The following is a 69,211-nucleotide window of genomic DNA, read 5'->3' on the forward strand; positions in this document are numbered from 1 at the left end:
CTGCTGCAGGGAGCTGAAAGCTGTTATTAAATCCCCCCTCAGTCTTCTCTTCTCCAGACTAGGTAAGCCCGGTTCTCCCAGTCTCTCCCCACAAGTCATATGCCACAGCTCTCGAACCATTTTCAATGCACTAAACTCTTTCCAACTCCTTTCTGTACTGGGGGGGGGGGGCAAAACTGGACACAGGACTCCAGATGTGGCCTCCCTAGTGCAGAATAGAAGCGAATAATCACTTCCCTTCAACTACTGGCAATGCTCCTACCGGTGCAGCTCACGATGCTGTTAGCCTTCTTGGCAACAAGGGCACACTGCTGGCTCCCATCCGTCTTTTTGTCCCCTGTCACCCCCAGGTCCTTTTCTGCAGAGCTGCCCCCCAGCCTGTAACAGTGCATGGGATTGTTCTGTCCTAAGTGTGGGACTTGGCACATGTCCTTATTAAACCTCATGATTTGTTTTGGTCCAAACCCTCAAATGTCTTACATTTCCATGCTCTCCAGCGTGACATTACTTGTGCTATTAAGAGCCAAGAGATTCACCACTCAGGTCATTTTGGCTGTACTAGCAAAGCACAAAACCTTCATCCAGCCCCTTTCTATGGCCAATCCCTTGTGCAGGGTCCCACAGCTGTAGGTTTCCCAGGACCTCGCTGGAGCCCCTGTACAGAGCTCAGCCTGCAGTGGGGTGGGTGGGCTGTGGGGGAGGGGATTTCAAGGCTAGGTATGGAAAAGTGGTGCTGGGGGCTTAAGTGGGAGCTGGAAGAACAAGGGGCAATTTTCCTCCAGACCTTTCCTCTCCACCCTGCTAGTGCAATGGCAGCCAACAGAGGTGACAGTGACAATGAGGCTGACAATCCCTGTATAAGGAAGAAGAGTGAGATGAATGAAAATCACCATGGTAGTGGGAACCTGGCCAAATAAGGGGCGAGATCCATGTTTTTAATGGGCCTGAGAAGTACATCAGTTGTATATCATTAAGCCCCCTCTCACAAAGGGGTAATTTAACTCTGAGAGATTTTGAATGTATAAGTGGAGGAGAAAGTAGAGCCAGGTATCTGGATTAGGATGCACCACAAACTTTATTGGGAACAAAAAATGGAGCTGAGAGTGCATAATCATACAGAGAATAAAGAATTTGTTTCCAAAATCGCTTGCCCACCCCCAAGGGGCAGTTTCACCACAGGGTTCTCCTCTTAGTTGCCGCTGCAGATGTTGATGAGCAAGGTCTGTTTTCAGCTGTTCATGCGATGCATTCAGTTTCTTCCAGATGCTGTGAAATTGGAGGGAGAGCAGTCTACAGAGGGGGACAGAGCAACACTCCTGATACATTTCTGGTGTGGTAGATTTTAATAACCACAAACCAACAGCAGTTGTTCCTGGGAAGGCGGCAGAATGAATGGATATTGGCCTAAATCTAATGGAGAAATGGAAACAATTCTGGGCCTGTTTGTTCAGAGATGCTGAGCACATCCATGTCGCCCAGGTTTCTGTAGGACAGGGGGTACTCGGCATTCCTGAAAACCATGCCCTGTATTTATGACTACATTGCTTTCCACTCCTGGGGTGTTCCCTGTGCCGTGGGTTTTCCTGCGGGGTTTAACAGGAGCCGCAGTTGCCATAGCGGTACTTATTGTAGCGCTGGGAATAGTAAGGGGACAGGCATCCTAAGGAGCTCCCGGACCCAGCAGAGCCCCCGGAGAGAAAGGAGCCGCCGATCTGGAGCGGCTCGGAGGTGCCCACGTAGCTCTCCTGGGGGCAGGAGGCGAGGATGGGTCCTGGGAAGGTGACGACGACTGGGGGTGGGTAGACCACGGCTCTGGAGTCGCCGCAGGACGTGACGCAGGGCTCGTTCCAGGCATCGGCGTACGGCTGGGGGCAGGTCACCTCACAGGGGTTGAAGCAGCGGGAGCTGAGCAGCTGGCGGTTGAAGGACATCTTTCTGCAGTGGAGCTGCGCCTGGAACAGACAGGGTAAGTGTAATGCTCGAGAGAGAGTGCAGTAAGAGCCTCCAAGGGTCCTGCAGGGAAGTCTAGGTGGACAGGAAGAGAGAGAGTTTGGCATTGCAGGCATTTCTTTTGACCCTCACCTCACTCTGTCTTTGATCACTTAAAAAAAGGGTACCAAGGCCACCTAATACTGATGAACCTGCTTCCCACTCTCCTGCCCCTCTCCTGAGAGCAAGCGCCAGTGCTTGTGCTGCTGTTGAGTGCAGATACCAAGACACACACAGGCAGCGACTGGTTCAAGGTCACTTGGGGACTACAAGAAAGAGCCAGGACCAGAAGTTTCAGTGTTGCTGGCCAGCAGTGTGGAGAATGGGCAGCCCATGGGCTTGTCTTTAATAAGCCTAAAGCAATAGTCAGTTTGGTGCAACTGACTTCTGCCAGTGAAACAATTGAAGGCCTCCCCATCTGGTGGAGATGAAGATGCTCTCCTCAAGTCAGTGTAGAAACGAGCCATATAAAACTATAGCTTCCCTTTATAATATCCAGTTGTATTTGAGCTGACATTGGGATTTTTAGAAGTGTTGGTACGTATTTGGAAGCTGTCCATATTCTGCATTATCTATATCCAGCTCATTTTAAGACCTATTCCCATCAGAGCCTGGGGGTGAAAATGGCTAATATGATCTCTTCTGAAAACAACAATAAAGCTCCTGGAGAGTCAATGCAAGGCTCAGTTTTGAAGCTCCTACAGTAACATTTAACAAGGGTGACAAATATAGATTGAAAACAGACTTACTTGGTTCACCCAGGAGGAGAAATGCAGGAGAGTGATTAGAAGAGCTCTGAGCTGCAAGTGCTTTTATATGTGTCATTCGACTGCCTAGGAGACACTGAGACATTCGTTGTGTGTGGGCCTTTCATCACGCAATAGAAATCTCCTGCATGTGTCACTCCTCAGGCTGGCACAAGATTTGCATGCACTTTTGATTACTGGGCAATATATATATATACAAAAGACATGACATGAATGTGACAAAGACCGTAGGAGTCTTTCAACCAAAACCTGTTCTGGCCAAAGTCACCCCCGGTATCATTCCCCCGCCTTCATCGGTGTTACAGTAGCAAAGAGTTGAATTCTTGGTAACATCTTTTAAAAACTGATTGAACACAGAATAGCTGCATCGTTAAAAAGAAGTCTGGACCTCTCATCCTCCAAAGACTTGTGTCCCGTTGTTTTACGCAGGTGTATTGCACGTTGGGATTACGTGTCGTTCCTCACTTCACTTAAACTCAGTGCCTAAAATGTGACCCTTTGCTAATTTATTGTGTGAATTATAAATTGGGTGGGACTCAATCTGTATCTCAGGTATCTGCCATGTAGGATACGGTGAAGCTGCCCTTAGTGCCAGTCAGAAGAGGTAAATCAATCTCTGGGGATTGGAAGTAGGATCTCCTGTATGCCACTGCCTCCCAGCCTGAACGGTGACGCTGGGTAGATGGCAGTAGGCCATGTCTATAGGGAGCTCTGTGTCCACAGCGCATCTCCGGTTCACCCGCCAAGGTGCGAAGGACTTGCACGGGGTGGAGCCGTGCCCTCACAGTCTTCTCCAGAGGCAGATATGCCCATGAAGATATCCAGAAGTAAAAATCTATGCGTGCACTTCATTGTATCTTAGCAGTCCTTTCCCAATCCCTCTGGACCCCTACACCAAATCTCTCTTGGCACTGACAGGGTGCCGTGCACCCACCTTGTCCCTCACTCTAAACTGTTGCTCCGGGGATTACTAGCAGTGTACTTGCAAACAGGGCTGGGCTGTGTGGGGTGAAGTTGGAGCTAACTGAAGATGGAGCAAGGCTGAAGGGTATTCAAGCAGCCCTGGTCTCTACAGCTCTGTCTTGCCAGTGAAACAGGCTGAGCTGCTGTCAAGTATGAGAGGCTGGGCTAGTAAAGACCACATAGATGAAATATTTCTGCAAAGGGACAAATTCTAAGTGTTTCCTGGGAGAATGAAACATCCCAAGATGACAGCATGGACAAGTGTTACTGCTGTATTCGTGCAGTTGGTTGTTTGCCTTTGGCCCCTCTGGATCGGCCCAGCAAAATTCGCTCAGGCAGAACATTTGCATTTCTGAGGCTGCTGTGATGTGCTGTCAGGGATTCCTGGGGAATTCGCTCCGGCTTTGCTGGTGCCAGAGCTGCCGGTCCAGTTTGGTGCCTCCCTGGTGCCAGTGATTCAGCTCCTGTTCCAACCCAGCATCGTCTGACAGACTCATGCGCCCAGGGCTGTGAAACCTTCAGAAATCAGAATCCACAGCGTGAAGTGAAGCAAAACATGGGGAAGACCTATAGGGCCACGCTCTCTTGTTTGCCAAATACACTCCCAGTGACTACAGCCCCACTTGGGAGCACTCAGCACTTCTACAAGCCAGTGCTTGGCAGCTCATTGAGGACTGTGGGTCTTGCTACTGAGTTGCATAGTCCAGTACAAATTATGTCTTCTCCCTCTAACAGGGAAATAGCACTTCCCCTTTGTATTGCCATTACTTTTTATGAAACGCATGTGAGCTAGGTAATCATTCTAGGTAGTCATTATTTCTAACTTTTGGAAAAGATCATTGAGACCTGGGCTGAGGCATTTCCAGAGCAAGAATTGCGTGAGGAACCTGAGCACTGTTACTTTTTGTTGGTGGTGTTATTTATGATGTGACTTAAATGATAATAACCTTGACAATGTGACTTCGATCTGTGTCCCATGCTGTAGGCACTGTGGAGATGCAGAACAATAAATCAAGCCTACCCTATGGGACCAACTTGACCTCTAAATATGCAGGTGTATCCATCAGCAGGAGGAAGGATTATCTTCCATGTTGTACTCATGAGAGGCTGATGCAGGGGCCTTAAAAAGCCATCAATGAACTAGGATCCATTCAGAATTGAGCTGTCCTAATAAACTGCCCCCATGCCATTACCCAGCATTATGTGAGGCAGGGGCAGGAACTGAGGAGGAGCTTCCTGTGTCCAGTCCCGTGCTTTGACCACCCGACCAGCCGTTGTCTCCAATAGCTGTCCAGAGCTCAGCGCCTTGATCTCAGAACTGCCCTGATCAAACATAGAGGAACGAGTGTATGTACCCATCCATCAGCTGTAGGATAATGGTGTTCAAGTATCAGCCTGACTAGTAGGTGTAGGTGAACTATCTCGGACATGCCCTCCTGTGTCAAAATGGAAATCCACGCCTTCTTTTTGGGGTCCTTTTCAATACACACACACACACACATGCACACACCTTTACATTTAAATTTTTAAATATATATTTCCCTTTCAACTCCAAAGAAGTCAGAGAAATGATACCAGGGATGAATTTGGGGTCCAAACCCACAGACTGGAAGGACACATGCCAGCTGCTACCAGTGTGTCATGCCATTTAGAGCTGAGAAATTGCCTGATCATTTGAACCAGTATGCAAAATATCTGGTGATGTATGACACGGCCAGGAAATGTTATTTTGCAATCAAGCATGGCCACGTGTGCTGTGGGTGTCTTGGGTGCTCCAGGCAGGCTAACAAACCGTATAAAAGTCCTGACTGCCAGCACTGCTCCATGCACTTCTCTGGACTTCTCCTCCTCGCTGAACTGAGTAAGTCTCACTTCTCTCTATTACTTTTCCTATCTGCTAAAATCTCTTTCTCCCCCATGGAGCTAAAACTCACAAATACTTTATGAGTCTTTGTACTGTTGCCAGGAAGCCAGGGTTTGGTTGTGAGCATTGGTGAAGACAGGCTTTAGAAGAGTGGATCTCGACCTTTTTAGACACAGGCTCCCCTTGCTGACTTGAGACACCCCTCGTTAGACTCCAGGCATCCCTCATTAGACTGTAAGCAACCCCTCTATGATTTGTGTGTGAATCGAACAGCAACCCATTAAAAAAACTAACTTATTACAGAGCTTCCCTCCTTGCAGAGGGGCCAGACAGAGAGAAGTCTAAGCTTACATTTACCTGCTTCTCTTCTTGCACTTGTTTGATCTCCTCACATGAAAGGATCTCTCACTTCTCCAGGATGCCCCAGTATCTGGGAATCCCTGCTTGAGAAGCTCAGTCTGGGATTCACAGAAATAGTCAAGTCTTTCATATGTGTTCGTTACTTCTGATCTTTGTGTCATTGGGGATGAGATAGAGGTTGGAGAATGGTGCCAAAATATTTGACAGGCCACTGTAAAGCCAATGGGGAAATATTGTTTCCCCTTGTCATATTGAGCCTGGGCATACAATAATGTTTGAACAGCAACAAAATAGGTTTAGCACAAAGCTCAGAACAAAATCTGTCACAGCAGTAATCCCAGGGAAGCTGTGCTTTCTCTTTCACACCAGGGTTACAAATAGAGGCTGATCACCTACCTGTTTGGGTTGGGTTGGGTTGAGCAAATCCTACATTTGTGCAGGGGTTGGCTTAGGGGATGTCTCTAATAAAGTCCCTTCCAGCCTGATGATTCATTGATTATATTAGCTTGGGGATGCAGAGGTTGCCCTTAAATAACTTTGGTGCTGGGGACTGAATTTTAGGATACTTATGAAGACAAATGTCATGCCAGATCCTCAGCTTGCTTCCAGGGAGCTGCAGGAATTTACACCAGTTGGAAATCTGGCCTGGACTGTTTGAAGTACCAGGATGCCAGTTTGATATGTGATGTGCTTCACTGTGTGGTTGTACATACACATGTGCACGGTCCCAAGTTGGGAAGAGATCTCATGCCCAGTGTAGTTTATTTCCCCCTGTATTTCTGGGAAGTTGGCACTTCCTCTTGCAGATGTGCTTCACGTCAACTCTTCTGCTGTTTCTTTGATCCTTATATTAATGCCACTTGACTTTCGGTGTTTCAGGCACAGCTCCACTGCAGAAAGATGTCCTTCAACCGCCAGCTGCTCAGCTCCCGCTGCTTCAACCCCTGTGAGGTGACCTGCCCCCAGCCGTACGCCAATGCCTGGAACGAGCCCTGCGTCACGTCCTGCGGCGACTCCAGAGCCGTGGTCTACCCACCCCCAGTCGTCGTCACCTTCCCAGGACCCATCCTCGCCTCCTGCCCCCAGGAGAGCTACGTGGGCACCTCCGAGCCGCTCCAGATCGGCGGCTCCTTTCTCTCCGGGGGCTCTGCTGGGTCCGGGAGCTCCTTAGGATGCCTGTCCCCTTACTATTCCCAGCGCTACAATAAGTACCGCTATGGCAACTGCGGCTCCTGTTAAACCCCGCAGGAAAACCCACGGCACAGGGAACACCCCAGGAGTGGAAAGCAATGTAGTCATAAATACAGGGCATGGTTTTCAGGAATGCCGAGTACCCCCTGTCCTACAGAAACCTGGGCGACATGGATGTGCTCAGCATCTCTGAACAAACAGGCCCAGAATTGTTTCCATTTCTCCATTAGATTTAGGACAATATCCATTCATCCTGCCCTAGGTGCAGCCTTTCCAGAGACAACTGCTGTTGATTTCTGGTTATTGAAAACAACCACACCAGAAATGTATCGGGAGTGTTGCTCTGGCCCCCTCCGTAGACGGTTCTCCCTCCAACTCTATAGCGTCTGGAAGAAGCTGAAAGCATGTTGTGAATCCCTCAATACAGGACTTGCTCATCAATGTCTGCAGCAGCAACTAAGAAGAAAACCCCGTGGGGAAACTTGGCCATTTGGGGATGGGAAATGAGTTTGCCCCTTCTCCAAACTTTGGAACCCAAGTTTTTATTTTCTGTAGGATTATGTGCTCGCAGCTCCGTTTCTTGTTCCCAATAAAAATCTAGCTGAATCCTAATCCAGACTTCTGGTTTCACTTTCTCCTCCACTTCCATATTCAAAATCACTCCAAATTAAATTATCCACTTGAGAGAGGGACCAGAAGGATGTGCAATTAAAGCCCTACTGAGGCCTGTTATGAACACGAATCTCACCCCTTATTTGCCCATAGCAGCCTGCAGGTTCCCCACTACAGCAGTGATTTTCAAGTGTGTCTCCCTCTTTGGGACTGGTTTCTTGCACGGCGATGTACAGTGTTACCAGATTTGTCCGTCCCTCTGGGGTGCACTCATTTATTAGAGTTAGGTTTCTGGGGCCTCTGTAACTCTATCAACAAGCTGCTTGTGTCTCTCGTGTTTCTATACGGACTTCTCTCTCCCAAGTCCTCACCCCCGATGGAGCGACCTTGCAGGGCTTAGCGGCAACGGGACTGGGTTCCTCCAGCCACCAAATCCATCGAACACATACATACACAAACAGGTGAACAGAGCACATCTGAGTCAGGCCAGGTTACTGAGCACTTCCAGCTGTCACCTTCATATGTCCCGAACTCAGCACAGGAATAGAGTACGTCTGAGCCAGGCTGGGTCAATCAGCATTGACAGGCTGACACCCTCATAAGGCAAGGCTCAGAAAAGGAAAAGGAAATGAGTTGCAATCAGATTATAGCAACTAGCTTGTCCATCAAAGTTATTTTATTGCCAGGTATATGAAATTCATAATGATGCTGGTAGTAACAGCCATACAAGGAGAGAGAAACTCACAAAGCAGTTCCAATATCACACAGTTTCAGTTGAGTATTTGGGGATGTCTAGCCCACGGTTGTTCAGCAAAAGTCAGGGTTAGAAAGCTGTGCGTGGAGTAAGACACAGAGGGAGAGAGAGAGGGATTAAACCAAGTCCAACGTTTAGGAAATGGGCTTGCTCAAGTCTGATCAGCAAAAGGCAGGCTGAGAAAGCTGTGCCTGGAGTAAGAGAGAGAGAGAGAGAGGGATTAAAGCAGCGCTGAGGTTTGGAAAGTGGGCTTAAAGAAAGACAGAGAAAGAAAGAGGGAGTAGGGGTCCCACCACTCTGCGAAGCTTGGACCGGCGAGGTTGCCAGGTGCCTGGTGGAGCTGGCAGACAGGCCGAGCGCTCAGCACGCTGGGTGAAGCCAGTGCGGGCAGGGAAGTGGAAGTGGTGCAGTGTCTGGTCCAAGCACCAGGACAGAAACTTGAGCTTGGCTCGAGGTTTTTGTAGGGAACTACCAATGGCTCAAGGGAGAGCACTAGGTTAGTTTATGGGTAAGCAGTGGCTCGTCTGCTGGATAAGAGGAACTGATCACTCCTGGCTCCGGGTGGCATTACTCTGAGGGAGCTCACAATGCAAACAGGCAGATTCAGTGTCTTTTGGTACCAATAGAGGAGTCATTAATAGAATTGGTCGGGTCAATGCTGAGCTGGGCGTGTGGAGATGGGTATTGATTAGCATTTGGAGCAGGGATTCCCCATCATGCAGTGCTCCCCTGCTTCTCCGGTCCCCGAGTTCGGTGCGGTCCTTGCCTGGGAATCTCTGTTCTCCATCCTCGGTGCTAATGCAGGTGCCCCCTTTCCCATCTCTGATGCAGATGGGATTAGGGGAGCTGTCTTAATCCTGTCACCCTTATCCGGAGGGGGTTAGGAGCGTCTCTCACTGCATCTTCCTCGCCTTCTGGAAGTCCTTCTTCTGATCAGTCCTGGTTGAGCTGGGGGGCGGGCCCTTCGTGAGACAGACAGGCTGGGCACGGTGCCTGGGTTTCCCAAACACAGAGCTGACAGGTAACAACAGCCTCATGGTCGCTGTCACCTCTGCCGGCTGACATTGCACTAGCGAGCTGGGGATGAAAGGTCTGTAAGGAAACAGGCCCCTATTCTGCCCGCCCCCACCTGACTGCCCCCGCACCAGATCCTCACGCCTACCCTGGCAACCCTCCCCCAGCCCACCCACCCCGCTGTGGGCTCCAGCGAGGTCCCAGGAGCCGTCCAGTCGTGGGAGCCTGCTTAGGGCTTGTGGGGGAAAAGGGCCGGGGCAAGGGTTTGTGCTCATGTGCTACTGCCAAGATGACTTTAGTGCTGCATCGCTTGGCTCTAGCACCACAAGTGCAGTCGTGCTCCGGAGCATGGCAGAGCTGGCTTTGGGGGGGCACACCCAGCCCCCCAGGTCCCACCACCATCCCCTGGGCTGAGAGGTAAAGGCCTGGGGCAGAGCAGCGGGACTGGGGAGGGCCATGGCAGGGCTGACCCGGGAGCAAGTTGTTCCCAATGCCTGGAGCCTGGTGTGGAGCGCAGGCAGAAGCCCAGCCCGCTGCAGAGCGCCAGCCTCTGCTCACAGCTCTTCTTCGGCCGAGCGGGAGCCCGGCAGAGGCATTAGGGGAATACCTGCCCAGTCACCGCCTGCGTGTTAGGGTGTAGGGTGGATGAAAGTGGCTGGACATTGTAGCACAATGTCGTGACAGTGAATCCCAGGGTATCTACCTGCCACATGTGCCCTAATGAATGCTGTACCTTCCCACACAAGAGTATCAGCACTGCAGTATGGGTCATGTAAGTGAAAGGCAGTGTTTTGCCAGGGCTTCAGGCTGAAACTGAACACGTAAGAGCTCAGAGCCCGCTCTGACTGCAAATCCTTGTGTGGTTCACAAAACCTGTACCCAGCCTTTCCCAAGGCAATCATTTCCCCAGTCATTTTTATTTCAAGCACCAAAGGGAAGAGAAGGCCAGGGCACTGAGAATGCCATGCAGCACAGCCTTTATTGGGAAGAAGTAGTGGCATTTACAGACCACAATCATGCATGGGAAAGGCATCATGATTTGGCAAAGGCTTTAGCCAGCAACCGCCCCAAAACTCTCCAAGATGCAGAGAGCTCTCTGATTTCAGCTGGACCATTGGTGCCGAGCTCTTCCGAAAGCCGTGCCCCTCGATGCATTCATGGTGCTCTTGATTTCCACTCCTGGGGTGTTCTCTGTGCCGTGGGTTTTCCTGCGGGGTTTAACAGGAGCCGCAGTTGCCATAGCGGTACTTATTGTAGCGCTGGGAATAGTAAGGGGACAGGCATCCTAAGGAGCTCCCGGACCCAGCAGAGCCCCCGGAGAGAAAGGAGCCGCCGATCTGGAGCGGCTCGGAGGTGCCCACGTAGCTCTCCTGGGGGCAGGAGGCGAGGATGGGTCCTGGGAAGGTGACGACGACTGGGGGTGGGTAGACCACGGCTCTGGAGTCGCCGCAGGACGTGACGCAGGGCTCGTTCCAGGCATTGGCGTACGGCTGGGGGCAGGTCACCTCACAGGGGTTGAAGCAGCGGGAGCTGAGCAGCTGGCGGTTGAAGGACATCTTTCTGCAGTGGAGCTGCGCCTGGAACAGACAGGGTAAGTGTAATGCTCAAGAGAGAGTGCAGTAAGAGCCTCCAAGGGTCCTGCAGGGAAGTCTAGGTGGACAGGAAGAGAGAGAGTTTGGCATTGCAGGCATTTCTTTTGACCCTCACCTCACTCTGTCTTTGATCACTTAAAAAAAGGGTACCAAGGCCACCTAATACTGATGAACCTGCTTCCCACTCTCCTGCCCCTCTCCTGAGAGCAAACGCCAGTCCTTGTGCTGCCATTGAGTGCACATGCTAAGACACAGACAGGCAGCGACTGGTTCAGAGTCACTTGGGGACTACAAGAAAGAGCCAGGACCAGAAGTTTCAAGTGTTGCTGGCCAGCAGTGTGGAGAATGGGCAGCCCATGGGCTTGTCTTTAATAAGCCTAAAGCAATACTCAGTTTGGTGCAACTGACTTCTGCCAGTGAAACAATTGAAGGCCTCCCCATCTGGTGGAGATGAAGATGCTCTCCTCAAGTCAGTGTAGAAATGATCCCTATAAAACTATAGCTTCCCTTTATGATATCCAATTGTATTTGAGCTGACACTGGGATTTTCAGAAGTGATTGGTACATATTTGGAAGCTGTCCATATTCTGCATTATCTATATCCAGCTCATTTTAAGACCTGCACCCATCAATGCCTGGCGGTGAAAGTGGCTAATATGATCTTGTGTGAAAAGAACAGAAAAGCTCCCAGAGAGTCAATGCAAGGCTCAGTTTTGAAGCTCCTACAGTAACATTTTACAAGCTTGAAAAATAGAGATTGAAAACAGACTTACTTGGTTCACCCAGGAGGAGAAATGCAGGAGAGTGATTAGAAGAGCTCTGAGCTGCAAGTGCTTTTATATGTTTCATTGGACTGCCTGGAGCCACTGAGACATCCTTTGTGTGTGTGGGACTTTCGTCACGCAAGAAAAATCTCCTGCATGTGTCACTCCCCAAGCTGGCGCAAGATTTGCATGCACTTTTGATTATTTGGCAATATACAGATGCAAAAGACATGACATGAATGTGACAAAGACTGTAGGAGTCTTTCAACCGAAACCTGTTCTGGCCCAAGTCACCCCCGGTATCATTCCCCCGCCTTTATCAGTGCTACAGTAGCAAAGAATCGAATTCTTGGTTAGTTCTTTTAAAAACTGGTTCAACACAGAATAGCTGCATCATTAAAAAGAAGTCTAGGCCTCTCATCCTCCAAAGACTTGCGTCCCGTCGTTTTCGCAGGTGTATTGCACACTGGGGCTACATGATGTTCCTCGCTTCACTTAAACTCAATGCCACTATAAATCCCTGCTATATGAAACTGCAGGTTTGTGCAGGTAAGAACAAACTTGCTGCCAAATCTCTCAGGAAGGAAGAGTTAGGGTCCTTATTCCTGCTGTATGGCTTTCCCAAGTGTGACGGCTGCTAAGCATTCATTTCTGAGCCCCTCAATGCTTCCTGTGGTTCTTTCGAACATGTCCCCTTTTCCCCCTTGCTGCATGTTCCCAAAGGACATAAGAGTTTGCAGTTTGAGAAAAGCTCCCACCTTCAAAGTGTCACTAGGGGAGTTTTATTATGTTTTCCTGAACAGAAACTGAAGTGTGATCCTTTGCTTAATTTATTGTGTGAATTATAGATTGGGTGGGACTCACATCTGTATCTCAGGTATCTGCCGTGTGTGACATGGAGGGTTTCCCTTAGTACCTGTCAGAAGGGGTAAATCTGTCTCTGGGGATTGGAAGTAGGATCTCCTGTATGCCACTGCCTCCCAGCCTGAACGGTGACGCTGGGTAGATGGCAGTAGGCCATGTCTATAGGGAGCTGTGTGTCCACAGCGCATCTCCGGTTCACACGGCAAGGTGCGAAGGACTTGCACGGGGTGGAGCCGTGCCCTCACAGTCTTCTCCAGAGGCAGATATGCCCATGAAGATATCCAGAAGTAAAAATCTATGCGTGCACTTCATTGTATCTTAGCAGTCCTTTCCCAATCCCTCTGGACCCCTACACCAAATCTCTCTTGGCACTGACAGGGTGTCGTGCACCCACCTTGTCCCTCACTCTGAACTGTTGCTCCGGGGATTACTAGCAGTGTACTTGCAAACAGGGCTGGGCTGTGTGGGGTGAAGTTGGAGCTAACTGAAGATGGAGCAAGGCTGAAGGGTATTCAAGCAGCCCTGGTCTCTACAGCTCTGTCTTGCCAGTGAAACAGGCTGAGCTGCTGTCAAGTATGAGAGGCTGGGCTAGTAAAGACCACATAGATGAAATATTTCTGCAAAGGGACAAATTCTAAGTGTTTCCTGGGAGAATGAAACATCCCAAGATGACAGCATGGACAAGTGTTACTGCTGTATTCGTGCAGTTGGTTGTTTGCCTTTGGCCCCTCTGGATCGGCCCAGCAAAATTCGCTCAGGCAGAACATTTGCATTTCTGAGGCTGCTGTGATGTGCTGTCAGGGATTCCTGGGGAATTCGCTCCGGCTTTGCTGGTGCCAGAGCTGCCGGTCCAGTTTGGTGCCTCCCTGGTGCCAGTGATTCAGCTCCTGTTCCAACCCAGCATCGTCTGACAGACTCATGCGCCCAGGGCTGTGAAACCTTCAGAAATCAGAATCCACAGCGTGAAGTGAAGCAAAACATGGGGACGACCTATAGGGCCACGCTCTCTTGTTTGCCAAATACACTCCCAGTGACTACAGCCCCACTTGGGAGCACTCAGCACTTCTACAAGCCAGTGCTTGGCAGCTCATTCAGGACTGTGGGTCTTGCTACTGAGTTGCATAGTCCAGTACAAATTATGTCTTCTCCCTCTAACAGGGAAATAGCACTTCCCCTTTGTATTGCCATTACTTTTTATGAAACGCATGTGAGCTAGGTAATCATTCTAGGTAGTCATTATTTCTAACTTTTGGAAAAGATCATTGAGACCTGGGCTGAGGCATTTCCAGAGCAAGAATTGCGTGAGGAACCTGAGCACTGTTACTTTTTGTTGGTGGTGTTATTTATGATGTGACTTAAATGATAATAACCTTGACAATGTGACTTCGATCTGTGTCCCATGCTGTAGGCACTGTGGAGATGCAGAACAATAAATTAAGCCTACCCTATGGGACCAACTTGACCTCTAAATATGCAGGTGTATCCATCAGCAGGAGGAAGGATTATCTTCCATGTTGTACTCATGAGAGGCTGATGCAGGGGCCTTAAAAAGCCATCAATGAACTAGGATCCATTCAGAATTGAGCTGTCCTAATAAACTGCCCCCATGCCATTACCCAGCATTATGTGAGGCAGGGGCAGGAACTGAGGAGGAGCTTCCTGTGTCCAGTCCCGTGCTTTGACCACCCGACCAGCCGTTGTCTCCAATAGCTGTCCAGAGCTCAGCGCCTTGATCTCAGAACTGCCCTGATCAAACATAGAGGAACGAGTGTATGTACCCATCCATCAGCTGTAGGATAATGGTGTTCAAGTATCAGCCTGACTAGTAGGTGTAGGTGAACTATCTCGGACATGCCCTCCTGTGTCAAAATGGAAATCCACGCCTTCTTTTTGGGGTCCTTTTCAATACACACACACACACACATGCACACATCTTTACATTTAAATTTTTAAATATATATTTCCCTTTCAACTCCAAAGAAGTCAGAGAAATGATACCAGGGATGAATTTGGGGTCCAAACCCACAGACTGGAAGGACACGTGCCAGCTGCTACCAGTGTGTCATGCCATTTAGAGCTGAGAAATTGCCTGATCATTTGAACCAGTATGCAAAATATCTGGTGATGTATGACACGGCCAGGAAATGTTATTTTGCAATCAAGCATGGCCACGTGTGCTGTGGGTGTCTTGGGTGCTCCAGGCAGGCTAACAAACCGTATAAAAGTCCTGACTGCCAGCACTGCTCCATGCACTTCTCTGGACTTCTCCTCCTCGCTGAACTGAGTAAGTCTCACTTCTCTCTATTACTTTTCCTATCTGCTAAAATCTCTTTCTCCCCCATGGAGCTAAAACTCACAAATACTTTATGAGTCTTTGTACTGTTGCCAGGAAGCCAGGGTTTGGTTGTGAGCATTGGTGAAGACAGGCTTTAGAAGAGTGGATCTCGACCTTTTTAGACACAGGCTCCCCTTGCTGACTTGAGACACCCCTCGTTAGACTCCAGGCATCCCTCATTAGCCTGTAAGCAACCCCTCTATGATTTGTGTGTGAATCGAACAGCAACCCATTAAAAAAACTAACTTATTACAGAGCTTCCCTCCTTGCAGAGGGGCCAGACAGAGAGAAGTCTAAGCTTACATTTACCTGCTTCTCTTCTTGCACTTGTTTGATCTCCTCACATGAAAGGATCTCTCACTTCTCCAGGATGCCCCAGTATCTGGGAATCCCTGCTTGAGAAGCTCAGTCTGGGATTCACAGAAATAGTCAAGTCTTTCATATGTGTTCGTTACTTCTGATCTTTGTGTCATTGGGGATGAGATAGAGGTTGGAGAATGGTGCCAAAATATTTGACAGGCCACTGTAAAGCCAATGGGGAAATATTGTTTCCCCTTGTCATATTGAGCCTGGGCATACAATAATGTTTGAACAGCAACAAAATAGGTTTAGCACAAAGCTCAGAACAAAATCTGTCACAGCAGTAATCCCAGGGAAGCTGTGCTTTCTCTTTCACACCAGGGTTACAAATAGAGGCTGATCACCTACCTGTTTGGGTTGGGTTGGGTTGAGCAAATCCTACATTTGTGCAGGGGTTGGCTTAGGGGATGTCTCTAATAAAGTCCCTTCCAGCCTGATGATTCATTGATTATATTAGCTTGGGGATGCAGAGGTTGCCCTTAAATAACTTTGGTGCTGGGGACTGAATTTTAGGATACTTATGAAGACAAATGTCATGCCAGATCCTCAGCTTGCTTCCAGGGAGCTGCAGGAATTTACACCAGTTGGAAATCTGGCCTGGACTGTTTGAAGTACCAGGATGCCAGTTTGATATGTGATGTGCTTCACTGTGTGGTTGTACATACACATGTGCACGGTCCCAAGTTGGGAAGAGATCTCATGCCCAGTGTAGTTTATTTCCCCCTGTATTTCTGGGAAGTTGGCACTTCCTCTTGCAGATGTGCTTCACGTCAACTCTTCTGCTGTTTCTTTGATCCTTATATTAATGCCACTTGACTTTCGGTGTTTCAGGCACAGCTCCACTGCAGAAAGATGTCCTTCAACCGCCAGCTGCTCAGCTCCCGCTGCTTCAACCCCTGTGAGGTGACCTGCCCCCAGCCATACGCCAATGCCTGGAACGAGCCCTGCGTCACGTCCTGCGGCGACTCCAGAGCCGTGGTCTACCCACCCCCAGTCGTCGTCACCTTCCCAGGACCCATCCTCGCCTCCTGCCCCCAGGAGAGCTACGTGGGCACCTCCGAGCCGCTCCAGATCGGCGGCTCCTTTCTCTCCGGGGGCTCTGCTGGGTCCGGGAGCTCCTTAGGATGCCTGTCCCCTTACTATTCCCAGCGCTACAATAAGTACCGCTATGGCAACTGCGGCTCCTGTTAAACCCGGCAGGAAAACCCACGGCACAGGGAACACCCCAGGAGTGGAAAGCAATGTAGTCATAAATACAGGGCATGGTTTTCAGGAATGCCGAGTACCCCCTGTCCTACAGAAACCTGGGCGACATGGATGTGCTCAGCATCTCTGAACAAACAGGCCCAGAATTGTTTCCATTTCTCCATTAGATTTAGGACAATATCCATTCATCCTGCCCTAGGTGCAGCCTTTCCAGAGACAACTGCTGTTGATTTCTGGTTATTGAAAACAACCACACCAGAAATGTATCGGGAGTGTTGCTCTGGCCCCCTCCGTAGACGGTTCTCCCTCCAACTCTATAGCGTCTGGAAGAAGCTGAAAGCATGTTGTGAATCCCTCAATACAGGACTTGCTCATCAATGTCTGCAGCAGCAACTAAGAAGAAAACCCCGTGGGGAAACTTGGCCATTTGGGGATGGGAAATGAGTTTGCCCCTTCTCCAAACTTTGGAACCCAAGTTTTTATTTTCTGTAGGATTATGTGCTCGCAGCTCCGTTTCTTGTTCCCAATAAAAATCTAGCTGAATCCTAATCCAGACTTCTGGTTTCACTTTCTCCTCCACTTCCATATTCAAAATCACTCCAAATTAAATTATCCACTTGAGAGAGGGACCAGAAGGATGTGCAATTAAAGCCCTACTGAGGCCTGTTATGAACACGAATCTCACCCCTTATTTGCCCATAGCAGCCTGCAGGTTCCCCACTACAGCAGTGATTTTCAAGTGTGTCTCCCTCTTTGGGACTGGTTTCTTGCACGGCGATGTACAGTGTTACCAGATTTGTCCGTCCCTCTGGGGTGCACTCATTTATTAGAGTTAGGTTTCTGGGGCCTCTGTAACTCTATCAACAAGCTGCTTGTGTCTCTCGTGTTTCTATACGGACTTCTCTCTCCCAAGTCCTCACCCCCGATGGAGCGACCTTGCAGGGCTTAGCGGCAACGGGACTGGGTTCCTCCAGCCACCAAATCCATCGAACACATACATACACAAACAGGTGAACAGAGCACATCTGAGTCAGGCCAGGTTACTGAGCACTTCCAGCTGTCACCTTCATATGTCCCGAACTCAGCACAGGAATAGAGTACGTCTGAGCCAGGCTGGGTCAATCAGCATTGACAGGCTGACACCCTCATAAGGCAAGGCTCAGAAAAGGAAAAGGAAATGAGTTGCAATCAGATTATAGCAACTAGCTTGTCCATCAAAGTTATTTTATTGCCAGGTATATGAAATTCATAATGATGCTGGTAGTAACAGCCATACAAGGAGAGAGAAACTCACAAAGCAGTTCCAATATCACACAGTTTCAGTTGAGTATTTGGGGATGTCTAGCCCACGGTTGTTCAGCAAAAGTCAGGGTTAGAAAGCTGTGCGTGGAGTAAGACACAGAGGGAGAGAGAGAGGGATTAAACCAAGTCCAACGTTTCGGAAATGGGCTTGCTCAAGTCTGATCAGCAAAAGGCAGGCTGAGAAAGCTGTGCCTGGAGTAAGAGAGAAAGAGAGAGAGGGATTAAAGCAGCGCTGAGGTTTGGAAAGTGGGCTTAAAGAAAGACAGAGAAAGAAAGAGGGAGTAGGGGTCCCACCACTCTGCGAAGCTTGGACCGGCGAGGTTGCCAGGTGCCTGGTGGAGCTGGCAGACAGGCCGAGCGCTCAGCACGCTGGGTGAAGCCAGTGCGGGCAGGGAAGTGGAAGTGGTGCAGTGTCTGGTCCAAGCACCAGGACAGAAACTTGAGCTTGGCTCGAGGTTTTTGTAGGGAACTACCAATGGCTCAAGGGAGAGCACTAGGTTAGTTTATGGGTAAGCAGTGGCTCGTCTGCTGGATAAGAGGAACTGATCACTCCTGGCTCCGGGTGGCATTACTCTGAGGGAGCTCACAATGCAAACAGGCAGATTCAGTGTCTTTTGGTACCAATAGAGGAGTCATTAATAGAATTGGTCGGGTCAATGCTGAGCTGGGCGTGTGGAGATGGGTATTGATTAGCATTTGGAGCAGGGATTCCCCATCATGCAGTGCTCCCCTGCTTCTCCGGTCCCCGAGTTCGGTGCGGTCCTTGCCTGGGAATCTCTGTTCTCCATCCTCGGTGCTAATGCAGGTGCCCCCTTTCCCATCTCTGATGCAGATGGGATTAGGGGAGCTGTCTTAATCCTGTCACCCTTATCCGGAGGGGGTTAGGAGCGTCTCTCACTGCATCTTCCTCGCCTTCTGGAAGTCCTTCTTCTGATCAGTCCTGGTTGAGCTGGGGGGCGGGCCCTTCGTGAGACAGACAGGCTGGGCACGGTGCCTGGGTTTCCCAAACACAGAGCTGACAGGTAACAACAGCCTCATGGTCGCTGTCACCTCTGCCGGCTGACATTGCACTAGCGAGCTGGGGATGAAAGGTCTGTAAGGAAACAGGCCCCTATTCTGCCCGCCCCCACCTGACTGCCCCCGCACCAGATCCTCACGCCTACCCTGGCAACCCTCCCCCAGCCCACCCACCCCGCTGTGGGCTCCAGCGAGGTCCCAGGAGCCGTCCAGTCGTGGGAGCCTGCTTAGGGCTTGTGGGGGAAAAGGGCCGGGGCAAGGGTTTGTGCTCATGTGCTACTGCCAAGATGACTTTAGTGCTGCATCGCTTGGCTCTAGCACCACAAGTGCAGTCGTGCTCCGGAGCATGGCAGAGCTGGCTTTGGGGGGGCACACCCAGCCCCCCAGGTCCCACCACCATCCCCTGGGCTGAGAGGTAAAGGCCTGGGGCAGAGCAGCGGGACTGGGGAGGGCCATGGCAGGGCTGACCCGGGAGCAAGTTGTTCCCAATGCCTGGAGCCTGGTGTGGAGCGCAGGCAGAAGCCCAGCCCGCTGCAGAGCGCCAGCCTCTGCTCACAGCTCTTCTTCGGCCGAGCGGGAGCCCGGCAGAGGCATTAGGGGAATACCTGCCCAGTCACCGCCTGCGTGTTAGGGTGTAGGGTGGATGAAAGTGGCTGGACATTGTAGCACAATGTCGTGACAGTGAATCCCAGGGTATCTACCTGCCACATGTGCCCTAATGAATGCTGTACCTTCCCACACAAGAGTATCAGCACTGCAGTATGGGTCATGTAAGTGAAAGGCAGTGTTTTGCCAGGGCTTCAGGCTGAAACTGAACACGTAAGAGCTCAGAGCCCGCTCTGACTGCAAATCCTTGTGTGGTTCACAAAACCTGTACCCAGCCTTTCCCAAGGCAATCATTTCCCCAGTCATTTTTATTTCAAGCACCAAAGGGAAGAGAAGGCCAGGGCACTGAGAATGCCATGCAGCACAGCCTTTATTGGGAAGAAGTAGTGGCATTTACAGACCACAATCATGCATGGGAAAGGCATCATGATTTGGCAAAGGCTTTAGCCAGCAACCGCCCCAAAACTCTCCAAGATGCAGAGAGCTCTCTGATTTCAGCTGGACCATTGGTGCCGAGCTCTTCCGAAAGCCGTGCCCCTCGATGCATTCATGGTGCTCTTGATTTCCACTCCTGGGGTGTTCTCTGTGCCGTGGGTTTTCCTGCGGGGTTTAACAGGAGCCGCAGTTGCCATAGCGGTACTTATTGTAGCGCTGGGAATAGTAAGGGGACAGGCATCCTAAGGAGCTCCCGGACCCAGCAGAGCCCCCGGAGAGAAAGGAGCCGCCGATCTGGAGCGGCTCGGAGGTGCCCACGTAGCTCTCCTGGGGGCAGGAGGCGAGGATGGGTCCTGGGAAGGTGACGACGACTGGGGGTGGGTAGACCACGGCTCTGGAGTCGCCGCAGGACGTGACGCAGGGCTCGTTCCAGGCATTGGCGTACGGCTGGGGGCAGGTCACCTCACAGGGGTTGAAGCAGCGGGAGCTGAGCAGCTGGCGGTTGAAGGACATCTTTCTGCAGTGGAGCTGCGCCTGGAACAGACAGGGTAAGTGTAATGCTCAAGAGAGAGTGCAGTAAGAGCCTCCAAGGGTCCTGCAGGGAAGTCTAGGTGGACAGGAAGAGAGAGAGTTTGGCATTGCAGGCATTTCTTTTGACCCTCACCTCACTCTGTCTTTGATCACTTAAAAAAAGGGTACCAAGGCCACCTAATACTGATGAACCTGCTTCCCACTCTCCTGCCCTTCTCCTGAGAGCAAACGCCAGTCCTTGTGCTGCCATTGAGTGCACATGCTAAGACATAGACAGGCAGCGACTGGTTCGGGGTCACTTGGAGACTTTGAGAAAGAGCCAGAGCCAGAAGTGAGACAGTCCCATGACTTTCAGTGTTGCTGGCCAGCAGTGGTGAGAATGGGCACCCCGTGATCTCACTTTTAATAAGCGTAAAGCAAAAATCAGTTTGGGGCAGATGATCTGTACGTGTGAAATAATTCAAGCCCTCGCTATCCGGTGGAGATGAAGATGCTCTCCTCAACTCAGTGCAGATATGATCCCTATAAAACTACAGCTTTCCTTTATGATATCCAATTATATTTGAGATGACGCTGGGTGTTTTTTTGGTACATATTTGGAAGCTGTCCATATTTTGCATTATCTATGTCCAGTTCACTTTAATAGGAATTAGCAATCCCAAACCCTTAGGTAGATCTTCAAATCCAACCTTTAATGTCTAAAACCGGCTCCCATCAATGCCTGGGGGTCAAAATGGTTAAAATTATCTCCTATGAAAACAGCCTCTGTTCAACAACAGAGCAAGTCCCTAAGTATCAATGCAAGGCTCAGTTTTGAAGCTTCTACAGCAACTTTTTACAAGGTTGAAAAATAGAGATTGAAAACAGACTTACTTGGTTCACCCAGGAAGAGAAATGCAGGAGAGTGATTAGATGAGCTCTGAGCTGCAAGTGCTTTTATATGTTTCCTTGAACTGCCTGGAGCCACTGAGACATCCTTTGTGTGTGGGGACTTTCATCACATGAGAATAATATCATACATGTGTCTCTCCCCGAGCTGGGGCATGATTTGCATGATGTTTTGATTATTGAGTAATATGCAGACACAAGGGATGTGGCATGGATATGACAAAGACTGTAGGAGTCTTTCAACCGAAACCTGTTCTGGCCAAAGTCACCCCCTGTATCGTTCCTCTGCCTTCATCAGTATTACTGTAGCAAAGAGTTGAATTCTTGTTTAGTTCTTTTAAAAGCAGATTTAACAGGGAAACTAATATTAGCCCCCTTAAAAAGAACGCTACGTTTTTCTTCCTCCAAAGACTTGCGTCCCTTCATTTTAAGCACGTGTTTTGCACATTGGGGTTACATGAGGTAAGTCATCTCATGAAAGTTCATTGCCCCTATAAATCCTTGCTGTATCAAGCTCCAGTTTGTGCGGGTAAGAACGAACTTGCTGTCAAATCTCTCAGGAAGGAAGAGTTAGGGTCCCTATTCCTGCTGTATGGCTTTCCCAAGTGTGACGGCTGCTAAGCATTAGTTTCGGAGCCCCTCGATGCTTCCCGTGGTTCTTATGACCATGTTCCCTCTTTCCCCTTGTTGCATGTTCCCAAAGGATGTGAGAGCTTCTAGATGGAGAAAAGCTGCCTCCTTCAATATTTCACTAAGGGAGTTTTATGTTTTCCTAAACAGATATCAGACTATGATTCTTTTTATGGATTTTCTTGCATGATTTATTGATTGAATGGTGACAAATCTGTAGCATGGTTGTCTGCCAAGTAGTACCCCGTTCTGCCCAAAGTGCCTGTCAGAAGGTTTAAATCAATCTCTAGAAATTGGAAGTATGATCCTGTATCCCACTGCCTCCAGGCCTCAACGGTGGCGCTGCGTAGATGGCAATAGACCTTGTCCATAGGGGGATGTGTAGCCTCAGTGCATCTCCTGGTCACCCGCCAAGCTGTGCAGCCTTACTGCTCTTGGAAGGACTTGCATGTAGGGGAGCAGTGCCCTCACAGCCATCTTCAGAGGCGGAGATCGCAGTGGAGTTACCCAGAGGTAAAAATCTACCCTTGTGCTTCATTGTATCTTAGCAGCCCTTTCCAAATTCCTCTGGACCCCCAAACCACATCTCTCCTGGCACCTGCACCTTGTCCACCTTGTCCAAATATAGAGTAAAAAAAGACTTACTTGGTTCAGCCAGGAGGAGAAATGCAGGAGAGGGATTAGAAGATCTCTGAGCTGCAAGTGCTTTTATATGTTTCCTTGTACACTGGAGCAATAGTACAAGCTGATAGTACAATAGATTGTACTATTGTTCCAGTGATTACTAGCAGTGCATTGGGAAGCAGGGCTGGGCTGTGTGGGGTGAAGTTAGAGCTAATTAATATTACAGTGCATGGAGCAAAGATGAAGGGTATTCAGGCAGCCCTGATCTCTGGAGGTCTGTCTTGCCAGTGGAAGAGGCTGAGCTGCTGCCAGGTCTGAGAGGCTGGGCTGGTAAAGACCAGACGGATGAAATATTTCCCATAAAGGAAGAAACTGTAAGTGTTTCATGGAAGAATGAAACATCTCGAGATGACAGCATGGACAAGCGTTTCTGCTGTATTCGTGCAGTTGGGAGTTCCCCTTTGGCCCCTCTGGAGGTGTTTCCCTTTGGCTCCTCTGGATCTGCCCAGCAAAATTAGCTCAGGCAGGACATTTGCATTTCTGAGGCTGCTGTGATGTGTTGTCAGTGATTCATGGGGAATTCACTCTGGCTTTGCTGGTGCCAGAGCTGCCGGTCCAGTTTGGTGCCTCCCTGGTGCCAGTGATTCAGCTCCTGTTCCAGCCGAGCATCGTCTGACAGACTCATGCGCCCAGGGCTGTGAAACCTTCAGAAATCAGAATCCACAGTGTGAAGTGAAGCAAAACATGGGGACGACCTATAGGGCCACTCTCTCTTGTTTTCCTAATACTACCCCAGCTCCCAGTGACTACAGCCCCTTTTGCCAGCACTCAACACTTCTACAAGCCAGTGTTGTCAGCTTGTTCAGGCTTCTAGTTTCATAGCCCAGTAGGGATTATGACTTCTCCCTCTAACAGGGAAATCGCAGCTTCCATTTACATTGCCATTCCTTTTTACAAAATGTATGTGAGTTAGGTAACAATAGATAGTCATTAAATCAGACTTATAGAAAGGATAATTGAAACATGGGCTGAGGCATTTCTGGAACATCATTTGATGATTTAGGGGAAGAGCTGGCTGAGGAACACGAGCACTGTTACTTTATTTTCGTGGCGTTTCTCATCATTAGAGTGCTTGCTGTACCTTGATAACATGACTTAAATCTGTTCCCAGTGCTCTGGGCACTGTAGAGATGCAGAACAGTAAACCATCTATGTCCTATATGACCAACCTGAGCTATATATGCAGGTGTGTCCAGCAGCAGGAGAAAGGATTATCATTCATGTTGTACATGTGAGAGGCTGATGCAGGGGGCTTCAAATCTATCAATAAAGTAGGATCCATTCAGAAATGAGCTCTGATAAGAAACTGCACCCATAAAATTCCCCAGCCTAATTATTTGAGGCAGGGGTAGGGAGTGAATGAAAGCTTCCTGCTTCCACTCCCATGCTTTTACCACCCAACGAGCCATTGTCTCCAAGTTGTTTTCGAGACCTCAGCACCTTGTGTTGAACTGTGATGGCTAATATATTCTTTAGTATTTTCCCCTGTTTCGTTGACTATTTTCCATACCACAGCTGCCTAAAATTGCCCTGATAAAACATACAGGAATGAATATAGTAGCAATCCATCAGCTGTAGGATAATGGTGTTCAAGTATCAACCTGATTATTTGGAGTAGGTGATTTATCTCGGACACACCCTCCTGTGTTCAGATGGAAATCCATGTCCGTTTTTTTAGTTCATTATTAAAAAACGCGCGCGCACGCACACATCTACATTAATATATTTATATAAATATTTTCATTTCAATTCCACTGAAGTCAGAGGAATGATGCCAGGGATGAATTTGGGGTCCAAACCCCCATAATTCAAGGACACCTCCAAGCTGCTGCCACTGTGTCATGGCACTTCAAGCTGGAAAATTGCCTGATAATTGGAACCAGTATGCAAAGCCCTTGTGGAGGTATGACATGGCCAGGAAATGTTATTTTGCAATCAAGAATGGCCACATGAGCTGTGGGTGTCTCGGGTGCTCCAGGCAGGCTAACAAACCATATAAAAGTGCTCATCACCAGCACAGCTCCATGCACTTCTCCGGACTACCCCTCCTTGGTGAACTGAGTAAGTCTCACTTTTTTCTGTTACTTTTTATATCTGCTAAATCTCTCTCTCTCATTCAGCTCAAACTTACTAATACTTTGTGAGTCTTTGTACTGTTGCCAGGAAGCCAGGGTTTGCTTGTGAGCATTGGTAAAGACAGGCTTTAAGAAAGTGACTATCGACCTTTTTAGACACGGGCTCCCCTTGTTAGACTTGAGACACTCCTCATTAGACACAAGCACTCCTCGGTTGACCTGAGAAACCCTGCAGTTCAAACATAATCCCATATGTGCTTTGTATGCACTCTTCTGCTGTTTCTTTGTTCTTTATATTAACGCCACTCGATCTCGGCTGTTCCAGGCACAGCTCCACTGCAGAAAGATGTCCTTCAACCGCCAGCTGCTCAGCTCCCGCTGCTTCAACCCCTGTGAGGTGACCTGCCCCCAGCCGTACGCCAATGCCTGGAACGAGCCCTGCGTCACGTCCTGCGGCGACTCCAGAGCCGTGGTCTACCCACCCCCAGTCGTCGTCACCTTCCCAGGACCCATCCTCGCCTCCTGCCCCCAGGAGAGCTACGTGGGCACCTCCGAGCCGCTCCAGATCGGCGGCTCCTTTCTCTCCGGGGGCTCTGCTGGGTCCGGGAGCTCCTTAGGATGCCTGTCCCCTTACTATTCCCAGCGCTACAATAAGTACCGCTATGGCAACTGCGGCTCCTGTTAAACCCCGCAGGAAAACCCACGGCACAGGGAACACCCCAGGAGTGGAAAGCAATGTAGTCATAAATACAGGGCATGGTTTTCAGGAATGCCGAGTACCCCCTGTCCTACAGAAACCTGGGCGACATGGATGTGCTCAGCATCTCTGAACAAGCAGGCCCAGAATTTTTGCCATTTCTCCATTAGGACAATATCTACTTATCCTGAGCCATATGCAGCCTTTCCAGGAACAACTGTTGTTGGTTTCTGGTTATTAAAAACTACCATGCCAGAAATGTATTGGGAGTATTGCTCTGTCCCTCTCTGTAGACTGTTCCCTCTCCGATTTCATAGTGTGTGGAAGAAACTGAATGCATCACATGAGCAGCTGAAAACAGACCTTGCTCATCAGCGTTGGCAGTGGCAACTAAAAGGAGAACCCCGTGGTGAGACTGCCCATTGGGGGTGGGCAAGCGATTTTGACCCTTCTCCAAACTTTGGAAGCAAATTCTTTATTCTCTGTATGATTATGTGCTCTCAGCTTCATTTTTTGTTCCTAATAAAGTTTGTGCTGAATCCTAATGCGTGTATCGGGTTTGACTTTCTCCTCCGCATATAAATTCACTTATTAATTCTATATCTTACAGAGTTAAATTGTCCTCTTGTGAGAGGGGCCCAAACAATATACGATCTGGAACCAACTTCCAAGGGAAGTGGTGCTTGCTTCTATCCTGGGGGTCTTCAAAAGGAGGCTAGATAATCACCTAGCTGGGGTCGTCTGACCCCAGCACTCTTTCCTGCTCATGGCAGGGGGTCGGACTTGATGATGTGCTCAGGTCCCTTCTGACCCTACCAACTATGAAACTATGAAACTAATGCCCTACTCAGGCCCATTAAAAACATGAATCTGCCCCCTTATTTGGCCCATAGCAGACTGCAGGTTCCCACTACCATGGTGATTTTCATACATGTCTCACTCTTTGAGAGTGATTCCTTGCACAGCGATCGTCAGCCTCATTGTCACTGTCACCTCTGCTGGCTGCCATTGCACTAGCAGGGTGGAGAAGAAAGGTCTGGAGGGAAATTGCCCCCTGTTCTTCCAGCCCCTGCTTAAGCCCCCAGCACCACATCTCCACACCTAGCCTTGAAATCCCCTCCCCCACAGCCCACCCACCCCACTGCAGGCTGAGCTCTGTACAGGGGCTCCAGCGAGGTCCTGGGAAACCTACAGCTGTGGGACCCTGCATGGGGATTGGCCATGGAAAGGGGCTGTATGTAGGTTTTGTGCTTTGCTAGTACAGCCAAAATGACCTGAGTGGTGAATCTCTTGGCTCCTAATAGCACAAGTACAGTCACACTGGAGAGCATGGAAATGTAAGACAACTTGAGGGTTTAATAAGGACACGTGCCAAGTCCCGCACTTAGGACAGAACAATCCCCTGCACTGTTACAGGCTCGGGGGCAGCTCTGCAGAAAAGGACCTGGGGGTGACAGGGGACAAAAAGACGGATGGGAGCCAGCAGTGTGCCCTTGTTGCCAAGAAGGCTAACAGCATTATGAGTTGCACTGGTAGGAGCATTGCCAGTAGTTGAAGGGAAGTGATTATTCCCTTCTGTTCAGCACTGGTGAGGCTACATCTGAAGTCTTGTGTCCAGTTTTGGGCCCTCCCCCCATGGAAAGATTTGGATAGAGTCCAGCGGAGGGCAACGGAAATGGTTCGAGAGCTGTGGCACATGACTTGTGACCACATGCTGGGGGAACTGGGCCTATTTAGTCTGGAGAAGAAAAGACTGAGGGGGGATTTAATAGCAGCTTTCAGCTCCCTGCAGGGGGTTTCAGAGAGGATGGAGCTGGGCTGTTCTCAGTGGGGGCAGATGACAGAACAAGGAGCAAAGGGCTCAAGTTGTAGCAAAGAAGGATTAAGTTAAATATTAGCAAAACTTTTCTCACTAGGAGGGTGGTGAAGCACTGGAATAGGTAACCTAGACAGGATGTGGAGTCTCCATTCTTGGAGGTGTTTAAGACCCAGCTAGAAAAAGCCTTAGCTGGCAGTGGCGATGCATAGAAGGGGTACAGGGAAGGGGTACGTGCACCCCCTGAGAGCGCCGGTGCACCCCCTGATGGCCACATGCACTGCTTAGGTGATGAGCAGGGGGGTAGGCAGGAATTCCAGCCCCCTCTGCAAGTGCTGGCCGATTGCTGCGGTTGTTGCAGCCATTTTGGGGAGTGGCTGCGTCCACTTTTGGGAGCGGTTACAGTAATCGGCTGGCACTTGCCCCCAGAAGCGGCCACAGCCATTCCCCAAAGTGGTTTCAGTGAGCACAGAGATTGCCCACTGTGATCAGCTGTCATGGGATCACGCAGGGGACTCCCCCCTTGTCCGCAGGATCACCCGCAGGAGATGCCCCCTGGTTGGCGGGATCGCCCCCTAAACTGCATGATCACCCATGGGGGAACCCCCTCCCCGGATCACAGGATCACCCACTGGGGATCCCCTGCTCTGGGATTGGTCATGAGGGGGCACATGTTCCCCCTGAATAAGGCGGCACCAGTTGACCTTGTTGGAGGGGATAATGTAGTTGGGCTAGTCCTGCTTTGACCAGGGGGTTGGACCAAATGTGACCTCCTGAGGTCCCTTCAACCCTCATGTTCGATGATTCTGTAATGGGGCGTCCAGCAAATCTCTCTATGTTCACTCACCTGCTACCTCCTGCCTCCTCTCCCACCAGGCAAGACCCTGGCAAGTGCATGCGGAAACTGGAGAGGTTAGAAGAGCAGTCGAGGGAAAGACCCCTGTAATCCACCTCTCCACAGGAGGCTGCGGTGTATGAGAAAGGGTCCCTTTGCCTCCTGTGTTCTGTAACAAGCTATTTTGGTAGTAATTTAGCCAATACACTAAGATATTATTTTGTGGGTCACTTCAGTCAATATTCTAGGTCCCCTTTTAAGTTGTTTTGTTCTCTTCTTTCTCATTTGGCTCTTGCCACTCTCCTAAGTTATTCTGTACTTTTACTGTAAACGCCCTGAGTTTCTGTTGGGAAAGCTGGCATCTAAATCACATAAATAAATACGATTAACTTGTGCTATAACCCCTTCATGTCTATGAGTGTTCACAATGGAGTGAGATGACAGGATCAAGTCCACCCTGACACAGTGGCTCTAATGAGATGAATGCAGCAGGTATAGCTTATCAGGTGTGGTCTGTCTCCACCTGTCCTGACCTATGCATCCAAATTACCCAGGACCTGGCTCATGCATTTTTGATGCTGATCTCATTCTTTCTGCAAAGTTTCATTGCTCTGCCTTTTTTTAAGTCACAAGAAATATTGCTTGAATGGGGCTAAGCCTAAGAACCATCATATATGGCCTAAACTGGAGCCATTTTATTGATCACATACCATGATTTGATTACAAGGTCAACTATTCTCTACAAAAGCCCATCCATTAGGCAGTTCCTTCTCCTGCATTGTACAGTCTGACATTGTCTCCTCACCTGTCTGTTCTGTAGGGCCCTAGATTTTATCTGATGAAAATTTCTAATGCCAGTTTCCTAGCAAAGATTTAATCAGGGCATATAACTGAGTTTGGTGCTTTGATTTGTCAAAGTAGCATGCAACGTTTTCTGGAATAGCAACCTTTAGATATCTTCCAACCAAACCCCTAAGGGCAGGATGTGATCTGGAAAAGACTCTTATGAAAAAGCCCCTCTTTTCCCAAATGAGCATTGATACAGAATGCAAGTTTAAGATAAAATGTGACATCTCAACAAGAGTGAAGCCAAATCAAGTGCACCCACCCCACAGAGGAGAACAAAAGCACTTAAAAGAGAGCTGAGTGACTAACACTTTTAAATACTTTTTGAGACAACCACAAGGCTATTGTGACACCATTTGAGCCTAAAGGCATTACTAACCCAAACGTGCTGCCTGAGTAATTCATCCAGGTGTTGCAATGTAATTGCTTTTCCAGCTGATCCTGATACGTATTAAGTTGTCATCCTTCCAATACCATGACAAGCTCATTACACCCTCCAGGTTTTCGTTGATCTTAAAAACCTGATGGCCTAAATTGCTTCCTGGAATCATGTTTCATTGGGTCTGAATGGGCAGGAATAAAGGTGCATTTTCTTAGTGCTTTTAACAGCTTCAGCATACGAAGGAGGAATATAAGTGAATGGCCTAGTCTACATAATGCATACTGCTATGGCAACTGTGGGTCCTGTTAAACCCAGCAGGAAAATCCACCGCACAGGGTGGATCCCCAGAAGTGGAAACCAGGACCACCATGAATGCATCGAGGGGCTTGGCTTTCAGAAGCTCTCAACACCAATGGTCCAGCTGCAGTCAGGGAGCTCTGAGCTCTCTGCACCTCGGAGCGTTTTGGGGCATTGTTGGCTAAAGCCATTCCCAAAACACGATGCCCTTCCCATGCATGATTATGTTCTGTAAGTGCCACTTCTTATTCCCATTAAAGATTGTGCTGCATGACTTTCTCAGTGTCCTGGCCTTCTCTTCCCTTTGGTACTTAAAATACTAATCTCTGGGGAAATGATCACCTTGGGAAAGGTTGGGTACAAGTTCTGTGAACCACACAAGGTCTTGCAATGAGAGGGGAGTCTGAGCCCTTACATATTCAGGGGAAATTATTGCCCTGGCGGAGGCTGGGTATACAGTCTGTGCACCACACTAGGTCTTGCAATGAGAGGAGAGTCTAAGCCCTTACATAGTCAGTAGCAGCCTGAGATCCTTGGCATAACACTGCATTTTACTTGTGTGACCCATATGGCAGTCATGATACTTTCGCATGGGACATTGCAGCATTCATAAGAGCGGTTCAGGTTGGGGGAGGCGGGGTTAGTCTGGGATTCACTGTCATCAATTTGAACTAAAAAGTGAAGAAAGAGAGGCTAAAGACTTCAGGCTGTCCTACAACCCTGACAGGACCCCAGGACCCACCCTCACTCCACTTCTGCTGTGTCCCCTTTCTTGTCTGTTCGCTATGTGTCCACTCTAGCAAGGTCCCAGGAGTTCACACAAGTGCAGTCATGCTCCAGAGCATGGCAAAGGTGGCTTTGGGAGTGGGCAATGTGGACACTCACCTCTTCAGGTCCCACCACCATGCCCTGGGCTGAGATATAAAGGCCTGGGCAGAGTAGCAGGACTGGGGAGGGCTATTGCAGTGGTGACCCAGGAGCAACTGGTCCCCTATGCCTGGAGCCTGGTGTGGAGCTGTAGGGAGAAGCCCAACATGCTGCAGAGCACCACCCTCTGCTCACGGCTCTTCTTGGGCTGAGTGCAAGCCCAACGAAGGCACTGGGGGAACGCCTGCCCCCAGGTCACTGCCCGCCTGCTGGGGTTCAGGTCAGATGAAAGGTGGGCCAGGAGCCTGCCTGTCTCTTCCCAATGCTGGCTTCATCTCAGGTCCTTTTGCAGCATCTGGTGATGGGAGTTCAACCCAGGGAAGCTTGTGTTCTACCTCCATCTCCGTCTGTCTGTAGCAATATCTAGCAAATGCCACAGGCAGGACCCAAAGAAACAGGGAGAGCAGGTAGGGTCTGAATAAAGACGATGACGAGTTCAAAGAGGGATTTGGGCTGAATGCAGAAATCAGACCAGGAGGACACTGAAGCAGAGACATAAGGGGCAAAACCCAAATTCCCTTTTGCACTGATACTCAATTTTCCCACCGAGATTGCCGGCCTGCTCAACAGCTCCCATTAGCACAGTAGCTGAACCTTTTCCTTCATCCTCATTTGACCTTGCCCTCATTTTCTTCCTGGCCCTAGCATAGAGGTTTACCACCATCTCAGAAAAATGCTCCAGGTGTGTAGTAACCTATAGCTGCCCTGTACATTAAATGGCACATCTGAAAGCAGGGCCCACTGCCTGCAATATGGAGAGGGGGACTCTGGGGATCCTATTACTCTTCCTCCCTTATCCAGCCAGCAGCTGCTACAAGAACGACTCTTCTCTGCACCATCTACCTCACTCCTCACATGGCCACGGGTGAGATAGTTGGTCATAAGCAACCAGCTATGCTTCCTTCAGCTCTTTGTCCACCACTTGGATGACACTGATGTCCCCCAGGGCACTGTGGGTGGTGCTGCATAGTCTGCTACAACCCCAGAAATTGAGACCGGAGTTGTTTTCTGCCACAACACACTAGCCACAACCTGAGCCCTGCCTGCTCTAAGCAACAAACCCCTGGGAAATGCGCTAGGACAGAACAGCTCTGGGAACTTGCTACAGCAGACACATAGCAAATGTACAAACGAAGGGACATGGCAGTACAAATGTCAGGCCAGAAGTGGAGCGAGGGTGGGTCCTGGGGTCCTGTCAGGCTTTGTAGAACAGCCTGAAGGCTTTACCCCTGCTTCTTCGTATTGCTAGCGCAATGTCGTGACAGTGAATCCCAGGGTAACCACCTGCCACATCTGCCCTAATGAATGCTGCACACGAGAGTATCATCACTGCAATATTGGTCATGTAAGTGAAATACAGTGTTGTGCCAGGACTTCAGGCTGACACTTACTACGTAAGGGCTCAGACTCTTCTGTCATTGCAAGACCTTTTGTGGTGCACTGAACTTGTACCCAGCCTTTGCCAAGGTGACTATATACCCAGAGATTTGTATTTCAAACTTCAAAGGGAAGAGGCCAGGAGACTGAGAATGCCATGCAGCACAGTTTTTAATGACAATAAGAAGTTACATTAACAGGACATAATCATGCAGAGAGAGTTTGGGAAAGGGCTTTAGCAAACAACTGCCCCAAAACTCTCAGAGGTGCAGAGAGCTCAGAGATCCTTGTTTTCAGCGGGAACATTAGTGCCAAGATCTTCCGAAAGCCATGCCGCTCGATGCATTCATGGTGGTCTTGGTTTCCACTCTGTGCAGTTCCCTGTGCTGTGGGTTTCCACTCACATCCTGTAACCTGTGCCATGGGTTTTCCTTTGTGGTTTAACAGGACCCGCAGTTGCCATAGCGGTACTTATTGTAGCGCTGGGAATAGTAAGGGGACAGGCATCCTAAGGAGCTCCCGGACCCAGCAGAGCCCCCGGAGAGAAAGGAGCCACCGATCTGGAGTGGCTCGGAGGTGCCCACGTAGCTCTCCTGGGGGCAGGAGGCGAGGATGGGTCCTGGGAAGGTGACGACGACTGGGGGTGGGTAGACCACGGCTCTGGAGTCGCCGCAGGACGTGACGCAGGGCTCGTTCCAGGCATTGGCGTACGGCTGGGGGCAGGTCACCTCACAGGGGTTGAAGCAGCGGGAGCTGAGCAGCTGGCGGTTGAAGGACATCTTTCTGCAGTGGAGCTGTGTCTGGAACAGCCAAGGTAAAGTGGCATTAATATAAGAATCAAAGCGACAGAAGAAGAGTGTGTCCGAAGCACATGTGGTATGATTTTTGAACTGCAGAGTGTCTCAAGTCTACTGACAAGTACCTGTGCCTAATGAGGGGTGTCTCTAGTGTAACGAGGGGAGCCTGTGTCTAAAAAGGTTGCTGGTCACTCTCCTAAATCTTGTCTTCAGCAATGCTCACAACCAAACCCTGACTTCCTAGTAGCAGTAGAAGGATTTACAAAATATTTGAGAGTTTTAGCTCAACTCTGACTTCATTGGAGTTCAAAGGGAAATAGATATATAAATATATTAATGTACGTGTGTGTGTGTGTGTGTGTGTGTTGTGTGGTGCATTAAAAAGGAACAAAAAAAGAGGGCATGGATTTCCATTTGGACTTACAAGGGCATGTCTGAGATAGTTCACCTACTCCAATTAGTCAGGCTGATAATTGAACACCATTACCTTACAGATGATGGATGGGTACATACACTCATTCCTCTATGTTTGATCAGGGCAGCTCTAGGCAGCTGTGGTATTGAAAATAGGCAAGGAAATAGGGCAAAATACTAAAGAACATGTTAGACATCACAGTTCGGCACAAGGCACTCAACTCCAGACAGCTTCTTGGAGACAACAGCTGGTTGTGTGGCTAAAGCACAGGACTGCACACAGGAAGCTCCTGTTCACTTTCAGCCCCTACCACAGCTTATCCTGGGAAATGTCATGGGGGCAGCTTCTTCGAAGAGAGCGGATCCTAGTTTACTGATATATTTTGAAACCCCCAGCATCATCCTCTCTTGTGTACAACACAGATAACAATCCTTCCTCCCGCTGCTGGATACACCTGCATGGTTAGTTTAGGTGGTCCCATAGGATAGAATTGGTTTATTGTTCTGCATCTCTACAGTGCCCAGACCACCGGGCACAGATTTAAGTCACATTATCAAGGTCCTGCAGGTACTCCAATGATGAATAATGCCACCAACAAAACAGTGCTCGTGTACCTCACTCAATTCTTCCCCGAATAAGCAAGTGATGTTACGGAAATACCTCAGCCCATGTCTCAATTGTCCTTTTAGAAGTCTGACTCCCCATCCTGATTACCTAGTTCACATGTGTTTTGTAAAAAGTAATGGCAATGAAAAGGGAAGCAACTTTTTACCTCTTAGAGAGAGAAGTTATAATCTTTACTAAGCTATAAAACTCAATAGCAAGTTCCACAATCCTGAATGAGCTGACAAGCACTGGCTTGTAGAAGTGCTGAGTGCTGTAGCCCAAGTAGGGCTGTTGTCACTGGGAGCTGGGACTGTATTTGGCAAATGAGAGAGCCAGGCCCTATAGGTCTTCCCCATGTTTTGCTCCATTTCAGGGTGTCGATTCTGACTTCTGAAGGTTTCACAGCCCTGGGCGCATGAGTCTGTCAGACGATGCCTGTTTGGAACAGGAGCTGAATCATTGGCACCAGGGAGGCACCAAACTGGACCGGCAGCTCTGGCACCAGTAAAGTCAGAGTGCATCCCCCATGTATCACTGACAACTCATCACAGCAGCCTCAGAAATGCAAATGTTGTGCCCGAGCTTATTGTGCTGGGTAGATGCGGAGGGGTCAAAGGGAAACACCCAACTACACAAATAGAGCCGTAACACTTGTCCATGATGTCATCTCAAGAGGTTTCATTCTTCCAGGAAACACTTATAATTTCTGCCTTCCTGAAAAATACTGCAGCAGGTGGGTGTGTGGCACCCTCTGACTGCCAGGAGAGATGTGGTGTAGGGGGTCCGAGGAATTTGGAAAGGATTGCTGGGATACAATGAAGTGTACGCATAGACTTTTACCTGCAGATATAGCCACTGGGATATCTGCCTCTGGGCAAGGCAGTGATGGCACCACTCCCCCCTGCAAGTCTTTCCTACATCAGTAAGGCTGCGTAACTTGATGGGTGAGCTGAAGGTGTGCCAAAGACACTGTTTTGGTCTATGGACACTTCCTATTGCCATATATCTAGTGGCACCATTTAGGCTGGGATGCAGCAGGATACAGGAGATCATCTCCAATCCCCATCAATTGATTTGTCACTTTGGACAGGCACTAATGGCAGCACCTAGGTGCCTACTTGGCATGCAATCAATCAAGAATTATCAATCTATCTATCTATCTATCTATCTATCTGCCTTAATCTGTATGTCTGTCTGTGCGTACTGCTTTATTCATGCTCTGATTGGTTGTCTCAGCAGCCATTCAGAGTGCTCCAAGAGCATTCGGACAGGAGGCGGTGGCAGTGGTGCAGCACCATGACAGCAGGACAGAGGGGATGGACCAGGGGGCAGCAGCAACGACACAGGTGCTGGCCAAGGGGGATGGAGGGGACAGCGGGGCAAGCTTTCCTCCAATCCCCCCGCTATTGGGAGGCGGTGGTGAGGGTGCTGGGTGGCAGTGCTCTGTCCCCGCCCATCACTCCGAGGAGGGGTGGGGCAATTGGGTCCTGCCCCAGTCCCAAAGCGGTGGGTGGGGAGGGGGTGCAGCAGGTCCAGCCCCAAAGCAGCAGGGTTGGCGGGTGACCTGGACATGGGCCTCTGTCCCTGCCTGCCCTCCATCAGGCAATTTGCTAGTATTTCAATACTTCTTTAGGAAAAAATAACAAAAGTTCCCTGGTGACATTTTCTCCAACTGCAAGTTCTCATGTCAACACAGGGGGAAAAGGGAACACGGTGGAAAGAACCACAGAAAGCAATGAGGGGCTCAGAAACCAATGCTGAGCAGCCATCACATTCAGGAAACCTATGAAGCAGGAAGAGGGACCCTAACTCTTTTTTCCTGAGAGATATAGCAGCAAGTTTGTTCTTACCTGCATAAACATGTGGTATAATACAGCAAGGATTTATAGTGGCATTGAACTCAAATGAGGTGAGGAAACTCACGGGACCTCAAAGTGCAACACACCTGTGTACAACAAAGGGACACAAGTCTTTGGAGGAAGAGAGGCCTAGACTTCTTCTTAATGATGTGACTATTCTCTGTTGAATCAGTTTTTCAAAGAATAAACCAAGAATTTGATTCCTTGCTACTGATGAAGGCAGGGGAATGATACTAGGGATGAAGTGGCCAGAACAGGTTTCAGTTGCAATCCTCCCACTGCCTTGGTCATATTGATGCCATATCTTTTGTGTCTGCAGATTGCCCAATAATCGAAGCAGCATGCAAAATTCACCCCACCTGGGGGAATGACATGCAATGACATGCAGGACATTTTTCTCGTGTGATGAAAGAATGTCTCGGTGGCTCCAGGCAGTCCCAGGAAACATATAAAAGCACTTGCAGCTCAAAGCTCTTCTAATCACTCTGCTGCGTGTCTCCTCCTAGCTGAACCAAGTAAGTCTTCTTTAAATCTCTATTTTTCAACTTTGTAAAATGTTGCTGTGGAAGCTTCAAAACCGAGCTTTGCATTGATACTCTGGGAGTTGTTCTGTTGTTGAACACAGACTGTTTTCATAGGAGAGCATTTTAGCCATTTTCACCCCCAGACATAGATGGGAGCAGGTTTTAGAAGTTAAGGGTTGGATTTGCAGCTCTACCTATGGGTTTCGGATTGTTAGCTTCTATTAAAGTGAACTGGACATAGATAATGCAAAATATTGAAAGCTTCCAAATATGTCCCAAAGCCTTCTCCTAAAAAAACCAACCTTATCTCAAATACAATTGGATATCATAAGGAAAGCTATAGTTTTATAGAGCTCATTTCTGAGCTGACTCAAGAGCATCTTCATCTCCACCAGATGGGGATGGCTTCAATTATTTCACATATAGAGATCAGGTGCATCAAAACTGACTTCTGCTTTTGGCTTACTAAAGTTGTGTTCACGGGGTGCCTATTCTCCCCACCGCTTGTCAGCAACGCTGAAAATCCTGGGACTTCCTCAGTTTTGGTTCTGGCTCTTTCTCAAAGTCCCCAAGTGAGCCTGAACCAGTTGCTGCCTGTGTGTGTCTTAGCAGCTCCATTCTCTAGAAGCACAAGCACTGGTGCTTGTTCTTAGGAGAGGGGCTGCATGGGGCAGCAGAGCGGGAAGCAGGTTCATCAGTATTAGGTGGCCTAGATGTCCTTTTTTAAAGCGATCAAAGAAAGAGTGAGTTGATTGTGAAAAGAAATGCCTACAATGGCAAAGTGTCTCTTCCTGTGCATCTAGGCTTCCCTGCAGGACCCTTGGAGGCTCTTACTGCACTCTCTCTCGAGCATTACACTTACCCTGTCTGTTCCAGGCGCAGCTCCACTGCAGAAAGATGTCCTTCAACCGCCAGCTGCTCAGCTCCCGCTGCTTCAACCCCTGTGAGGTGACCTGCCCCCAGCCGTACGCCGATGCCTGGAACGAGCCCTGCGTCACGTCCTGCGGCGACTCCAGAGCCGTGGTCTACCCACCCCCAGTCGTCGTCACCTTCCCAGGACCCATCCTCGCCTCCTGCCCCCAGGAGAGCTACGTGGGCACCTCCGAGCCGCTCCAGATCGGCGGCTCCTTTCTCTCCGGGGGCTCTGCTGGGTCCGGGAGCTCCTTAGGATGCCTGTCCCCTTACTATTCCCAGCGCTACAATAAGTACCGCTATGGCAACTGCGGGTCCTGTTAAACCACAAAGGAAAACCCACGGCACAGGGAACAGCCCAGGAGTGGAAACCAAGAGCACTATGAATACATCAAGGGGCATGGCTTTCAGAAGATCTCAGCACCAGTTTTCCCCCTGAAATCAGGGAGGTCTGAGCTCTCTGCACCCCTGAGAGTTTTGGGGCAGATGTTGGCTAACACCCTTCCCAAAACTTTCTCTGCACTATTATGTCCTGTTACTGCCACTTCTTATTCTCATTAAAGTTTGTGCTGCATGACAAACTCAGTCTCCTGGCCTTCTCTTCCCTTTGGTACTTGAAATCTTCATACTGCTGCGTCCCCTCTTTTGTCCGTGTGCTACAAGTTCTCTCTATCAAGTACCCAGGAGCTGTTCTGTCCTCGTGCATTTCCCAGGGGTTTGGTGCTGGGAGCAGGCAGGGCTCAGGTTAGCACATTGTGGCAGAAAATAACTCCGGTCTCGATTTCCTGTGTTGTACCAGTCCATGCAACACCACCCACAGTGTCCAGGAGGCTACAGTATTGTCCAAGTGGTGGACAGGTATAGGAAGCATGGCTGGTTATGTAAGACCACCTATCTCACCCTCAGCCACCTGAGGAGGGGGACAGATGGTGCAGAGAAGAGAAGTTCTTGTAGCAACTAGAAGCAGGAGCAGGGGGAGGAGAAATCCCCCAAGCTCCCCACTCCACATTGCAGGCATCAGCCCCTAGTTGCAGATGCACCATTTAATGTATAGGGCAGCTGTAGGTTACTACACAGCTGGGGCATCTTTCTGAGATGGTGGTAAACCTCTGTGCTAGGACCAGGAATAAAATGAGGGCAGGATCACATTAGGATGAAGGACAGGGTCCAGATATTCTGCTAATGAGAGCTGTTGAGGAGACTGGAGAGCTCAGTGGGTACCTGGGTATCAGTGCAAAAGGGAATTTGGATTTTGGCCCTTATGTCTCTGCTTCCATGTCCTCCTGGTTTTTTCTCCATTCACCCCAAATCCCCCTCTAACTCTAATCTTTATTCAGACCCCACTCGATCTCCCTGTTTCTCTGGATCCTGCCCATGACACTCACTTCATCAACAAAGTTTTCACGGATGCCTCTCTTGCAGGTCACTGCTGTTGTTTGTGACTGTGCTGCCCCCAGCCCTTCCACTCTCCCTCCCTCCTGCTGTTGTTTGAGGTTAGCCTTTTTTCCTAGGGTTTCGTAAATCAGAAAAATATTTTTACCTACTAGCCAATAATGCCCCTAACTTCCTTCGTTTTACTGTTCTGTTACACCTACATGGATTGGGCAATTATTCCTGATTTATAGAAGGAATAATGGTGACACAGATGATCACTCATTTCCCAAACAGCCCTGCTTATTTTAGTGAAACAGCTGGAAGGAGATCCCAGGAACGCCTAGTTCTCATTAGGGTTATTATCTGCAATTATAATTCCATAATTGCTTATATTCCACAATAGAGATTGGCTTCCCGTTTTGCCAGATGCTGTACAAGCATGAAATCAGACTGTCTGTGCCCTGAAGAACTGTGACACCAAATAAACAGGTCTGACTGATAGTGGGAGGAAGAGAAGCTTATAGGATTACGGGTAGGCTACTGATACCCCAGCGCATAGCTGGTATCAACATCGCCTGCCTGAGCTTGGCAAGGCTTTGGGGAGCAGCTTTGCAGATTACCTTTAGGACTCAGGAAGTATTTGTACACTTCCAATCCAATCCTTTAACCACAAAACTGCTCATTTTCTCCACATTCCTCTTCCTGGCTCATTTCTCTCCGCTGAATTGAATTTTTTTTGTATGCTTGGGTTTTTTTTTTCCCTACTTTCTTTTCCATACTGTAGTTTCTCAGAACTGTTCCTATAAAACCCATGGAAGGATGAAGATTCAGGAACAGGGATGAATCAGATGCACTGGCTCTGGTAGATAAATAGAGAGTATTTTGTTGTGGACCTCTAGCGCTTCATGCTGGTTTAGAAAATTATAACACAGAGCAAGGCAGGGACAAGGTTGTTAACACATGTTTTCCTTGTTAAGATTTAATCAGAGCATGTCAACTGCTTCTGTACATTGATGGTATCTGTTGATGTATTAATCCTTTGGGAACTTTCAATTGTTTCCCTTGGGGCGATACACTCACTCATTGCCTTGGATCCACAATAACATATGTGAACTGGGGCTGTGGATGCCTGTTTATTAGCCGTATACTTATAAAGTAGGAGTTAGAATCATAGAAGATTAGGGTTAGGAGGGACCTCAAGAGGTCGTTTAGTCCAACCCCCTGCTCAAAGCAGGACCAGCCCCAACTAGATCATCCCAGCCACAGTTTTATCTAGCCAGGTTTTGAAAAACCCCAAGGATGGGGCTTAATTAATTAATGCATTGTGTCAAAGCAATGACAATTTCTGCCTTGTGTCACTTTGATAGCATCCAGTTCCAGGTATTTCACGGGGAAAGTTTGAGAACACTAATGTGGTACATTTTTTAAATAAACTACCTTGAATTTCCTCCTCATCCCCACCCCGGATTTAGACCTCAGGAAGGAGGATTTATATCTGACCTTTCCAAACTGGGGCTTTCATTTCTCTCTATGAATTATATAAGAAATTACACTAGAGTTGCACTTAGGGACTTGCATCCAGAAGCTGATTTCTCTCCTTTTAAATAATTAGTAAGTTCAGATTATCAACTGGTGTAAATTTCTGTGGTTTTGATAAATTCACTACCTTCCCTTCTTGCCTATGCATCACGTTCTGGGGCTCACTGCAACAGCAGGACTGGTTTGAAAGTCAGTGAGCATCCACCACCATGTGATGACAATCCAGAACTGTATGACCGACTGTATGAGCATGAAGATAACCAAAATCACATTGCCTATTGCTTTCTCCAGAGGCAGAATTAAAGTTGGATGGCAGAATGGGGCAGGGGATGATAAATATTAAATATTCCCTGATTTAACCAGGTGCTCAAGGCAATACCAAGGGCTAGACTCTGTGTCTCTTACTGTCTTACTAGACAAATAACCCCATCTCCAGGTTGTGTCCCCACCTAGAAGTGTGCGCTTGCTTTTGCTCCAGTTAATATAATAAAAATCCCTCGATCACTTTTGGCAGATGACAGTTTTTCTTTTCCAGCACTCAAATCCTTTGGGAACCAAGAATCCAGGAGTCTTTATTTGGGGCCAGAGATAACATGCTTGGAAATAACAATGCAAAAGAGACTGGAATCAGCTCTTCCCAATGTCAGGCTACACAGCAATTGCCCCAGCATTACAGGGTATGATATTAGCTGTTAGTGTTGGGTCAGCATGGTTCTCTAGTGATACAAGCATAGCCAAGCCACTGCAACTTTCACCTTGTTTTATTCAGGGTCACCGGCCAATTTAGGGTTGTATAGATGTGACAGATCACAACAGGTGATGTTCGCTCCCAGGAGCTAGCTCCCACTTTCCCTTTCCAAGTGGTTCAAAATGCTTTGTCCATGCCCTTATCACTCCCTCTTGCCCTGGAAACTGCATTCCCTGGTTGAGTCAACCTCAGTATCGGCAAGCTCATCCATGCACAGCTCTCTGCTTGACTTACTCTATATAGTGCAACTCTATTGTGCTCCCTGCCCGATTTCAGTTGAACACGGCTCGCCACCGCTCTCTGCTCAAATTCTGACAAACAGCTCCACCAGGTGCTACTTTGTTGAGCAGCTCCTAGTTGTAAATCAGTGATTCAGCTTGGCTTTGGCAGATCAGTCAGGCTCATGCACGGTGAATGCCCCACTTTGCTGTTACTGCTGCTTATCTCCACATTTTCCTCCCATGCCTTTCCCCCTGCATAGGGCACAGGATATTCAGCTGGGGAAACTCAGAGCAAACAGAAACTTGTTTGTTGGAACAGAGCTCCTGATCCTAGGAGAGCGAGTCTTCTCCTCCAGATGTGAGCCTCGCACTAGCTATTTGGCTTTAACGTTTCCCACCCTCTGCATTTGGGAGGGTCTAATAACGAGTCTGGGAAACTTGAACTGCATAATCAGGAAGGCTTTGGCAGCAGTTGTCTTTTACTTGTGCAAATCTGTCTCTTATTATAATTTAAATCATATAATTTAAATAGTAAATCCCAACTACGAGGCTTGAGTAGGAAGGTTAGTGCTGGCTGCCTGCCCAGAAGGAAGTTTTGTCCAGAGTTTGTTAAAAAGTAAGGGAAGTGTATGGACTTCCCATTGAGGGCAAAAGCTAAGATGTAACCCATCCTAACCACATGCATGTCCCAGACTGAGTAGTCATCTTCCTACTCAATAGCATCACCACTGAAAAGTGGCTAACACAGGCCTCTTAGAAGGCCTCCATAGTGCTATCAACCCATAGAAGGCACCAGAGTCCCCTTTCATTAAAGGCCATAAGTAGCACTTGGGAAGGCATAACCCACATGCTTGGCCTTGGCCAAGGGAATTATTTCCCACAGAGAGGCTTGTCATTTAGCTGTTGCAGAGAAGGGAAAACCAGAAGACTGATATTACATTGCAGCACCATTTTTAATGCGAACAAGAAGTGGAGTCTACAGTTTTAGAACAGAGTAATACAAAAATAAAGAATATTTCCAGAGTTTCAAGGACTAAAGGCAATGTATTTTTCACAAGACATTCTGCTCTCTTTGTTGCAGCTCTTTGCAGAGTTTGATCATCGCATCCCTTCCCCCCAGCCCTTAACAAAGTACTTATTTAATCCCAGATTGCTTTTCAATAGGACAAATAATAGCAGAGAAAGCAAGTACTAAGCAGCTTCTCCATTATACATGTTCTTAAGCAATGCTGAAAGCCACAAACTGGTGGTTACATATTCCTAGAAACACTGGAACAAAAGTGAACTTAGTCTCCTAAACAGTAAGGCCCTATTAAACTACAGTGGCAATGCAGAGGACAAAAATTAGTGTAGTTGCAATTATGACCTATTGATTTTATAGTGGGAAAAGTATATAGCTGGAAAAAAATAAGCAGAAATTGTCATGGCTCTAAAATGTAACATGCAAAACATATTTAAAGGTAGAGCTGGGCAAAATTTAGCTGAAAACTAATTTTGCTGAAATATACAGGGAAAGCAAAACAGTTTGCTGCTTTGGGTTGAATTCAGTGAATCATTCTGGCTGTAAAAAAATGCTGAAGGTCTTTGATGTTTTTAAATGAAGAATTTCATTTCAGAACCACCAAAACATTAGTGTGTTCATTATTTGCCTAATGAAGTTGCTTGACTTTTTGCTTTGATTTTTTGGGGGGTTTTTTTTGGTGCTTCTATTTAAAAAGTGACCAAAATTAAAAGACTAAAAACACTTAAGCGAAATTTAGGCACCCTAAACTATCTAATATTTGCCCAGCTCTATTTTGGGGCCTGTTTTTTTCAGAGGTGCTCGGCATTTACTGCTCCTCTGACTTTAGTAGATGCTCAGCACTTCTAAAAACCAGGCCCCACCGCTTGTTCATGAGTCTGTGCCTTGTTTTCCTTTTCCTGATTATTCTCTGTGCCATGGACGTTCTTGCTGGGTTTAACATGGTCCACAGCTTCCATAGCGGTACTTACTGTACCGGCGGGAATAGAAAGGCGATGAGTATCCACCACCATATGATGACAATCCAGAACTGTATGACCCACCGTACGAGCCATAACCACAGATAGGTCCCCCAAGACCACAGAAAGGGCCTCCATAACCCAGAGACCCTCCATAACCCAGAGAGCCTCCATAACCAAGAGAGCCTCCATAACCCAGAGAGCCTCCATAACCAAGAGAGCCTCCATAACCCAGAGAGCCTCCATAACCCAGAGAGCTTCCGTAACCTAGACTGCCTCTGTAACCCAGAGACCCTCCGTAACCACCTCCAGAACCAATGAAGCCCCCAGAACCAGATAAGCTGCCACTGAGTTGTGGTAAAGAGGTTCCCACGTAGCTCTCTTGAGGGCAGGAGGCGAGGATGGGTCCTGGGAAGGTGACAACAACTGGGGGTGGGTGGACCACGGCTCTGGAGTCACCGCAGGATTTCACACAGGGCTCGTTCCAGGCATCGGCATATGGCCGCGGGCAGGTCACCTCACACGGGGGTTGGGGTGGGTAACAGCACAGGGCCCCGGATGTAGACATCTTGCTGCAGTGGAGATAAACCTAAAAGAAACCAACAGGAGAAGAGGAACCGTGAGAGCAGAGAAGTGCTGGAACATCCTCCAGAAGAAACAGCGGGGCAAAAAACTGAACCCAGTTCAGGGTGAAACTCAGTCATTTTTTGTGAGCATTTAGGCCTATGTGCCTACATAATGCATAACTGGGAAGTTCAAAGCTAAATATGACAGTAGGGGAATGTTCTCAGGGATGTTGATGGAGATATTACTCCCTTTGGATGGGCAGAAAGAAAGATAATAGACTGCCCATTAAACGCACCCCACCTTACTCCTCCTTTTTGTGTCTTGAAACATAGATAAAATTGCTCCAGAGCACTTACATGGAAACTTAGCATTGTAGAAGTCTCTGCACTAACAAATACAGTGTAAAAATAGGCAACTGATGTTCTTGGTTCATACAAAGGGCAGCTTAAGCAGAGAAAGGAAGGCCCATACTCGGTCACTTCAGGAGCCAGTGGAAGAGCTTGAAATGAATACTTAGGAACCTTTTGCTTGTGGTTTACTGGCTATACACTGAATTACTGCATCACTAAGAAGCCCTGAATAAGAACCAGGCCCCATTGCACTGGTTATATGACAAACCCAAACTGGGGCTTCGACCTAGACTCTGCCAAAAGTTTACAGCCTGGATTACTGGTGGTGCAATGTTAACAATAGCAATCCCTTCCATAGAGTTTCTCCTGGTCAAAGAAATGCATAAATTCCCTGCAGCTGGATGGAATGGTTTCCAGTGACAGCTGCCAGGTTACACTGACCAACACCAGCTCAAGATACGGGTCTAACAGTGGTATCATACGAATAAACAGAAAAGCAGTGGTTTGTATGAAAACCAATTTCCATCATTGCATGCGTGAAATCTCCCAGCTGGTGCAAAGCAGCATTGAAGTCTTCTCTGTCCAAATCAGTTAAGGATTTGGACACTATACATCCTGAAAATAGCTTCAAAGAATAGTCTCCTGCCTCAAAGTGCTTTTAAGGTGAGACTCTCCAAAGCTAGCCAAGGAATCTCGATATCCTATGCCCACTTAAGAATAACCCTGACATGACTTTGAAAGTCCAAATCTTAACTTTGAAAAGCCTCCTACTGCAATGGACTCATTGCAGAAGGATTCTTGATAACGAGAACAGTATTTGTATAGCATGCGGAAAAAACTCCCTGTAGAGCGACACTTCAGCAGTTATAAAGAGGAGTCAAATGGATCTTACCCAGCTCTCTAGAGAGGCGAAGTCGAGAGAAGAGAAGTAGTTGAAGAGCATTCAGTTGCTCGCTCTTTTATACAGTTCCCCAGACTGCCTGAGGGATTCAAGGCATCTTTGTAAATGATTATTTTATTTTGTTACAAAACAGACTTTGCTGCAGGTGCCATTCCTTCCACTGGTGTAATCCTTTTTTGCTCATTGTGATTGCTAGATAGTTCTGAGCTCTGCAGGACAACATATGCACGTATAACCCTGCACTTTCCTTTCATCTCAAGTCCATATTAATAATTGACATGGTTTGGGTGACTTTGGAGGAGTTGCAATGGGAATGAAACCACCTTCATCATCAGTTCTTTGAATAATTTGATTGAACAAAAGCTCATAGTCAGGTTTCAGAGCACTGATTTTATTTTAGCACTTAAAATGCAGGCCTGTATCTAATGGGGGAAATATGGATTCTACCCTGGTAACATCTATGCTGGTAGGAGGCTTTTTCACACTTCATATCCTCAGCCTGAACTATGCAGGGTGGGCTGGTGGAAACCTAGAAGCGTCTTTCCAGTGATCTGAATTGGTTTCAGATCAATGCAGCCTTCACTCCTGGCTAAGGAGCAGGGATTTATGCACCACTTACGTCTTTGAAGTGGAATGGAAGAGGTGCCCAGGCTCTCTCCTGCAGGATGGATGTCACCATACGATCATCACATATTGAGTTCCGAAGGGACCGTCAGTCCCATAAATCAAAGCTTTTGATCCAAAAATCATGAGCAACCACAGAACAGGAAATCTGCAGGCCGGATACTGTCAGTCTGCTTCTGGGCTATGGTGAAAGGTGGAAGTGGGCAAAATAGTGCAGTGTTTTATGAAGACTTAAAATCTTGAAGGCAGTGCCCTGTTGATAACCCACCAAAGATGGCTTTCTTGGGAAGCAGGACTAACTGATGTCTCTACAAAGTAGAGCCTCCATGCCTCCTTGGGCCTGTTCATCAGGCCCTGTATCCTTTCTCCAGGATGGTCAGTACCCAACGCATGAGAGACACCAAGTTGGTAGATACTTAGCTATTATTATTATTAGTGGAGCTCTAAGGGAAAAAATACAAATGAATAGCTTGATACCCTCCAAGAGTTCACATTTAATACCCCATGTAATAAATGAGTAGACTGAAGAAGAGAGAGGTTACTGATGTGCAAAAGATGTCTCCAGCTGTCCATCAAAGCACAAGGTCACTCACATTTTCAAGCCTCCAGCCTTTTTCAGTGCCCAGCATTGAAACACTGTAAAAGGTTTGCTGTAAGTCCAGCATCTCCACACTCTGGAGTGCATGTGATCAATGACCTGGAGCTAGGGCTTCTGAGCCCAAAACTTCTCAAGTGGGACTGCAGGACTCTTGAGTCTTTTTAAGTATCTTTACTTCAGTTCTCTAGGCATCTTAGTGAAAGACATAGAAATCTCAAGATGGAGGCTTAAATAAATCTGCAGCCATGTCTAAGGAGCAAGTTCAGTAGAAAGAAAAAGGCAGTAGAAAGAAAAGATTATCATCAACAGTTGCAGAGAAATATATTTTGTGAAATACAAGGTCACATCACCTGCTGGTTTATAGCAGGGCGATGGAGCTACATGAACTTACTCAACCTTGTTAAAAGTCCCATCGCTTTTAAAAATCCATTTATTGAAAAAATTGCATATTGACTTTTTAAAGAAAATAAAAGAATCCTGAACCCCCAGGGGGTAAATGGTGAGCTTAGGAAAATGTCATACCCAACTTTATCAGGATGCTTTTAAAATGTAACCATTACTCACTAATAATGGTGAGTAATAATAATTGCTCCCACAAAGTATTATTAATATTATTATAGTATAGCACTTTGCATGTATAACATAGTAATCATGATAGAAACCTTTGAAGGCCTTTGTTCTGAGGAAGCCTCAGAACATCCCAGATGAGTGATATTGCCCACAGCAGCCTCCCAAATATACAGCATAATTTAAGAATAATTTATGCCATTAAGATTTCAATCTAAATTAAATTAGCAGAAAATAAGTATGCAAACAAATAAAGAGAGGAATGCATGGAGTCATTGCAGCAAATAATTCTGAGGCTGCTCTGCTCAGCATAAGGTATCATCTGTCATGACCGGCAAATCCCAATGCCCGGATGCAGAGAGAAACACGCCATCCAGCTAGGCCAGGTCTGCACAGGCAGCCTGCAACTATCATCAAAACCGACTCTGAGCAGCCTGTTCCAGTGATCAGAGCCCCAGTGAGTTCCTGAGAAGGAGGAAAGGACAATATAGGCCCTGACTCTATGGAGAGATTAGAGAAGAATAACAAGTGTGAAGCCTTCTCTTGGAGACAATCCAGCGGAGGGCAACAAAAATGGTTATGGGGCTGGGTACATGACTTCTAAGGAGAGGTTGGGTGAACTGGGCTTATTTAGTCTGAAGAAGAGAATACTGAGAAGGGATTTGATAGCAGCCTTCAGCTACCTGAAGGGGGAGTCCAAAGAGGCTGGAGCTGAGCTGTTTTCAGTGGCAGCAGATGACACAACAAGGAGCAATCGTCTCAAGTTGCAGCAAGGGAAGTTGAGGTTAGATATTAGAAAAGACTTCCTCACTAGGAGGGTAATAAAGCACTGGGACAGGTTCTCCAGAGAGGTTCAGAGTGTCCTTCCTTGGATGTTTTTAAGACCCAGGTAGAGAAAACCTTTGCTGGGATGTTGGGGTTGGTCTTGCTTTGAGCAGGAGGTTGGACTAGATGTGACCTCCTGAGGTCCCTTCCTACCCTCATTGTCTGTGATTCTATGACTAGAAAAGAGGTCACATTTAGATTTGGCTTAGCTAACTCAGGTAGAAGGCAGGGTAGATTTATACCTTATAGACTAACCAGAGAGAGAGAGAGAAAGAGAGAGTGTGTGTGCATATACATACTTACATACGTAGCACAAGGTTTTGTGAGCTGAAGCTCACTTCAGCAGATGCTGAGTACTTGACTTCAGACTAACATGGCTAACTAGGTCTCTTAGCTCACCCTGGCTCAGTCTGAACAAAAATCAACTACTTAAACAAATGCAGGGCTTTGCATTCTTCCAGAATAGACACAGGAAGAAAAGTGCTGGTAGCACAATTAGAATGTCAGTCAAAGGAAATTAACTATTTAATTTAGAAAACCTTTTAGATGTTTCTGGACAATGATGCTTTCTATGACTCCCTTGAGCACCAGGCTGTCCAGAAACATATGCTTCCCTTATGCCAGCTCAATAGGCCATTGGGAATCAAGCGAACCTTTAACATTTTTAAGAAAGATTTTTTTTTTCTAAGAGCAGTGTTCATATGCCCTGAACAGTTATCTTTTGAAAAAAGGGATAAGGCATACTTAATAATTGAAAGAAGGTAATTACTTCTAAACCGCAAGAAAATAATACTAAGGGCAGGAAAACATAGTCAAGTTCAAAGCCTTTTAATTATTTCTTGTAGCTTAGAGATTTGTAACCACAGCCCTCCAGGAAGGAAAACTATCACTCAAGAGCTTGAGGACTAAAATATATGTAACATGATCAAAATTCACCTGTGTACAGGAAGCCTGCACAGTGCTAATAGGAACCAAAGGGGCCTGATTCTCCTTGTTTCAAGACATTAACAGCTTTTGAACACTGTAAATTCCTGAAGTTGGCCCTCTGTTCAGAGACATAGCACCTACTCCAATGTGATGTGTTTCATAGGACTGTAGGAAAATAGGGATAGAAGGGACTTCATGATGTCATCTAGTCCAGGCCCACATTCAAGTCGAGATCATCCCCGACTAAGCTATTCTTCTTCCTCCATTGCAGCTGTGGAGTTTGATAAGCCACTTGCATATTCAACCTGTGGCGGGACAAAAAAGGGGCGCTACTATGCTGAGCCACTGCCTTATTTTGCCCAACTAAAACCCATCTTGGGTCTCTCCCCTGGGGTACCTACAGCTGACCATCCCCCTTCCTGGAGTACACCTGCAAGCCTAAGGTAATCACTGCCACCACCCGGGCCTTGGTCACTGGTACATAGACCCTGCAGACCCTTGGGGGTGCTCAGCCCACCATGGTATTTTGGGGTGCTTCTTTTAGTCTGGAGCATTCAAAAGGAGCCTCCTGTACTGGAGGAAAGTAAAAAGCCATGCTCACCTTAGCTACCTCAGCAAAGGGAGCTAATAAAGGCTAGTCTCGCCCTGTTAAGCATCCACAGCGAGGCATGCTGTAGCAGGTAGCTTTATTGGTTACGGAGGGAGAAGATGAGGATGGTACATGACACAGAAGTACTGAAAGTAAAACACCTTGAGCAAAACAGAATGGGCTTGTTGGCCCTTTGTAACATGTGGCTAAAGTTATATGACCCTAATTTACTGGCTAAATTTCAAGTAAGTCACATGCTCATCCAGAGACTGATAGAACTCCGGAAGCTTTTTGCTTGTTTCAGTGTCCCAAAATGACTGACCTCCCTCAGGATGGAGTGACCCCTTTTATAACCTTTTTGACCTCATCACTAAGTTCCAACCAAAAATAGGAACTATATGATGCAGACCAATCCTTTTAAAAGTCATCAGCATCCTCAGGTGAAGGGATCAGGGTCACACAGGTTGTTCGGTGGGAAACTCAGGACAAAGGAAGAGTGCGTTCCCCCCTCCCTATGGACTTTTTACAGCCCAGTCACTTAGCTTGGCCAGGTGGATCCAGCAGCCAGAGTCTGAAGACAGAGCGGGGCTGAGCAGATTCAAAGCAGGGAGGCAGAAGAAAAGGGTTCATTTTTTTTTTTTCACATGACCATTTTAAGTTGTTTTACCCCTGACTAGGAAATGACCTGCTCGGCAGCATGGAAGTGGAAAGGGATCTCGGTGTCCTAGTGGACTCCAAGATGAACATGAGTCGTCAGTGTGATGAAGTCATCAGCAAAGCTAACGGCACTTCATTGTGCCTCAGCAGATGCATGACAAACAGAACCAAGGAAGTGATACTTTCCCTCTATCAGGCACTGGTCAGACCACAGTTGGAGTACTGCATCCAGTTTTGGGCACCACACTTTAAGGGGGATGTGGATAGCCTGAAAAGGGTCCAGAGAAGGGCCACTCATATGGTTAAGGGCTTGCAGGCCAAGCCATACAAGAAGAGATTAGGGCACCTGGACCTCTTCAGCCTCTTCAAGAGAAGGTTGAGGCAACCTTGTGGCTGCCTATAAATTCATCATGGGGGCACAGAAGGGAATTGGTGAGGCTCTACTCACCAAGGTGCCCCTGGGGGTCACAAGAAATAATGGCCATAAGCTAGCAGAGAGCAGATTTAGACCGGACATTAGGAAGAATTTCTTCACAGTTAGATCGGCCAAAAACTAGAATGGACTCTCAAGGGAGGTGGTGCTCTCCCCCACCCTGGGGGTCTTCAATAGGAGGTTAGATAGGCATCTGGATGGGGTCATCTGAACCCAGCACACTTTCCTGCCTATGCAGGAGTTCAGACTCGATGATCTATTGAGGTCCCTTCCGACACTAACATCTATGAATTTATGAATCTATAAGTGGGGATTCAAATACCCCGTGAGTTACTTATCATCTGAATTCCAGTAGCTTCTAGATGCCCTAACTGAGACTGGAGATTGAGTGAAGCTAAATAGTGTACAAAGAAAGTGTATGGGTTGTTTCCTTTCTTGAACAGATTTCAGTATGAATAGAAAATTACAGTGCACAGAAATGTGGGGCTACTATAAATATTAATACCAATTAATATTAATAACGATGTTAGTTGCTAACCATTGATAACTATAATAATAAGAATAATTATTACCAGTCAATGTCAGCAATATTATTAATTAATAGTAGTTTTTATGCTACTAATATTGTCTTTGTTGACATTTAGTCTCAGCTTTCTAACTGCCTCTGTTCATCGTCGTAGTGCAACATTTTGGTTTTTACAAGTCAGAAACATTTGTCCATACAAAATACTAAAGAGTAGGTATCTGCTCAACTAGTTTAAATGATCATACTTCCACTGAGTTTGATGGAGCTTTGTCAGCTGACTTTAGCTGAAGACATCCATCTAAGCTTGCGAGTTATAACCCTGTGATCATCACATCAACGGGCCATGTAAACCAGAATCCCATCTCTCATTGTGCCTAGCATGAGATATTCTAGAGAAAATATAAAAGCCATGAAGTGGGATAAACTGTCCAAATGGTGAATTTTAGCCAGACACCTTTTAACTTAGAAGCTACCTGTGGCCTGAAGAAAGAACAAGTCAGCTGAAGTTCTAACTAAACACTAAAATATCGCTATCCACTAGCACTGACCTTACTACTGAAGAATATCAAAGTGCTCCTGCAGCATTCAATCCCCAGTAAAATCTGGTACTAAAATGATATTTAGAGAGACTGGAGTCAAATCACGGGCTTGATTTCAAGGAGACTAGGTAAAAAAACAAAGGGAGTTGGAAAAACCCTGGCTCATAACTACGTTGATCTGAAATGCTTTCAAATGCTTTATTCAAGGAAGTCTCAGAACACCCTCCTCCGAATTTGGGGATAACTTATGTTGTAAAAGCCACAGATTAATTAAATAAATGAGCAGTAAGAATGTATCATTAACAAAGAAAGGAAATTAATGTGGTCTTTGTGGGAAAGTTTGGCTTTAGCTGCTGAAGTATGAGGCATATATGCCAAGTATGAGGCAAGTATGCCAAGGTGAAAATACCTATTCAGGGAGAAATGTCATCCAAGACATGTAGATCCAGACGTACAGCACATTTTCTCACATGCAACACACACCTTTTCTAGGCTAAAAAAAGAAGCTGCAGGAAATTGCAGTGCACATTATATGTGAGAAACATAGTAAGGGCAGTCTGTGCTCCTCAACTGCTGCTACTCCTTTTCCTGCTGCAAAGATTTTTTTCCCCTCGTTATTTTGCCTTTCAAAACCAAGGTGCATAGTTTAGTTTGAAATGTGTTGTATGAAAGAAATTGCAGTATCCTGCTCCAAGTTTCTAGCTCAGCCACAAAGGAGCTCCACAATTCTGGGAGCTAAATACCCCTCTATCCTCATTCCCAGCCCCATCAACTAAATAAATGTGGCCCCTTTCAAAGACAAGACATGCTCTAAAACTGTCAAACTTCATAAAAGCATGCATTCGGTGTGACACACGATGAAATGCCCCTCCGGCACACTGTTGTACCCAAATCCAAGCCATTTTACACTAGCTGAGTACTTGACCTGACAATTTTAAAAATTGCAGACAAAGGCAATGCTGCTTTTTCATTAACACGGAGTAGCTTCGAATTCCAAGGCTGAGTACCTGTTTAGAGGAATAACATGGATACCATATTTTAAAGTGAAACTATTACTCAGTGTTGGGGTGTGGTATTGCAGGAACAGAGTTATTAACAGTGTAATTACACAACAGGTTTTGTTGTGGTTTTTTTTCTTTTGCATGTGCAACAGTCACAAGTGTTTGTGAAACCCTTTGATGCTTTCTGTTCCAGGAAAGCCTTGACATTTCCCACATAACTGCTATAGCCCTGGGGATCACAGCAATGACACATGGAAATCTGGAGATAAAGCATGGCACAAAGACAACAAGTTTATTAAACAATAAGGATGCAAACAAAGGAAGGCAAGAGAAACAATTTTTGTGGGAAAGAGGTTTGAAGCTACTCAGCTGAAGTCTGAGATGTACATTGTCCTGAGCTTTTTCCAAAGACAAAATCATAGGATCATAGAAAATGAGGGTTGGAAGGGACCTCAGGAGGTCATTTTAGTCCAACCCCCTGCTCAAAGCAGGACCAGCCCCAACTACATCGTCCCAGCAGGGCTTTAAAAACCTCCAAGAGGGGAGATGCCACCACCTCTCTAGATAACCCATTCCAGGGCTTCACCACCCTCCTAGTGAGAAAGTTATTTCCTAATATTCAACCTAAACCTCCCTTGCTGCAAGTTGAGACCATTGTTCCTTGTTCTGTCATGGTTCTGTCAAAATGGGTTCATTGCTCACACTCATCTGGTTATATGGCGTTTCCTTTCCATAGAGAGGGTTGAAACTAGGCATCGATTTATATGAACTTACAATTATATGGTGTCTTCAGCTGAATGGATTGTCATGTGTGTAGGATTCACGCAGAATGGAATAAATGATTTATGCACATTGGTGTATCCGTACTCTGGTGACCTGTACTAGAGTTAACAACTGCACATGGAAAAACACAGTTAGTAATGTAAGGGAAAATCCAAGAGACTTTGACCAAAAATTGCACTTCTGAATTCATGTTTTGCTCTGGGCAGGTTGCTGAAAGCCTTTAACATTCACATTTCTGCCAGCAGTCTCCACCCGCTTGCACTGACTTGCTGCACAGCAGTTTTCTTTAAGACCTGGCTGGCAGGCATTGCCTTTTTTACTGTTCGCAGCCCTTTCCCAAAGCACAGACATGGTTCAGATTTATTTGGGGCAAGTCCTCTGTCCTACACTACAGAAACATTCCAGGAACAAAATATATATAATGGAGAGGTGGAGGCAACTTATATAGCTCAGGTGCAGCTGAACTTTCAGAGTGTGTTCAGATTTGTTTTGAAACCAAGCACCTTAAGGGGTCCACTTCCTAAACTAATTAACAAATATGTAAATGAATGAAGGAGGGAGAAAGATGCAACCCTTGTAGTTAAGGATGGTAGAAGCTGCCCAAGCAGAGCCTGATTTACTCTTTCTCCAAGGTCATTGTATCTACCCATTGAGCATGTCTACATGTGCATTTACTGTGCAGTAAACTATTGCATAGTAAGTGGTTTTTAGGCTGGTGTCTACACATGAAGCCATTAAAGCACAGTGATGCTGTGTGTGGACTGACCTGAGACTAAAGTTAGTCTCAAGGCAGTCCACACACACAGATTTAATGCCCAGTAAGACATCTAGACATGTGTTACTGTGCAGTAACCAACTGGGAGTAAATTTGATACCTGCATGATGTTGGTATAAAATTTATGCCCAAGTTGGCATAAATCACCATAACTACTGTGCAGTACAGGCATTCATGTGTAGACATGCGCCCATACTGTGCAGTAATTTTCAGTTACTGTGCAGTAACCTAAATTACTGCTCAGTAAATGTGCATGTGTAGACGCCCCCAGTTAGTCATACCACATGGTTAATCTAGACTCTCCACCCAAACTGACAGGACTAGAATCACCCCTGGGATGGATTCAGGTTTGTTTTCTCCAGAGAAACTCTGGGTCTTGGAGACAAAGTCTTGCAATTGTGGGAGATCTGTGTCCCTCACTTGTCACCATCCTGGCCTGAACATTTCATGACTGTGGCATCACCCTCCCTGTGAAGACTGCTGCAAAATTATAGGGAAATGAACTGAGGAAAATTGAGTAGAACCCTAGCATGACTCCACAGAAAAGAAATGCAAGGCCATGTCCATATTTAGGTGCCTAGCACCTAGGTAGTTGTACAAACTCGCATGGATTAGGTAGCTAAAGAAATCTGCCCTTTTGTGTTAAGGCAATATTTCTGCCACAATAACTTCTGTTCATAAGGTGTACACTTCTTCCATCTCCCAAGGATCTGAGAACCAACAGTGTGCCCTACAGCCCTGTCTCCCAGGAATGGGGAACATAGGAGGAGATAGTCAGTGGTTCTTTGCTCCTCTTCCAGGTCAGGGAAAGGGATGGATGGCAAATGAAAAGGCCTCTTACAATGAAAGATGCAATATATGGCACTGAGTGCGTACATCCAAGCTGGGTTGTGATTGGAGCCCTACAAACACCAGGCCACGTAAAGGTGTCTATGGTTGAGAGAAATCATGCGTCATGTTTGAAAAGCTCGGCCTGAATTTCTCCAAACCGTACTCCTTCCCCACCATGCTATCCATCCTCTCTCCTTTGACAATCAAAGTGCACTCAAAAAAGTCACAGGAGATCATTAAACATCAAGGCAGCCAATGGGCCCCTTGCTAAATACATATTCAGACATAGCACAAAGGAGAGAGTTCATCCTTTTGCAACAGAAAATGTAGAAGAAGAAGTCACAGAGGGCAGAGCTAGAATGTAGGGCCTGATTCAAAGAAGGATTAGACAAACTTGTGGAGGACAAGTCCATTCGGAGCTCTTACCTGGATCAGCAATGTATCTTTGGAGATCCCAAACCAAGGACAGTTGATACTAGAGAAGTTACAACAAGGGATGGGTCACACCAGAAATGACCTATTCATATGCTCTCCTTCTAAAGCATCTGCTACTGTTGGAGACAGCATAGTGGAATAAATGGCATTTCTTATGTTATGTTCTCAGCAGGTACCAGTTCACGTAGCATCAGTGAAGGTGATGGAACTGTGCCAACTTACACCAGTAAACAATAAAAATTATGAAAAGAAATGTATAGTTACTTACCAGCAAAACATCTCCCACCCTCCAAATCCAAAGCTATGGATCTTGACTTCATTAGAGTAATGACAAAGATTTCATAGATTGTTTGGGGTCAGAAAGGACCTCAGTAGATCATTGAGTCGACCCCCTGCCCTGGCCAGGAAAGAGTGCTGGGGTCATATGACCCCAGCCAGATGTTTGTCCAATTTTCTCTTAAAGACCCCCCAAGGCAGGGGAAAGTACCTCCTCACTTGGAAGACCATTCCGATTCTGGTAACCCTTACCGTGAAGAAGTTCTTCCTGATGTCCAACCTAAATCTGGTGTCTGTCAGTTTATGGCTGTTGTTTCTAGTTACTCCAAGGAGCACCCTAGTAAACAGAGTATCTCCTATCCCTTCTGTTACGGAGGATGAAGAGATCCAGGTCCCTCAATCTTTCATTGTAGGACCTTACCTGCAGGCCCTGAACCATATGAGAGGCCCTCCTCTGGACCCTCTCAAGGTTACCCACACCCATCTTGAAGCGTAGCTCTCAAAACTGGATGCAGTAGTCCAGCTGCAGCCTTACCAATGCTGCATAGAGGGAAGTATTACCTCCTTAGACCTGATTGTGATGCACCTGTTAATGGATGACAGAGTGCAGTTAGTTTTATTGATCATTTTGTAATATTGACGACTTATGTTCATCTTTGAGTCAACTAGGACTCCGAGATCCCTTTCTGCTGCTGTGCTGCTGAGAAGGTCCTCCCCCAGCCTGTAAGTGTATTGGTGATTCCTTCTCCCTAGGTGCAGCACTTTGCACTTATCTTTGTTAAACTGCATCTTATTTTGTTCTGCCCACTTCTCCAGCCTGTGCAAATCCACCTGAATCAGTTCCCTGCCCTCCAGTGTTTTTACTTTGCCCCATGAATTTGGACAATGTGCTCTCCATGCCCTGGTCCAAGTCACTGATGAAAATATTGAACAGTACTGGTCAATGGACCGAGCTTTGAGGGAACCTAATGCCCACATCTTTCCAGGTTGATACCGACCCATCCACTACCACTCTCTGGATGCGACCCATTAGTCAATTTGCCACCCACCTGACTGTGAAATCATCTAAGTCACAGCCACTTAGGGTTTTTTTTAGTGAGAATGGGATGTGACACCACATCAAAGGCTTTTTTAAAATCCAAATATATGACATCCAGCTTGACTCCTGCGTCTAAGCAGTTTGCGACCTGGTCATAAAAAGAAATGAGGTTTGTCAGGCAGGATCTATCTGCTATGAAGCCATGCTGGTTGCCCTCCAGAATTCTTTTTCCTGCTGGACTCCCATAAATATATTCCTTAATAATTTATCTGAAGGTTTTCCCAAGGATAGACCAGTCTATAGTTACCCGGATCCTCCTTCCTCCACTTTTGGAAAATAGGGGCCACATTGGCCCTTTTCCAGTCCTTTGGGACTTGTTCTGAGCACCATCAGTGCTCAGTCCTGCCAATGGTTCTGCTGTGACACTGCCTAATTCTTTCAGCACCCTTGCATGAAGATCATCTGGACATGAAAAGCCCTGACATGTATAATTTCAGGTGACACTAGTTACTCAACAGCTGGGCGTCAAATTGCTGTAACACAGTGTTTAAACTATAATAGTATATTGTTTTGCACACGTAACACAATAATTAAGTGTTTCTGAAGTGCTTTGAAATCGCTTGATATGAGGAACACTTAGTAATTTCCAGGTAAGTAGGATAGCCCAAGGGATCCCGACAGTGATGCATCATAATCTAAGGATAATTGCTGGTGCCAAGACAGCAACTTTAGTAAATGAGAAAAGAGCAATAATGGGGAGAGGGGTGGGAAATAGCAGGATCATGAATTTAGGGCTAACCCAGAAGAAGGCTTAGGTTCAGTGTTGCAACACCTCTTAGGTGGCTTGCTGATTGCTGGAATCCTTTACCCCTTGGTGGGGACCCACACTCCCTATAAAGAGTGTAAGGAAAGTTATTCACCTAAGAATGTGATTCATAGGAGACAAATGGTAAGCAGGGTGGTGCCTACATCCCCTGAAACCATCATCAGAAACCATCCCTACAACCTCAGAAACTATCCATTGGCATGAATGTCACCAGTGGTTCCCACCTTCCAGGAGCCTCCTGGACTTCTGACAGGTGTAGGGAGACCCTAAACTAGGTCTTGACGTATGGTTGGAGCTGTGGAATTGTTTTCTTCATCTGCCTTTCTTCTCCTGCTCTCCTCTTTGCTGTTTTTATCCCATAGCTAAACTCCTTTGAACTCACCTGTCTGCTACCTTCCTCCCTCCTTTCTCTCTCTCTTCCCACAAGTCAGTCTAGCCCCATACATGGAGGTCCTCAGGAAAAGGCAACTTCTCTTGTGCTTGTGCAAAGCTGGGTTGCAAAGCTGCAAAGAGGTTGGTGAGCCATTTTCAGCAGTTAAGGTGTCTTGTTAAAGGCTGAAAGCAAAGAATATATGTGAATTTTTGCAGGTAAAACTTCTGGGAGTATGAAATGAGCCGAAGGTTCTTCTTAAAGGAAGGGGGACTTGGGCAGAAAACTATGAAAAATCCTGCCAGAGTTTTAGCAGGAGTGCAGCACTCATGAACCTTTCATGTATTTACTTGAAAGGATATAAAATATGCGTGCAAAGGTTACTAGAGAATCAGTATTTTCTGACAAACATTATTTACATCTGGGAAATGTTTTCACTTTGAAAAGTCACTGATTTTTGCTTTGTTTGATTAACAGCTGGAAGAGGCCATGCCTTGCTTGCCTCATATGTTGGACTGATTTATATGGGAAATACTAACAGTGCTATAGTTAGGAGGATCCAGGAAACTAACAGGTCAGAGTGCCCAGAAGGATTCCTTAGGACAAGGATAGAAGGGCATTAAGATTAAAGTCTCTGTGGCAAGATCATCATTAAGTGAAAAGGTTGAGTTTAGGGCTTCCTCTTAGCAAAAGCAAGATCATCATTGTTAGTCTCTTAACTGCTGCTCTCAGCATACTTAGGAAGGACACAGTTGTGTAACCCTGAATTACTGATAAAAGCAGAATTCAGATTTCCTAGGAAGGAAGGCGTGTATTTTAAACCTCTTTGACTTTTATCTTCACATGAAAATTTTGCATCTGCCTCTTCCAGCTTCCCTGTTTGCTACTTCTTTCTGCTCATGACTGCATGAAGCCTCCCCCTGAGGTCCATAAAGGAGGTCTGATACAGTCCCACTCTTAGGTTTGGAAGGCAGCTCCTGTTGACATACCGTGGGCACGCTCCAGCGACGACTGATGTTGGTATTGCCCATCAATTTTTGCCTATGTATCAAGCAAGTTATCAGAAGCAGCAGATTTGGAAATGTGGCCATTTGGAGGAGTGTATCTCAGGAAACCCCAGACCAAGTGACCCCAAACACAATGCATTAATTCCCCGCTTCTTAGCTGCCACTGTAATTCTCAGGTCAGTTTCATAGTTTCATAGTTAGTAGGGCCGGAAGGGACCTGAGGAGATCATCAAGTCTGACCCCCTGCCATGGCAGGAAAGGTGATTATCGAGCCTTGTCGTAAAGACCCCCAGGGTAGGAGTCAGCACCACTTTGCTTGGAGGTTGGTTCCAGATCGTACCTGCCCTGACCATGAAGTCACAGCTCCTGATGTCTAATCTGAATTTCCCCTCTGCCAGCTTGTGACTGTTATTTCTAGTCACTCCTGGTCATGCTCGGGGGAACAGAGACTCCCCCAGTGCCTGCTGATCCCCTCTGATTAGTCTGTAACAGGCCACTAGATCCCCTTTCAGCCTTCTCTTGTGGAGGCTGAACAGATTCAGGTCCCGTAGCCTCTCCTCGTCAGGCCTGCCCTGCTGCCCCCTGATCATGTGAGTGGCCTCCTCTGGACCCTCTCCATGTTGTCCACATCCCTCCTGAAGTGCAGCGCCCAGAACTGGACGCAGTACTCCAGCTGCGGCCTGACCAGTGCTGCATAGAGGGGGAGGATCACCTCCCTGGACCTGCCCAAGATGCATCTGTGGATGCATGACAAGGTGTGGTTGGCCTTCCTGACTGCATCCCCACACTGCCGGCTCATGTTCATCTTGGCATCAATGACGACTCCAAGATCCTTTTCTGCCTCTGTAGTGACAAGAAGGGAGCTCTCCAGCCTGTAGGTATGGTGCTGGTTCTTCCTCCTCAGGTGCAGCACCTTGCACTTGTCAGTGTTGAATCCCATCCTATTCTCATCCGCCCACCCCTATAACCTGTCCAGGTCCAATTGCAGTCTATTCCTTCCTTCTAACGTGCCCACATCCCCCCACATCTTAGTGTCATCAATACATTTGAACAGGGTGCTTTTTACCCCCTCGTCCAAGTTACTGATGAAGATACTGAACAGTGCGGGCCCGAGGACCAAGCCCTGGGGACCCCACTGCCCACATCCCTCCAGGTTGAAAATGACCCATCCACCACCACTCTCTGCATGTGACCCTCCAGCCAGTTGGAAACCCATTTGACTGTGTAGGTGTCAACACCACAGTCCCCCAGTTTCTTAATGAGAACAGGGTGAGAGACAGTGTTGAAGGCCTTCTGAAAGTCCAGGAAGACTATGTCCACGGCTACCCCTGCATCTAAGGATTTGGTGACCTGGTCATAGAAGGCCACCAGGTTGGCTTGACAGGACCTGCCTCAAATAAACCCCTGTTGGTTGCCCCTAAGCGTAATCTCCCCTTCTGGCCCCTCGCAGACATGTGCCAGAATAATTCTCTCAAAAAGCTTACCCAGGACCAAGGTGAGACTAACTGGCCTATAGTTTCCCGGGTCATCCCTCCTCCCTTTTTTTGAAGATGGGAACCACATTGGCCCTCTTCCTCTGGCACCACACCAGAGCACCACGAGTGCTCGTAAAGCTGTGCCGGAGTCCCGCAATGACCGCAGCACTCTGGGTGGAGATCATCTGGACTGGCTGATTTGAATACATCCAGTCCCTCCAGAAGTTCCCTGACTAGATCCTCCCTGACCATTGGCCTGGGTGAGCCTCCCCTGGGGCTTGAGGGGGGCCCAGTGGAGGGGCCGATCCGGTCCCTGCTTAGGAAAATGGAGGCAAAGAAGCCATTAAATAGTTTAGCTTTGTTGTCTGGTGCGACGACCAAATTTCCTAGCGTGTCTTGCAGGGGCCCCACATTACCCGGTACCTTCTTTTTGCCCCCTATGTATTTAAAAAAGGACGTCTTGTTGTCTTTGATCTGGGTTGCTTGTCCTAGTTCCATCTCCGCCTTGGCCTTCCTGACTGCCCCCCTGCAGCCCTGAGCAACTGCAGTATAGTCCTCCCTGCTGATGACCCCTCCCTGCCATTGGGTGTGCGCCTCCCTTTTAGCTAGAAGACTTTCCCGGATGCTTTTGGTGAGCCATGGGGGCTTTTGCACCCTCTTTCTCCCTTTGATCCGTGTTGGGATTACCTCCCTTTGGGCTTGGAGGATCATTTCCTTAGGGAGCAACCATTCTTCTTGGACACTTGACTCCCCTCCCCTCTGGGACCTCAGTGCTTCCCCGACTATTCTCCTTAGCTTATTGAAGTCTGCCCTCCTGAAATCTAGGGCTGCTGCCTTGCTGTAGGCCTTTGCCACCTTGCGCTGGATGGTGAATTCCAGCAGGCGATGATCACTGTCACCCAGGTGGTCGAGCACCCACAGCCGCCTCACCAGGTTGTCGCCCATGGCCAGCACCAGGTCCAACAAGGCACCTCCCCTGGTGGGGCTGTACACCTCCTGGGTTAGATGGAGGTCCTGTATCTCAGGTAGGGACCTTTGTGAGCGGTCAGACCTGGCTGACTGCTCTTCCCAGCAGAAGTCCCGGTTTAGCTCTTCCCCTTGGTTGGGTGGTCTGTAGTAGACCCCCACCGTCTCTTTCCCCTCAACTGCCTTGTATTCTAACCCAGAGCACTTCAGTGGGACCCTCTTCTGACTCTGTGCTACTTGATGAGGGTGTGTATTCCTCCTTAATGTAGAGCACCACACCCCTGCCTTTCCTCCCTGTCCTGTCCCTCCTGTATAGCCTATAGCCCTTGATATTCACCATCCAGTCATGTGCTGGGTCCCACCACATTTCAGTAAGCCCCACCATGTCTGGGTTGGTGTCAGCTAGCAGTAGGGTAAGTTCTTCCTGCTTGTTTCCCATATTACAAGCATTTGAGTAGAGGCATTTGAGGCTTCCTGTGGATGTGTGCACTGGCCCTCTAATCTCAGCATTGCCCTGGCCCCTGTTGCTCACCTGTATATATGTTCCACTCATCAGTCTAAGCTGAGCTGTACTTGTGAGTGCTGCTTGGTTTAGCGGTCCAAGGCATGTGGAATTTGAAGCTGATTTACAGCAGCTTCTTGCCCGTCAGTGTTAGGAGGGGAATCTTTACAAAAGCAAGGTGAAGGTTTTTTCCAATGAAAATTGAATAATATCAGGATCTAAGCATATGAATCCTGACTTTTTTAGGGAAGGACACATGGGAAGCATTGGCAAGCATTTTTCTTAAACAGACACTAATGCTGAATATTAGGGTTGGCCAACTCCGGTATTTCACTATTAATCTTATTGTAAGAACAGTATTTTGCAGGCCCAATACCCTAATGAGTATTAATGAAGTGCTTCTCTGTCCTACGTTCTGAGGAAGTCTTGGAATGTCCCCGAGGCCGCTTATTGCCAAAATAATGCCTTACATCCTTACAGCATGAAGACCAGGAATTAAATAAATGCCAAAGTGTAAACCTATAAAGGAAGGAAATGTTTACACCTTTTATGGTGCTTGGAAACTGTTTGACATCAGCAGGATCTAACCTTTGTCCTGACTGTGGACAAAGCCAAGGTCATAATGACTACCCAGCAATGCCTTCTGGCCCAATGAGGCATGTTCCTGCAGCTTCACCAAGCAATGCTTGTTCCTTGCAGAATGAGTTAGAGTTGCCACAGAGCAGTGCTGGATTATCACATGCTGAGGCCCTAAACTACGTCCAGTTTAAGAGGCTCCCTTTGATAAAAATAATGCACAAAATGCACAAAAATGTATTTTCATGAAATTTTTAAATGAATTATTGTTATTTCTGCACAAATTTATGAACTCAATATGAATAATAACATATATATTTGTGGAGCCATATATATGTATGTTTTTGACATAATAGACTGAAAATGTCCAGGGTTTGGGGTTTTTTTTTCCTTATTTAGAGGCCCCTCATATTGTGAGGCCCTAAGATGTAGCTGAAGTAGCTTAAACCTAGATCCGGCACCTGCCACAGGGACTGAATTCATGGACTTTCCATGGGTGAATCCTTCAGCCCCAAATACACATTAGCCTTTCATCTTAGGAGACACCCTTCTTTGTTGACCATCCTACCCCAAGCACAGGATCAGTTTGGCCCCTTCATAAAGGCCGTGTCCACTGCAGTGGAACACATGGAAACTCAAATGTCATTCCAACTTGCCCACACCAATGAAGAAAGAAATCAAGAAGAGAAAGAGAATCAACACCAAGACAATAATATGCACCAGGCATGCATGTGTCAGTGCAATGTTCCATGACTAAAAGCCAACTGTAGCCCTGCACCCTGGGTAGACAGCTTCCTGGCTAGGAGAGAGGATTTCGCTGCAACAGAAGTGAACATAGGCCTTTGTTTCTACCTTAGAAGGGGATTAAGTCCCTCCAAGGGCTCCCTACTGCTGAAGGCTTGCAATAGGTGGACTTCACAGTGCTTGAGCCTGTGTGGCCAGTACAAGCAAAGTTGTTATCAGAAAACTGGTTGCATATCAGAGTGGAAGCTATCAAAGAGTTTTTTTCTAGCCCATGGAAAACTGCTGGTGGAGAGCTCAGTTCTGGACATCACTGATTTTAATTAGACATGAGTTGAATTGTACACTGGGGAAGTTTGTGGTGGGATTAAGGGAATGGAGATATGAATACATATCCAGGTTTAATTTATATCATAAGGTGCGCAAGGATCAGAGATAGGTGGAAGTGCAGCTGCATGCAGCAGGCAGCTATTACTGTGACTTGCCACTGGATGGCAGGGGAGCAGGTAATAATTTATCGTATTCCTTTAATAAATGGCTACCTCAAGATGGGCACAGCCAGACAGATGTAAAATAAGCTAGAGTTGTATGTCTTAGTCTTCCAGAGCTAATTCTCCACTGGATTGAGGAATTTATTTTGCTTTAGGGGCTTCTGTCACCTATACACACCTTTACACTAGTGTGAGTGCATTGGCTATCTGTGCCTTGTGTTCTGGACCTCTGCAAACCAAACAATGCTATTAGAAAGTGAGAAACTCTCATGTACTGCTCAGATCTCCTTATTTTCTTGAATGTATAAATAAAAGGGAGGTTGCTTCTTTTCCATGTTTCTTCTGATTTTTTTCTTTTTCCCCAAATACGAAGGTAATGATAGATCATTGCTACCCTGTGCCCATGAGTGCCAGCAACTGGGGAGAAGTTACCCATAAAAGGGATAAGAAGAGTTTGAGTTGAATTTCCCAGAACCAGACATAGGAGAATGAATCTGGGATGGGCTGTCATTTTCTTCCTTTTTTAGAACAAAGGATTCCTAGAAACAACGCCAACAGCCCCCTTTCCCCCCACTTGGTGCAATTTATTTGGAGAAGGGTAATATTTTCAAGTTGATTCATGCCATGTTTGGGGGGGTTTTTTTAGTTTCTCTCTCTCTGCCTTATACTTTCTGTCCTCCATTCTCTCTCTGGCTTTGCAATCACATGATGTTGCAACCGCACCTCTCCAGGGAGGCCAATTCAGCACTGTAGCGTCAATACTGAAGCGTGTGCAACAGAGGTGAAAATTCGTCCTGTGCAGAGGCTTGCACAAAAGTATTGGGCATTTCATGGGCTGGCTTATCCTCTTGCTTCAGACCAGGAGGCCCAGCTAATGCATAGGCCTGATGCCTTCACAAGGTGAATGTTATCGGGAGTAGATTGTGAGGAAGGAATGGAGGAAAAAGGAAAACCAGAAGACCGGTGTTACGATGCAGCAGAATTTTAATGCAGATGAGAAGTGGCATAAACATTTATTGATAGGACCAAGGCAGAGCAGAAATAATGTACTTCCCAGGTGCCAAGAAGAGAGAAAAGCAATCAGCCGCTCCAGGGGGTGGGTTTCACACAGGATGTTCCTTTATGCTTCTGTTGTTGGCTTTGATAATCAAGCCCCATTTTAAACCTTTCACATGCGACATGTCTCAGCCTGATCATGCAGGGGAAAGAAAGATATAGAGTGAAAGTTGAAGGCTGCCAGCCATTTAGAGAAATAGTAAAAAAAGCTAAACTAACACATAAGATGAGAAAAAAAAAACATACAGTGGCCTGATTTTTAGAAGTGTTGCCATTATCGTCTTCAGAGTCAAGAGTGCTTGGCACCTCTGAAAGCCGTGCTACCAGCTCAGCCGTTAATCCATACCTTCCATTTCATTTTGTGGTCATTCTTGCCTGAGTTTTCCTGCTGGACTTAAGATGACTTATACTTTTTAAACCCAGACCTGTTGCAAGGGTGTGTCCATTGGGTGGAAAAAGTATATGAGTAATTTGGAAGGTAGCACGGCATGGGCCTTGGAATGATGCATGGGGGACATATCTCATCACATGGCACTGATCTCCTCGTAACTTCTGGTACGGAGGGGAGCATGGCAGGGGACTCAGCCAGTGTCACATCATCTGATGACTCAGCCAGTGTCACTGTGGATGCCACTAAAGTTTCCTGAGGGCAAGTGGTAAGAATTGGTCCCGGGAAAGTCACGACCACTGGTGGTGGGTAGATGATCACTCTCGTGTCTTCACACGCTATGACACATGGCTCATTGGAGGTGATGCCCTGTGGTTTTGGGCACTTTGCTTCACATGGGGTGGAGCAGGGGTCATTGCATGGGTTTTCAGAGCAAGACATTCTCTCTGTGGAGGAGATAAACCTGAAGCACAGAAAAGGGAGTGAATATAAGGCAAAAGAGTCAGTGGAATAAGAGGTTGAAAGTATACCTGTTTCTACCTATTTCTTTTTTGGGTCTGTCACATGAGCTAGGTAGAGCATTTGTCTTTCTTGGAGATCACCGCCACTTTGAGCCATCTCCATGCTTGTTCCTTCACCTCCTTGCCCTTCCATCTCTGGTTCTTGACCATATCCGCTGCCCCTTTTTTTAACACTAAGGAAAATTATAGGAGTTTCTCTTTCCACGGTCCTACACAACCATTAATTCTTGCTACGCCCATGTGAAATAGGTGGTTATTATTCTTGTTTTTTTAGCAGGCATAAGTGAAGTGAGTCAATACAGCTTGCGACCAGAACTCAGGCACTCCTAGTTCTTGTTGCTGCCGGTATTTATCGTATGAATTCTAGCAGTTCTTGTTTGGGTTATTGTTTGTCATATAGATTTCCATAACTCGTAAATGTCTCAATAGAAACTGGAGCACTTTTGTGCCAAGCATGGGGAAAAAACACAGAATAAATGACAGGTTTCACCCTGAAGAATTTATAAGCTTATTAGACAAAAGGAATAAAGAATGGAAGGAAGGATTATTGCTCTGGCTGAACTACTGTACAAAGTGATTAAAGGGTCAGTGTTTGATACGGCTGAGTGTATTGGACAGAAAATGGTGGCAGGTGCAGGAGAAGATTTTGAAATGGTCATAACATTTTATTGCAAAACAACCTTCTTTTTCATCTACAAAATTGCCTAAATGAAAAGAAAAAAAGGGTTAAACAAAATAGTTAAATAACTCCATAAACTAAATAAAACATTTTCTTTGGGGCAAACAAAACCTTTTGAGTTGACCAAAAATGATACATATATTTTTTTTTATTTCACTATAAAAGGAAAAACAACAAACCCTTTTTTGGTCTAGTCTGAGCCAATTCTTTTTTTCTGATTATTTTCTTTGGCCACTGAAACAATCAATTCATTATTTGCCCATCTCTAAACCAAATCCTGGCAACAAGATCAACCATTATCTTCGTATTTCTCACCACATAGCCAGTTCACTATGCCACATTATTGTCTAATATTCTTTTCCTACCTTTAGATCCCAAGATAGCTTTCAAAAAAACCACAGAAGCATGTAAGCTGCATGCCGCTTAAAAACATTGATGGAAATAACCACTGATGTAAAATATTTATATTATGCCAAACACCTGGCATTTTTAAACCTGTTTAGAAAATACAGCATAAAATACTTCCTTTGCTGTCTTGTGAAAATGCCCATATTCATTCCCCACATAAAATTAATGGACTCAGTTGGTCCTTAACCCTGTGTGATTTTTAGAAGCCCAGCTATATTTTTTAAAGCCCAACTCTGTCAGGGCCTGGAAATCAATATTTGTGGGGGGAGGAAGGACAAAGTCCCCCCTTTTGTGGCAATAAACCTGTGGATATCGCTAAAATTGCAGAATTTATAAAGAATTTGAGTCGGATCAGACTTACCTAATTCACCAAAAGAGACATCAAGAAAATTGTCAGGATGATCACTGGGTCCTGAACACTTTTATACGCTCTCTTAGACCACCAGGCGGATGCCGCAAAATGAGGTCCCATTAGCGAATGAAGCCCTTCTTGTTACCAAACAAAATATGCTACCATGTAACTCCTCTAATTACCATAATTGTTTGCTCACAATTTGTGGCTCTTATTTTAGTCTTAGCACTGTGTTATGTGATGTGCGTTCCACCCTGCGGGGTTCTTCTCTTTTTAAATCTTAATGGGTCAAATTCCTGTTTTTTTGGGGGGGTGGGGAGGGATCAATGCACTTGGTATTGGTGGAGTTATCTTGGGAATGAGTCTAACTTGATTCATTTTTCTGTCTCTGTTAAACAGCTTGTCAACCTGAAGGCAGCTTGGAGACATATCAGTCTCTCAATCTACTGTCGCCCACAAGATTCCCGTTGAGTACTTTAAACCCCAGCAGGTATCTACTTGGAGGCAAAATGGAGTTCATTCTCACAGCTCCTTGGAGGGTGGGGAAAAAATTTTTCTGCCTCTTTAGGATCTGCACCCAGGCCTAACTTCAAGTCCATTGAGGTCCATCAACGTCTTTTCCAGGCATTCAGTGAGGACCTTGGGTTGCTACTTCTCTTCTGAAGAAAGGATCGTCAAGGGGCCAAAGCAACTTTTAAGGCTTGCATAAATCTTCCAAACTTTATATGGCAACCCCAAACCCCTGCTGGTGACATTCACCTCTGAAGACACCTAGACAGATCCAGGTGGGGATGGTCCTGCTCTGAGCAGGAGCTTGGACTAGATGTGACCTCCTGAGTTCCCTTCCAACCCTCATTTTCTCTGATTTTCTATGGTATGGCCAACACTTTGGGGTCAGAGACTTGGGGTAAGTCTATATTGCAGTCACTGCAACTTAGGCAGCCTGAGCTGGCTTAAACTAGCCTCGCTGGGGGTAGAAGCATCACAGAGCTCAATGATGCTGGGTGCCTGAGCATCTCTGCAGTTTCTCAGGTGGGTTTTACAACCTACCCCAAACTCCACAATGCTGTGGCTGTGTCACTTCCAGCCCCCAAGCAGGCTAGTTTAGGCTAGGTGAGCCTGTGCAAACATAGAGCAACTCTCATAATAGAAAAGAAGAAGGCTGCCCGTAGAAGCTTTGCTCCTTAGTTGGGGTGAGAAGTGGTCGAGAGGAAAGAGTGAAGCTCCAGCTCTGTCCTTGATGCCACAAGAGATCTATATTTCTGTGGGACCAAGCACATTACCAAGGCCAGGAAGAATCACAACAGCGCTGAAGTTCCCAGGATATATGTCATGACGTGATTCGGGAAGCACCATTGGTGGTATGACACGGGAAAGTGATGCTCTTGCCTAACACAGAGGCGTTTCACTCCAGTAACCTATTATTAAAAAAAAGGATAACAACATGAAACTTTGCATAGATCAAACACTAATGGGTATGCATGGGATCACCCCAGGCAGGAACAGACACAAAGGACGTTGCAAGGAAATGATTTCACAACTCCACCACAAAGGCACCGCACATTCCTGGAGACAGTTTGCAGCAGAGATTGCAGTGGTCACCAGCAAACAAATAACAACATTGGAGAGTGTGAAGGAGGGACATTATTGCAGAAACAGTTCAGCTGGCATGAATGACAGCCTTTGCCCCAACTGGCAGGCTCCAAGAATGGATTAGTGATTTACTGACCAGCCCGGATACCTAGTTTGCACCAAGCTACAACCATGCAGAGAGAGTTTGATGGACCATTGAGAGGCAATCTGGGTTGTTGGTCAGATTTTTCATCCCGCGCTACATATAAAACCCACAATTCAGAAAGATTTGCGGACAAATTGGAGAGAGTCCAGCGGAGGGCAACAAAAATGGTTTGGGGTCTGGGGGACATGACTTGTGAGGAGAGGCTGAGGGAACTGGACTTATTTAATCTAGAAAAGAGGAGACTGAGGGGGGATTGAATAGCAGCCTTTAACTACCTGAAGGGTGGTTCAAAAGAGGATGAAGCTGGACTGTTCTCAGTGGGGAAAGATGACAGAACAAGGAGCAATGGGCTCAACTTGCAGTAAGGGAGGTTTAGATTGGATAACAGGAAGAATTATCTCACTAGGAGGGTGGTGAACCACTGGAACAGGCTGCAGGAGCGGGGGAGTCGGGGGGCTGGCAGGGGTCCCCCCATGGTCCCCTTCCCCACCCCTGGTACTTACCAGCTCAGAGTCTGGCTGCAGCTCCCTGCTGCAGCCACTAGGGATTGTCTGAGTCATCAAAGCTCTCTGAATGTTTTCTGAAGATTCAGAGAGCTTTGAATCAATTTGGACCTTTTTATTGGTCCCCTGATTCGATTCTGATTCAGAGATTCAGCCACCGAATCGGGTCAAATCTCCTCCAAATCGAATCACCACCTGAAGCTTCGCACAGCCCAAGTTATCACCATGTTGGTCAAAGGACATAGGCAAACAAGGTTCTTTGGGTAAATGTGATATATTTTGGTACATGTGTTATATTTTGCGTAAATGTTAGATCTGTGCAAAGAAGCTAGTATTCGTTTTGGATTCGGCCGATTCGGGGGACAGTAATTCAATTTGGTGATTTGAATCACTGTCCTGATTCAATTTGGCCGA

At 47.1% G+C, this 69,211-nt stretch overlaps 9 protein-coding genes across 10 annotated transcripts; 4 read left to right on the forward strand and 5 right to left on the reverse strand.

Annotated features, from left to right (window-relative positions):
- Positions 1–1,422: 1,422 nt before the first annotated feature.
- LOC149861074 (feather keratin B-4-like) lies at positions 1,423–1,987 on the reverse strand. The gene has a single exon (XM_090052273.1). It carries the CDS (start codon positions 1,929–1,931, stop codon positions 1,593–1,595), a length of 339 nt encoding a protein of 112 aa, XP_089908399.1. The 5' UTR covers positions 1,932–1,987; the 3' UTR covers positions 1,423–1,592.
- A 3,478-nt stretch (positions 1,988–5,465) lies between these two features.
- On the forward strand, positions 5,466–7,739 carry LOC149861075 (feather keratin B-4-like). Its single transcript, XM_090052133.1, has 2 exons — positions 5,466–5,580; positions 6,823–7,739. Exon 2 carries the CDS (start codon positions 6,844–6,846, stop codon positions 7,180–7,182), a length of 339 nt encoding a protein of 112 aa, XP_089908259.1. The 5' UTR covers positions 5,466–5,580; positions 6,823–6,843; the 3' UTR covers positions 7,183–7,739.
- A 2,871-nt stretch (positions 7,740–10,610) lies between these two features.
- LOC149861076 (feather keratin B-4-like) lies at positions 10,611–11,931 on the reverse strand. Of its 2 annotated transcripts, none has more exons than XM_090052659.1 (2): positions 11,880–11,931; positions 10,611–11,164 (listed from the first exon to the last, which is right to left on the reverse strand). In XM_090052659.1, exon 2 carries the CDS (start codon positions 11,068–11,070, stop codon positions 10,732–10,734), a length of 339 nt encoding a protein of 112 aa, XP_089908785.1. In that variant the 5' UTR covers positions 11,071–11,164; positions 11,880–11,931; the 3' UTR covers positions 10,611–10,731. The 2 variants fall into 2 exon arrangements, with proteins under 2 accessions (XP_089908785.1, XP_089908786.1); XM_090052660.1 differs by having other exon boundaries at positions 10,611–11,091; positions 11,880–11,928.
- A 2,990-nt stretch (positions 11,932–14,921) lies between these two features.
- Positions 14,922–17,177, forward strand: LOC149861077 (feather keratin B-4-like). The gene is made up of 2 exons (XM_090052229.1): positions 14,922–15,018; positions 16,261–17,177. Exon 2 carries the CDS (start codon positions 16,282–16,284, stop codon positions 16,618–16,620), a length of 339 nt encoding a protein of 112 aa, XP_089908355.1. The 5' UTR covers positions 14,922–15,018; positions 16,261–16,281; the 3' UTR covers positions 16,621–17,177.
- A 2,871-nt stretch (positions 17,178–20,048) lies between these two features.
- LOC149861078 (feather keratin B-4-like) lies at positions 20,049–21,448 on the reverse strand. The gene is made up of 2 exons (XM_090052756.1): positions 21,400–21,448; positions 20,049–20,529 (listed from the first exon to the last, which is right to left on the reverse strand). Exon 2 carries the CDS (start codon positions 20,506–20,508, stop codon positions 20,170–20,172), a length of 339 nt encoding a protein of 112 aa, XP_089908882.1. The 5' UTR covers positions 20,509–20,529; positions 21,400–21,448; the 3' UTR covers positions 20,049–20,169.
- A 3,677-nt stretch (positions 21,449–25,125) lies between these two features.
- Positions 25,126–25,658, forward strand: LOC149861079 (feather keratin B-4-like). The gene has a single exon (XM_090052782.1). It carries the CDS (start codon positions 25,150–25,152, stop codon positions 25,486–25,488), a length of 339 nt encoding a protein of 112 aa, XP_089908908.1. The 5' UTR covers positions 25,126–25,149; the 3' UTR covers positions 25,489–25,658.
- Positions 25,659–32,420: 6,762 nt separating this feature from the next.
- LOC149861080 (feather keratin B-4-like) lies at positions 32,421–32,759 on the reverse strand. The gene has a single exon (XM_090052844.1). The coding sequence runs from the start codon at positions 32,757–32,759 to the stop codon at positions 32,421–32,423; it is 339 nt and encodes a 112-aa protein (XP_089908970.1).
- Positions 32,760–36,098: 3,339 nt separating this feature from the next.
- On the forward strand, positions 36,099–37,665 carry LOC149861081 (feather keratin B-4-like). The gene is made up of 2 exons (XM_090053157.1): positions 36,099–36,172; positions 37,058–37,665. The coding sequence occupies exon 2, from the start codon at positions 37,079–37,081 to the stop codon at positions 37,415–37,417; it is 339 nt and encodes a 112-aa protein (XP_089909283.1). The 5' UTR covers positions 36,099–36,172; positions 37,058–37,078; the 3' UTR covers positions 37,418–37,665.
- Positions 37,666–42,767: 5,102 nt separating this feature from the next.
- LOC149861082 (uncharacterized) lies at positions 42,768–44,815 on the reverse strand. The gene is made up of 2 exons (XM_090053156.1): positions 44,765–44,815; positions 42,768–43,544 (listed from the first exon to the last, which is right to left on the reverse strand). Exons 1-2 carry the CDS (start codon positions 44,813–44,815, stop codon positions 42,933–42,935), a joined length of 663 nt encoding a protein of 220 aa, XP_089909282.1. The 3' UTR covers positions 42,768–42,932.
- Between the last annotated feature and the right edge of the window lie 24,396 nt (positions 44,816–69,211).

This window comes from Crocodylus siamensis, chromosome 6 (genome assembly GCF_052110815.1).
Source record: "Crocodylus siamensis isolate JL-2025a chromosome 6, ASM5211081v1, whole genome shotgun sequence".
NCBI lineage: Eukaryota > Metazoa > Chordata > Crocodylia > Crocodylidae > Crocodylus > Crocodylus siamensis.

Bases quoted from the DNA above. Each gene is read 5' to 3' on its own strand.
- LOC149861074 (XM_090052273.1), bottom strand. From the start codon at position 1,931: ATGTCCTTCAACCGCCAGCTGCTCAGCTCCCGCTGCTTCAACCCCTGT.
- LOC149861075 (XM_090052133.1), top strand. From the start codon at position 6,844: ATGTCCTTCAACCGCCAGCTGCTCAGCTCCCGCTGCTTCAACCCCTGT.
- LOC149861076 (XM_090052659.1), bottom strand. From the start codon at position 11,070: ATGTCCTTCAACCGCCAGCTGCTCAGCTCCCGCTGCTTCAACCCCTGT.
- LOC149861077 (XM_090052229.1), top strand. From the start codon at position 16,282: ATGTCCTTCAACCGCCAGCTGCTCAGCTCCCGCTGCTTCAACCCCTGT.
- LOC149861078 (XM_090052756.1), bottom strand. From the start codon at position 20,508: ATGTCCTTCAACCGCCAGCTGCTCAGCTCCCGCTGCTTCAACCCCTGT.
- LOC149861079 (XM_090052782.1), top strand. From the start codon at position 25,150: ATGTCCTTCAACCGCCAGCTGCTCAGCTCCCGCTGCTTCAACCCCTGT.
- LOC149861080 (XM_090052844.1), bottom strand. From the start codon at position 32,759: ATGTCCTTCAACCGCCAGCTGCTCAGCTCCCGCTGCTTCAACCCCTGT.
- LOC149861081 (XM_090053157.1), top strand. From the start codon at position 37,079: ATGTCCTTCAACCGCCAGCTGCTCAGCTCCCGCTGCTTCAACCCCTGT.
- LOC149861082 (XM_090053156.1), bottom strand. From the start codon at position 44,815: ATGCTCTTCAACTACTTCTCTTCTCTCGACTTCGCCTCTCTAGAGAGC. The intron at 43,545-44,764 runs GTAAGATCCATT...GGTTTCTTTTAG, and splicing joins TCGCCTCTCTAGAGAGCTGG to GTTTATCTCCACTGCAGCAA.